Consider the following 72,089-nt stretch of genomic DNA (forward strand, 5'->3'; position numbering starts at 1 on the left):
GACAAGGGAGGGGGCCTGGTCTTATTTGACAACCTTACATACAACGAGAAGATGGCTAGAGTGTTAGACACTGATGCTTATATAAAGTCTTCCAAAAGTGAGGTGAATGGTCAAATTCAGAGAATTTGGGGTTACTTTAGGGACTTATTCCTGTCTGGAAAAATTGACATAGACTTGTATAACTATATCGACATTAATTGTCCTAAAATACCTGTCATGTTTGGAATCCCTAAGATTCATAAGAGCATTAGTAACCCACCTATGAGGGCTTTGATAGATGGGAGGTTGTCCATCACATACCCCTGTTCAAAACTTATAACTAACATCTTGGACAAATACATTAAGGCAATTCCTAGTATATGTAAAGATTCGTGGTCCTTCCTTGGAAACATCAATGGTATCCCACATAATGGAGAAAATAACTTTCTAACCATAGATGTGGTAGACCTTTACACTTGTATACCGCATCAGGAAGCGGTAGAGTGGATAGGTTCCATGCTACAGACCTTTGGGGCTTCAAGGGTGGAAGTAGACTTAGTAACGGAAATACTTGATATTGTTCTGACTTCCAATTATTTCACCTTTAATGGTGACTTCTTCCTTCAAAAATGTGGTGTAGCGATGGGCTCCCCTTGTGGAGCAGTAGTAGCAAACTATGTCATGGGGTACTGGGAGGCCAATATACTAAGGAAGATCCCTGGGATTATGGAACCAGTAATGTTCTATACCAGGTTCCTGGACGATATTTTTATCTTGTTCAGGGGCTCGGAATTAGAAGCTGCAGGTTTTGTTGAAACTATGAATTCAACAACTGAATTCTTGAAATTCACATCCAAATTTTCAACATGTGAGATCGATTACCTTGACGTCAGGTTAGTAAAGGACCCCTTAAGTGGAGGACTGACGTCAACAGTATTTAGAAAGTCCACATACTGCAATTCTTTCCTGCACTTCTCCAGTTTCCACCCGTATCAACAGAAACGGTCTATTGTAAAAGGACAACTAGTGAGGGCAGGAAGAATGTGCAGTACTTTGATTGATTTCACTAAGGAATGTGAATTATTGAGAGAAATGTTCAGTAACCGGGGATACCCTGACCAAATGTTATTAGACCTTGTTGAAGAAGTGACAACTAAGAGAATAAATGGTTTTTATAAACCTTTATTAACCCAACAGGACTTGACACATTCTGACCCTATTTGTGATATTGTACCAATTGAGACCAACTTGAATGAGGGTGAGATAGTTACATCTACAACCCTGGGTGAAGAATGTGATTTCTCTTTGAGTTTCATTACGACTTTCAGTAGAAACTCTAGAGGGATCTTGGCCATAATATGTAAAAACTGGCACTTCATTTCTTCAAACTCATTTTTGGCTGAAAAACTAGGTAGTAGACCTAGGTTTATCTTTAAGAGATCACACAACCTTAAGGAACTAGTACAGAGAGATGTACCGCAAAATACATTTCATAAAAGGAGAGGTATGTTTAAATGCGGTTTTTGTAAACTGTGCAATAGTGTCAGAACAGGCGAAACATTTATGGTCAGGGATAAGAAGTACCATATTCATTTCACTCTTAACTGTGAAAGTAAATCTATCATATATATTGCCATGTGTGTTTGTTGCCAAGCGTTCTACATCGGAAAAACGGACCGTAGAGTCCGAGACCGAATGTATGAACACATGTATGCCATCAGGAACGATAAGTGCGACAACGCACTGGCAAAACATATAGGTCTAAATCCAGGTCATAGTTTCCAGTTCATGGCCATTGACCAAGTACCACTGAAAATGAGGGGTGGCCCTTTTTCGTTAATCCTAGAGAATCGGGAATTAGAATGGCAGTTACGCCTTGACGCGTTTAGACATCCTGGCTTGAATAGTAACTGCAATATTGCCCCTGTTTTAAAACTTAGAAGTTACCTTAGATAAACTAGTGGCTAAACTCCAAAAAACTGTTTTTAGCAAGGTATTATGACTGTTATTCTGAATAATAAAAACAGCGTTGAAAATTATAGTGTCTTTTATGGTAGGTGTATGTTTGAGTCCTTATATATGAAACCTAACTTGTGCTAGAAACAAACCGGCACTGCCATATATATATATATATATTTTTTTTTTTCTTTTTCACATCTTTGATGTGAAACAAATTTGACCTATGAATGTTTGCCGTTTTAGAAAAACAACTTTTTACATATAACTTACTTTGTAAAAGTCTGATAAAGTACTTACTTGTAATTTGTATGTCATACTTTTAAATATATAGCTTAGTTGGTCCCTTCTATTCCTTAATGTATTTTACAATACATGCTTTTATATATGTTTTTTACACATATGTTTTTTATAAAATTTTAACAATTCTTTATGGTTAGAAAGGATGTGTATTGTGGTACATGTTTACACTTCTGTATAAACTTGCAATTTTATAATTGATGCATCTTAGGAAACAGGAAGATGTCACTTCCTGAATGTTCCGATATATTTGGAGTGTGTGTGCTTTATTTTACATTTCCTCTGAAGAAGCCAAAGTACTCTGTGGCGAAAACGCTTTGTTTTTCTTTTGGAATAAATCGCGTTAAGGATCTTTCTTGTTGAGTTACTTTTTTTCTGACAATGACCTCGTTTTTCTCTTTACTGGTTTATTTTTGGTTTTTCGCTAATACTGTTAAGCAAGTTAGCTCAGAAGTCTGGTTTAGCTGAAGTGGTTCCTTCTGTTGATGTGGCTTTGTACTATTACATATAGGACACGATGATGCAATATAGTAATATACTCTGCAAGGACTTTTGAACAATCATTTTAGACCTTTCATGACGATACCATTGTCAGACAAAATCTCTTCTCTGTATAGAAAATAAGGTTGCACTTCTTGAGGCAAACTAGATTGCTTTGATGGCCATCCTTAATTAATAAAATGGTTGAGCTTCTGTAAAACTGGATCTATGGCTGTGTGATTTCTAAGCTCATCAAGATGCATGGAAGAAAAATGTATCACTTCCATGACTTCAAAATCAAGATTCTCATTATTATGTTGTTCAGTGGTATTTCTGGGTGATCTGGGTAAAGTACCAGCAAGATAAAGAAGTTTGCCTTTTGTGTAGACAAGACTGAAATTGTACTTCTGTAATCTCAACATCATACTTTGCAATCTGGTTTGAGCTGTATGCATAGGCTTTCTCAAAACAGTGACTAAGGGTTGGTGATCTGTTTCAATCTAGATAGGTCTACCATAAATATAATCATGGAACTTCAAACAAGAAAACACAATTGACAAAAGTTCTTTCTCTGAGCATACTGCATTTCAGTTTGGGTTAGAGATCTAGATGCATAGGCAGCAGGTTGACCCTCTTGAAGAATAGCTGCACCAAGACCACATTTCAAAGCATCACAAGAAAGAGTAACTGGTTTGTGAACATCATAGTAGTCTGTAGGTTGGTGGACTGGAAATTATCTGTTTCAGGACATCAAATGCTCTTTGGTGCTATTCCAACCTTGACCAGGATACATATTTACATGTCAGCTTTCTAAGTTGTGCTGCTAGTTGGCTTAAGTCTGGAATGAACTTGCCTAGATAGTTAACCATGCCAAGAAAACATTGTAGGGCTTGGAGCTGGCATCTCAAGAATAGCTGTTTGCTTGGAAGGATTTGGTCATAAGCCTGAACTGGTAAGCAAATGACCAACATAAGTGGCTTATCAACCTGAACTTGCATTTCTGAGGATTCATCTTAAGATTCACTTGATGTGCTCTTTCCAGAACTTTCTTGAGGTTTCTGTCATGCTCAGCTTCACCATTACCTCCTACTACAATATATTCTAATATAATAGCACAGGGGGACCCAGAACATTTTGTTCCATACATTGAAAGACTTCACTAGAAGAATTTATTGGAAATGGCATTCTCAAAAATCTGTACCTGCCAAAAGGAGTACTGAACACAGTAAGCAATGAGAATTTCTTGTCAAGCAAAATTTGCCAAAATCAACTCTTTGCATCTAATACAAAAAAAAGTGCTATTTGGCATCAGAGCTGCAACTTCTTCAACTGTACTCATTGGATGAGGAGGTCTTTTCAGTGCTTTGTTCAAATCTTGTGGATCAATACATATTCTGATATCATCTGAGCTTTTCTTATGAGCTACCACCATGGAAGATACTCATTCAGTAGGCTCCGCAACTGGACAAATTGCACCTTGCTACACCATTTTATCTATCTCGGCTTTGACTCTGTTCTGCATAGCTACTGGAACTTTCAGTGTTGGTCTGACAACTGGACTGATATCTGGGTCTAACTTGATGGAGTACACATCTGGATGCTGGCCTAGTTTGTCTTTGAAAAGATCAGCATAGGCAGAAACAATATACTGGGTGAAATTAGAGCAGTGGTCTTTAAAACTAACATGAGGGGCTTCCTTATTAAATGAAATCAGTCCCATTTTCAAACTGTCTCTGAGCCCTAATAATGACTGTGTTTGCCTTTTGACCACATAAAATAACAAGTTGTAGCTTCTCCCAGCGGAATAACATGAAAGTACAACTGAGCCCTCTGTCTGAATCTCTTCACCACCATAAGCAACAAGCTTCACACACTTTGCCAAATCAAGCTTCTTACCAGCACACACTCTAGCAAATGTTTCTGCAGGCATAACATTGCACTTTGCACCTTTATCAGCTTTAAGCACAATGAAATAGCCATTAATCTGAACAATACAAAATACTTCATTCTTTGCCAATAAATCTACTGCATTGATTGTTTCAATAAACACTGACACCATCAGCATAAAAAGTAGGGTCACGGCTTTCTAATTGACCAACTTGTTTCTTTGAATATTCCTTTTTAATAAAAGAATGCGTCCCTTTTGATTTACAAAATATTTTGAAATTATTCCATTTATTGAATTTGTGACATTGCTGACCAAAACCTAAGCAATTTTCCTTTTTAGGCTCATGACTTCCTCTGCAATTACAACCGTTGTCAATGAAACTGGGTGCGGTCCAATTCTTTGAGTTTGTTGACTCACTCTTATGCATCATTGAGACTGTGCAGGCTCTGGAATTTGCTAGAAAGCTACGGGGTTTCCCAGTGAGTGTTACCAGATTTACAGTTGCTGACATGTGCTTGGGCCTGCTTCTTTTTAACATCATGCTGCATACTATCAACATGGGCTTTAGAAGTTACTGGAAGCATGCATCTCCCATTTGCAAGCATATTTGTGTGCTTTTCTGTAAGCTCATATATCTGACAAATCTCAATGGCTTTATTCAAAGTTAAGTCACTGTCATGAAGGAAAATCTTTCTGACAGCATCATCGTTAATATCACATGCAAGTCTATCTTTTATCAACTCATCCCTTAAATAATGAAATCTGCATGTTTTAGCTATGTTTCTCAAATCAGTTATATATGCTGCAAAAGTTTCACCAGGGTTTTGATCCTTTCTGTAAAGTAAGTGTTTTCCATTGTAACATTTGTTTGGGGGTTACAGATTGCTCTAACTTTATATTTCAAGCACTCGGGTCCTCCCTTGACTCAGCTGGTACAACTATATGACGGTTTTCCTCTCTCCTCCAAAGACAGCAGGTGGATACACAAATGAACTCTCCCTTTCTATGGCTTCTGAATCAGCTAAATTAAGCAGAATAAATGCCTTTGTATAGTCATCTTTATCAGAAAATGCAGCCTGTATAAAAATATTGTAGTGTTTGCTCAAACACTCTCCAGTTCTCTGCAATATTACAAACACAAGTGGATCTGGTCTACGTAATCCTTCGACTCTGACAATAAATTATAGTAAAACACAATGCAATCCGGCCCACTTGTAATTATATATGAACAAGCTGCTATGTCTGCCTGCCTGTAATAACATTCAAATGCACAAAAAACTCTTTGAAATACTTTACTTTGAGAAATATGCTTTGAAATGGCTGTATTTTGCCAAATAACTGTAGTGTAATACTAAACAAGCATGTGAACAGTTCCTATACTTCAGACACCTTGAATGGATTTGTGTAATGCAAATAAAGTAGTGCTTAGAGAAAAAAAAATCTAGTTGTTTACCTTATTTTATTCATTTTATGTGATTTGGGCTTAATTTCAAACATTTTCTGTAGTTATTTCAAATATTTCTGTAACTTAGAAATTAGTTTAGAGTGTTCTGAATGCCTTGTTTCATATTTTGTGAATAAGAAATTGTTTGAGTAAGTTTGAATACCTGAAATTTGCTTCTGAACTGTTTTGTGAATTATACATGCTGTAGGGATGATTCACTCCTGTATATTCCTCCAGTCTTACCTGAGTGCCTCTCAGTCTCGAAGCTGAGTAATCTGGCTCCCATTCTGGCACCATGTCCTTTTAGAAATGCTACTTCTGACACCGTGTCACCTGTCCCTCTCTAGTATAGATGACGACAGGTGGGGTAGTTTGTTTATATGCTTTATTACATAGAAACACATCAGGAGGGATACCAGTATTACAAAATATAAACAAACCGATTAAAAGCCAGACTATGCAGACATATATGCTTACATCTCAACAGATAACTACAAAATGGCAGTCAGGCTCGTACATGTTCAGTATTTATACACTTGTGCAAGCCCCTAAAACACTTCTTAAAGGCATACATACATATTGATCTACACATAGTAAGTGATTGTTATGCATTTGCAGAAGAGAAGCAGAAAAGTAAAAGAAATACAACACTGAGAGGATTTAATCCCTCCACTCTATTCACTGATACTCAAAGAATTACTTCAATTTCAAGATGAACCATGAAAGCAGTCATACAAAAGGAGTAGGCTATACCTCATTTCATATTTGCATGCTGTTGTGCATTGACACTTTACTCATTTATGTAACCAATGGTAGCCGACGTCAATACATTTAGTAGATGCTGCTCACACAGGCATATTTATCTCACAGATGATAGGCAAAGGAAACAACTTTTTTTTATATTTGAACATGCCCATTCAGCTAATAGGGATTATCTTAATTATTTATCCCATATAATGATGTAGGGTTATTAATTAGAAAAATGAATGCCAAATATTTTTCATGCAAAGACAACTGTAGGGAAAGGAGACTGAACCCACAGGCGTTTTTACAATGTAACAGCAGCACATTAATATTCAGACCCAGATATCCAGATCCACAGGAGAATTTATGCGCATGCATTACAATGAACAGTCAAACATTACCTGTAAAGTATGGCAGTAATGACAGAAATGACAATGAAGTATGGAAGTTATACATTTTTTGAATAAATCCTTATTACTGTTAATATTAAAACAAAGACATTGTGAATCAGATGTATACAGTGTGATATCCTCTTAGCCACTCCAGTCTTCTCCTGTGCAGCTGCCTGTTTGCTTTGATATCTTCATTGCTATAGGCATAAGCAAAATATTTGTGGTGGGCATTAAGTGCCAGTTTAAATGTGTATCTAACATATGTTCTACTTACAGTACATAGGTGGTGCCTGCTCTTTGAATTCACCCTCCCCCCATCAGCCACGGAGTCCAGGACTGTCACTGTAATGGTGACGGCATTGTTCCACTGTGAGTAGAATGTCAGTTGCATGAGTGACATCCTATGTTAAATTATTCCAGGTTACAGTCCTACACTTGTTCCTTTATCGTCCTCCTGCATAAACCTCTGGATGTAATCCTATTGGAGGAGGTAAAGATATATCTCGGTCTTCTCATCATATCACCCATCCACTCTAAAAAGAGCACTACTCTCTCTATTTTAACCAAGGTATCCCTTCTTGAAGAATCTCAGAGGAAAATGGCAGGGAATTGGTGTCCACATCCGGTCTTGTGTGTCCCACTTGTCTTACACTGATGGTCATTGAGGGGCACCTCATTTATGCAAAATATGTCAACATCAGAGAACATATGTAGGTGCTGTATTATTATGGTTCATACTGGCACTTGAAGGTGGGAAGCATGGTGGTAATTATTTCTTATGCATGCTGTTGAAAAGGCATGCTCTAAAGTGACTCCATGACCAAATGGATAAATATGGATTTTGTTCCCATCCTAAAACCATAGGCTGACAATGCATGCATAGTACTGTCCTCAGGTAACCAGGAATATGTACTTCTTTAAGTAGAATTCTGCACTGTTTACCAGGTTACACAAATTTAGTGATTACTAAACAATGAATGTGTTTAACCAAAAAATGAATGAATTATCTTGTCTAGACTGGTGAATGTTCATGATATAAGGAAGACAAGAAGTGCATAGTCTCATCATTGTATGGAAGAAAGCATAGCTGCTGAAGTTTGATTCCTGACAAAATATCATCTGTTTGAAATAATTGCTTGTGTAAGTTATGTGCTACTTCTTACCTGTGCATCAATTTATCCTATGAGTGCTTTTAACTGCTGCCTATCCTGCTACCTAAAAGGGATGTCACTTTGTCAGTACTTTTCAATGCTGGCCAAGGTATTTTGAGAGGATGTTTGCAAAGGTTCAGCAATTATTAGCCTACATAAATTAAGCTGGATGAGAGACACATCCTGAGCTCATATTTTGTGTACTGTTTAATACAATTTTGTTTTTTGTATGCCTTGCACTCATGTCATTTAGCAAAATATTTGTAAGAGTGATAGTGTTAACAGTCAGGTATCCTTGGTCAGTTGCAATTCTTTGATTTGTTAATGGGGTAAATATGTGTATGGTAAACATACATGCATAATATCTACCTAAAGGGTGTGGATATATATATCTAACTCTCAGGTATAAATACATCATACTACATGGCCAAATAGAACTGTAGTGCTAGGATTTGTAAGGCCCATGCAGGAGCAAGGCTGTAAATTCCACTGTTTTCCATATCACCAGAGCAATGCTTAAAAAACAAGGCACCCAAAAAAAGAGCAATGAATCAGCTAGGAGACTGTCATAAACCATTTAGCACAAATTCTCTGATGCTGACTCCAGGACCTCTGTCTTCTTGGCTGACAGCACTATGACATCTATGCAGTTGGCTACGCCTACTGGGACTGTGTCTGGGATGAGATTGTCAGCAATGTGAATGCTGTTGAATGGCAGGACTGTTAGAACAAAATGTGGCACACTAGGGCCACAGTCATGTTCAGAAGTGCCATCGAAAGAGCAGATAGTGTGGATTAGAACATAGGGCAACAGGTGGGGGATGCTGAGTATCCTACCTGCCATGGAGACAGAGTAGTTCTTAGCCTCCCTTAAAAGGAGTACTACCTCTAGAGAAATTCCAACAGTGCGGTGTTGTATGTCAGGGCAGAGCTGTACAGGTCCCATAGAGTATCCACTGTGGATACCTGCAAGTCCTCTGTAACCCTTACTCATTACAAAACATAATAAATCTGTATGACATATAATATACAGGTACATCAGAGAATCAACACCACAACCATCTGTGCATGTATAGTTAACAGTATTACTTTTCATCGTGTTTATAATTGTACAAATATCAATTGCATGTCTACTTGTGTTGCTGGGTCATACCTACACTCAATATTTTGTACTTTGATGCATTAACAGGTAATTCTTTATCCAGCCACAGCACTATAGAAATACCCCCTTCAGATAATCGAGGATCTGCCACCTCTGATAATGATGGTTGGAATGAGCTAGCACAGCTGTAGTGTATAGAGTGCATGCTGTCTGCATGAAGAGTGATCACCACATCTCCAACAAAGACTATGGGTATAGTTTAATTACATATTGATATATTCAGACTACTCAGACATCCAAGAGAGAAAGAGAGAGTGAGAGAGGACAGGTTGATATGGACACCCAGCCTCCACTAGCAAGTTGTCTGAATCTGCCATAGCACTCGTCGAAAGAGAAGTACACACAGAGTGAGTTGGTAACAGTACTCTATGGAGACATGGTTATTTCCCTCCCTCTGGGGTTTAAGTGCTATTGGCCACAAAGCAATGTGTGTGTGCAGAGCCATCATGGTGACACAGGCTAAAGTAACCACAGCTATGCTGGAGATAGTGAGGTTAACCAAGGATGTGCATACCGACTTATGGGAGTACATATCCAATATCAATGTTTCCTTGGATAGACTGTATCACACACTGGAACATGCAATATCATTTTTGGCTTATCTGCCAGGAGTGCGGGACTATCCTCAGAAATGGTTAACTGCTACATCAACAGATGCAAGCCAACATAACCATGGATGAACAAGATACCACTCCTGTGGAATGAGCACTTAAACAGGAAAATTTGTTGTGGAAAAGTCTATTATAATGGCCAAACTAATGTGGATGTTTGCTAATAAAGAGCTGAATGTTAATATCCCTAGTGACTTAAATTCCCACTTCACAATTTACAGGATATTGCCAACAGAAAAAACAATAAAGTTTAAGTTGTTTATTATGTGAAACACTGTTGTGCAAAAGACGTTTTTCTTCTACTTCAGAAAATTAAGGTGATTCTGCACAAAGGTTATCCTACTGGTGGATGGAGCTTGAACTCTCACGCTTCAACTGCCCAAGCTTCAACTCACCAATGATCAGAGTTCCTCCATAGGAAATCATTGACAGTGAGTTATGCAAGAAGTGATTCCCTTTTTTTTGGGGGGGGGAGTTCTCCATTAAGTGTGACCTCAGAGTTTGTATATATATACATTTGATGGTTGTGGGGAGCTTGCCCAAAACATCAGGGTACGCAGAGGGCTTGCCCCCTGCAAAACACTTAAAAAGTGTTTTTCAGCAAGATGTTTTCTGCAAATGCAGTTCAGAGATTCTGATCCTCAGTGCATTTGGTTTTGTCTACTTAGGGTGGAAGCCTGCAGAAAGCATGCCAGAATGTGATTCGGGTGGAACTGTGTTGCAGCAGTTAACATTACTACCACATATAAGTTAGTTTTCGGTTCATTTATGCCTGAGCTGCCCTCTGTATGGAATCTTCATAGCTTCCTGAATCCTTGTAGATTTTCCAGTAGTTGCTGCAGTTCCTTCCAACATTCCACTGACAATGCCTAGCTGAAACTATTCTCCAGTTTTCCTGCAGTTACTATTCTGTGTATAATTCAGTATGTGTGTGCATACTAGAATTTTCTGATATCCGTCCAGGATTACTTTCTTTGCCTTGTGCCCCAAGTACCAGGATAGGCTGTTGCTTCAGTGACCATGAACAGCATTAAACCAATAATAACAAAATAACTGAATTAATCTGACATCATCTAATGGTCATACAGACTACTTATTTTGCTACCTTACTAAGCTAATGTAGCTAAGCTTAAGTGCATTTCCAGTATGAAAACAGTATACTTTCTGACTCTTATAAAATGCACCTGTGCAAAATGTGCATTTATTTTAGTCTCCAGTCACAGTAAACTTCACAAATTGCTCATAAAGGAGTCTTCATTCATTCTCTATAAACTCTAGGAAAAATACTTTCTCACATTCCCTATATGTTATTCCATATTTATGTTCAGTTTAATTTATAGGATCATAGGTGATTACTAGGCTTTCAACCCAGAGGTCATTTTAAGCCTAGCTGTTTCATCCCAATGTAATACCATAGAAATGCTATTCAGTACCCAAGACTGCATTTAGTGATGACTGCCCATGTCCAGGAGGGCTGCGGGCTCTATCCCTGCTAAGAATTTGCGGTGCTCCATCCACTTGCCCAGGATCTTCTTGAACAGTGTCATAGAACTGAGCTGTTTCAGATGAATTGGTAGCCTATTCCAAAGATGTAACAATCACTAGGAGGTAAATTTGTCCCTCTGTCATGTCCTATTTAAGTCGCAAGCCATATTTAGGTCCCTGAAACAGGTAGTCCTAGTCCCATTTGATTTACGGATATGCAGCAAGTTCATTAGGTTTGGGTCTTGGATTGCTCTGTAAGCCAGGCATAAGTCTGTCCTAAGAAATAAATAAAATACAGAGTATAGTGACAGGGTTTTTATGCAGTCTGTGTAGGGCATGTACTGGAGCCCCTTGATCTTCTTTGTTTTTTGTTTTCTGAGGACTCTCTAATTGCTGCATGTGCTTAGTATGGTGCATGTGAAGTGGGGCATTATACTCAATTATGGGCCAGATATGTGCAGAGTATAGAGGAGTTATAACTTATTTTTTTCTTGAGGTGATGCTTTTTCCAATCAAGTGTGCTACGTAGAAAGCTTTTCTTACTGCAGTAGGCACATGATGGTCGAAGGTAAGATCACAGTCAACTTGTGATCTCAGGACCCTTACCACTTCATGGGTACTTAGGGTATTGTTGTTGATTTGATAGTGTGAGGGGACACTGTTTGTACCAAAGGGAATGATGATGCATTTCTATGCATTCAGTATGAGACCGTGATTAATACACAAGTCACTGGTCTGTGTTAGACCCTCCTGGAGTATACTGACATAATTTGGGGATTCAATGAATTCACCTAGTCACTCATCTGCAAACCTGGTCAGCCACAACCCCTTAGTTTTGACTTGAGCTTTTGAGAAGTATATACCAAACAGTAAGAGACACAGCATTGACCTCTGTGGCACACTACTGGTAACAGATCTGCTGGTTGATGTGGAGTCACCCACTTTGATAGTGTATGTCTGGTTTGAGAGCCAGGTGGCAACCCATCTTACAAAGAAGGGGTTTACATTCAGTTTGCTAACTTTATTGGTAATGCCTGAATGTGTGATTGTGTAGAGAGCCCTTACCAGGTCGAGGTATGCTGTGTGCACAGATTTTCCCTTTTCAATGGCCATGGTCACTTTTTCAAAGAAATCCACCAGATTTAAGAGGTTAGGTCTGCGCTTCACGAGGCCCAACTGGGAAGAATTCAGAGTTTAGAGGTCATCTGTGTCTTTATTTATGAGGTCCATAATAATATGTTTCATGGCCTTGCAGATGAGGCTGGTCAGGCATATGGGTCTATAATTCCCTGGGCCTGTCATTAGGCCACCTTTGTGGTGGGGAAAAACTGTTACTGTTCACCATTCTGCAGGAACAAAGCCTGTGGTTAGGCTAAGATTGAAAAGGGTGCATAGTGGTGATGCTAATTCATGTTTTAACCTGTTTAGAAGACAGCCTGGGATGTCATCTGGGGCCATAGAGGCTTTGTTTTTTGCCTTGGGCAAGGTTTTTAGGACCTGCTCTTCAGATATATAGGGTGGGGGCAGTTTGGGTGAAGGTTTGTTGTAAGTTAGGGGTGAGAGAAATTTTCACCAAACCTATCCACTAGCAGGTTTTGTGGGCTCAGTGTATGTATGAAACCATTTGCCCCTAGTTCTGCACATGTTTGGGTCCTACTCTTTAGGTTATGTTCATAGCTGTAAAAGGCCTTATGGTTATCCTTGGCTGTACTTGCTAAGTATCTCTCAAAGGAGCCCTTGGAGGATTTGACAAGATTTGACAAGTTGCCCTATTTGCCCATTGAGGCATATACACTTTTTAAATTGCTATTAGTACTATTCTATAATGCAAATAAATCATGTATCATTTTAATTTACTGTTCATTATATCATTACTAAACTGTAGTGTGCAATATTATTCACCACAAGCTGTGAGATAAGACAAGGATTTGATTTCTGTGTTTCAAAACTAAGCTGTTACCTTCATCGGATATGTAATAGCAGCATCTACATGAAAGAAAATATTTCTACAGATATTTATATTCATTGCTGGGCCTAAGTTTTTTTTTTCTTCTCCTTCAATAAGTTGAAGTGAGTCTGCAGTAAGAGTGCCAGAATGTGTCATCCAGTTTATAGAAATGTATGTGATGAAATTATTAGGAAGGGAAAATGAACTCTTCTTCCATTACACTATACAGAAAATCATGAACATAGCAAAACAGTATAATACTGCAAGATTTTGGCGACAGAACTACAAAGCAAAAACTCTGATGAAATAACATCCAGATTTCAACTCTAAAAAGATGAACTCCATTACTGTTTGCCTTATGAAATCACTGCCTGTGTAGTTTCTAAGAGTGTGTCGGCAGTGTTTTATGAAATCACTGCCTGTGTAGATTCTAAGAGTACGTTGGCAGTGTTTTTTTTTTTGAAGACTTCTGTCTTCATATGTTTGGGAGTTGTGTAGTATGGGCGGGGCTGTCCCATGGTGGGGCTGTCTCACTACATTGAACAAACAAACAAACAAAAACATTACTTTATGTTTCTCATCTGGATAAGAAACCAGTATTATGAAAGTGAACCAATGGAATTTTCTAATTCATCATACTGGCAACAGTGGCTAGGCGGTGGCTTATCGCTCTAACTTTGAATAGATTGCCAAGGCACTGCATCTCTGGGATACATTTTCAAAGTCTAGTTTGGTACTTCTTAAGGAAAGTAGAAAATTATATGCTATGTATGCACTTTTAGCACATATGACAAGGCCTAAAACACGAGAAATGCTGCAAAGTTACTTTACTAATGTCCACATGTATACCATGTCATACAGGAAACAAAATTTCCCACAGCCACGTCTTAACAGTACCACCCACTGGAGGGATCCATACTGAGAAAAATGTTCACTTTATGTCCTTCTGAATGCCTTTCTTCAATAAGAATGCTTAGTCTTGCTAATTGTATCTCAGGGGAGCAGTTTGTTCCACTTCAGCAGGCTTCCACCTGCTGACTAACCTTCCAAAACTCATCTGCCATCTTTTTGTTATGTTTCTTCTATGATAAAAGAACTACAGTTCCAAGTTAAAAAAGAACAAAGATTCTATTATCCTGAGACCTGCATCTATCCCACTGCAGCTGCCCAGTGATTTGCATATTTTTGTTAATTTATTTGTTTGTTTGTTTATTTAGTTATTTATTTATTTATTTTTGAAGATGAAGTACATAAATAAATGTGTGTTTGTGTTGATAGCACATTTCTCAATATGAGAAGTGCAAAAAAAATCTTACAGTACTTATAAGGATACAGCATTTTGACCTTGGTATCCTTAAATGTTTAACAGGCTTATTTTTACAGTAATCAGTCTTGTCTTTCTTGGAAAAAAAATACTGATCTATTTTCCTGCAGCTTTCTAACACTCTCCTGGAAGACTGCTTTTTTTCAAAATTCACATTTTTTTTAAAGATGTGAAATATAATATTGTTCCCAAACTACACTTCTTGTCTGTAGAATGCATCAGTTGCGACAAGTTTATTATTTGTCAAAATATATTTTTATAAGTGACTGAAACCATCAAGAAAATATAAATTTCAAATAAATCAATCATATAGTAATCTTTCAAAAAAAAAAAACCAAAAGAACTCTGAGGTCTTAGTATTGTGACCAGGCAGCATGGCAGTTAACCTATACCAGTCAGTCTACCTCTCATCCTCATAGAGCAAGAAATTTGGGCAAACCGAAAATAAAGGTGGGATATAGGACCAAAAATAGGGATGACTTTTAAATATTGCTCATACAAACTTAGAAAGTTGATAGAATAACAGGTTTTGCATTAGCAGGATTTTTCTAAAGGGTATGATGTCTGAATCTCAAAAGTCTGTCATTATTTTCTAACTTCGGTCTTTAATGATTTGCTACTAATTTGCCAGAAAACCACAATTTTATGAAAAATGGACAAAAAATATGAGGCAAAAATCTGGACATTCTGTGAAAATCTGTACAGTTGAGAGGCATGCCAGTCAGGTTGGTTGGAACATTGTTGGTTTGCATATCCTTATCCTACTAACTAAAGGCAGAATTACTGCCGAGTCATGAATCTTCATAAAATGACACAGGAGTGGAATTGAGAAAAGCAAAAGGGAGAAGGTCATGTAGGGACCACTCAATGTGTCTAAGAGGGAGGGTGACCCCATGTACCCTTATAAATACCAAGGTCCCACAGGCATTAGGATGTACTGTCTCAAAAAACAACTATCACTGCCCCAGGGACAGATAATTATGTGGTGAGTACCACTTGTCCCTAGACCCTACTTCCATTCTACAGAACAGAATATAGCTAATGTAGCAAACCAGTTTATTTGTAGTCAGAGTACACTTTTACATATTTAAAATCATCAAGAAAATATGAATATCACATAAATAATTCACAAATCAGACAAAAAATAAACCACCGAGGAACCAATATGCTGAACAGCCCTGTCAATGTAGCTTAACAGACAACCCATAACAGTCAGTTTGCCTGGCCATATGCTGAGTGGCATCCCCTTAGTGACCTCTCAGCAAAGCATTACCAACTATCTGAGTGCAATGTTATTGACTGCTTGCATACCCAGCCATGAACCTTTATAGACTGGGCCGATAAATGCTATTAGAATGTGCTTGGAACCTGAAAAACAATCAAAATGTATGAAATTAATGCAATCATACACCTCCCTAGATAATAATACAGTTGAAGACACTACGTAATGTAACTCAATAATGCTTTACAGGACCATTGAACTGTCTTTTTGAAATCATCAACTGACTGGCCATCCCTAGTTAGATCTGAGGCTCTGCTTGTGCAAAATGAATGGGATTTGAAGCACCAGCTCTATAGCAATTGATTGAGAAGCGACCTGAGTAACAAGCAATCAACATCCATAGTCATTACAGCTCCACTACTTTGGAAAATAAATAGTAAACTATCCATCTGAGCATCCTAAACAAGCATATGCCAAGTTAAAGTCCACTGTACTGAGCAGAGTAATGGGAAAGAGGCTTTAACAAAGATAACCTAAATATTCACTTCTTGCTGATCATTCTTGGACCTGACAATCCAAACCAATATGCAATAATCAGTGATTCACATAATATTCCATCTGAGATGACTCAAAAGTTCACCAACCCAGAATGCCTCCACATATAACCAGGATAACATCATGGCCCACAAAGTGTACATGTGATAATTATCACATACTGCAGGTACACCCTTCAAAATGGTCCATAATATATTCCTTCTAGTTGGCTACTCAGAGTTTCTTTCTATATTCCTTAATTTTTCCTGGCCTTTTTTGCCAACTAATCAGTGTTTAGTATAATCTTGAAGGTCATAAAAATTTGACTAGCACACTCAGTGCCATTGCAAAGACTCTGATTGTCTTAACAGTTTCTGTCATCCTCCAGAGGATGGTATATAGCAACCAAGGAGATGCAGTAAAAAGTTAATCTCTTCAAACAACTAAAAAAGGACCAAAAGGCCCTATGGGTTGTCCAGTATGTTCTTTTGGTACTAGGATCCCAGGAATTCAGCAAAGAAGGATGAGCTACTCTTTACCAATGATTTAAAATTCTGGCAGAATTCGGGTAGACTTCTTTGGAGCCTCCACAGCTAGCCATTGAAACCTAGGAATTTGAAATCTAGAAAGACTGCCAAGAACAGCATTACTGCTACTGGGAAGACATTCACCAGAAAATGTCAGATTAATGCAAAAACTGTCTAAGAAGCTTCACCTTAAAGAGGACTAAACATATTTCCATGAAGAGGTTTTATTGTCTAAAACTTTCACCACAATGCCTGGTTGCCTGTATGAAAAATGATGTATATATTACACAGCTCCTCCTACCACACAACCAAATCTACACAAATGAGCATGAACTCAAAAAATGTAAAAACATTTCTTCTCTCCCTAGACCAGCAGCACCACAATGGCACCAAAAACATCACTCTTTAAAATATGGCCCATGCTTTGACCCAGCTGCATCCTAAAACAAATGTAGCATGTCTGAAGTTACCTAGTCTTCCTGCCACAAAGAAATCCCATTAAAATCTTGTACAAAAATTGACCATAAATAAACATCTTCTATCACTCATATTATGGCTTTTTCTTTATGATGTTTGCTTATGTCCTCCTCTTACCATGTTAGCAAGTGATCTTTAAATACTCTCCCTGTGGTCGTTGCCATGCATGCAAAGTTAAGAAGGCCGAGGAGATCCATCAGCTCTCCAGCCATTATTTTCTTGGCCACTAAAAGTAAACAATAACTGACTTTATTTGATCTTATCTGAGCTGTAGAAATGTGAACACCAAGGAAATGATTTCTATCTCCAGGCCCTGAAAAGTATAAAGCACTTGGCTGGCATTGTACCTTTTTGTAGTAAGGGGCAGTCCAATCTCTTAGCACAACTGATTAAACTGCTCCAAGCCATCTTGAGTAGTCTCTGCAAGGATTACAAACTCATCAAGGTAATGAACTGCCCTTTGGGTAGCAGCTCTATTCAGCCACCACCAATGTAAGGCTAAGCTGAACTTTCAAACGTGGCACAAGCCACTGTGTTTACCATGGGCAAGGCCATATCAAAATAAAATTGACCCCCAATTGCATTCCCAGCAATGGCCAGTCTTACTCACATATGGCAATAAATGAAACTCTAACTCCGAGTCTGTTTTCACCAAACATGGGTCTTCAAATTGCCAAATGATCTGACATGCATCATCTTAAGATGCATATCAAACTCAGTCCTCTTCTTTATTAATGCTTTCATTTACAGAACATCCCTGGAAAAAGGACAGAAGATGACCTGTTCAATATTCTCCTCCCTTCTTTTTGGGTATTAGACACGGGGGAAGAAATTCTGCATACTTTAAAAAGGGAACCTGAAGAGATCACCTAACTTTCTATCTGAATATACTTCCTTGTTCAGGAAATCCCTTACAATATTCACCTTGCTATCAAAAGACCATGTATTTTTACAAACGGTGCCTTCCTGGATGGTGCCTCATTTCACAGAGCCTCTATTTCTGATAAAGGCCATGAAAGGACTTCGCTTCCCAGAATCCCTAAATGTTCTGCTGAATAATATGTCTGTCTAGAGTTTGAACTTGGAGCAAAACTATGCAGATTGGGCCACTCTTTGTGCCAACATTTGAAATGTGTGAATCCTCCACCACAATAGAAGGAGGTGGATGTAAAGGAAAATTTACCTAATGGCCAAATATACATGGATTCATAGACTGTTATAAGGTTAGTGCCTGGGGAGACTTTTAAGCATAACTAAGTTTTCATGAAAGAATATTAACATCCTATATCCAAATAGGACATTGAGGGCCAGGCATTTATAAGCCATCTGTTTCCATAAGGGACGTGGGTGTCAGGCCTAGTGTAAGCTTCCTTTTCCACATCCACTGGTCTAAATTACACTTAAATTTGACACTAGATAAACACGGCTTCACGTGGATGGAAAGCCTGCTTCATAGGATGGGCAGTCTCCGGGACACATATCTGCCTCTCCAGCATGTTCTGTTTAAGTCACAGACAAAATTCAGTTTCTTAGACCTTGTATTTCTGGTACTATTTGATTTACAAATATGTAGGAAATTCATAAGTATAGGGTTTGCAAATGCCTTGTAAGCTAGATATAGATCACCTCTCAGTAGACTATATGAGACTGAGTAGAGGGAAAGGGCTTTACAGTACTCTGTGTAAGGCAGGTTTGTTATGCCTTGCATTCTTTTTGTAAGGAAGCTCTGAGGTCACTCTACTTGCTACATATGCTTGGTCAGGTACATAGCAAAGGGAGCATTGTACTCTATGACTGATTTGATAAGGGCAGAGTACAGGGGGATAATGACCTCTTTGGACCTAGATACCATACCCTTACTTATAAATTGCACAACATAAAAAAAAAAAAATCCTCACCACAGTGGACACATGGTGGCAAAGGTAAGGCTACTGTATTCATGAGTACCCAAATCCCTCACCACTGGGTCATCTCTTAGGGGTGTAGTATCAACATGGTAATTAGACAGAATAGTTTACTTACAAAAGGGTACAATTATGCATTTCTTAGCAATGAGATTAAGACCATGGCTTCAACACCATTTGTTAGTCAGAGATAGACATACTTGAAGAATGCTAGTGTCTATAGGGGAATCAGTGATAACCCCAAGCTTGTAATCATCTGCAAACATAATCAGTCATAAACCTTCAGTGTTTGTTTCCACTTCAGAGAAATAGATGCTGAAAAGGAGCGGGCCTAGTACCAAGCCCTGGGGGACTCCGCTGGTGTCTAGCCTCTTGGTTGGTGGTGGCCTTACCTATTTTGACCTTCTGGGTCGCATCAGTAAACCAGTTGTCTATCTAGTGGGTGATAAAAAAGTTTATAACTAATTTAGTGAGCTTGTCTACAATGCCTGAGTGGAATACTGTAGCAAAAGCTTCGGCCAGATCGAGGTAAGCTGTTTGCAGAGTCTTGCCCTCATTCATTTCTTTGCTGACTCTCTCAAAGAAGTCCACTAGATTTAATAGTCATGACCTTCCTTTAACAAAGCTGAACTGTGATGAATGCAGTGTTTGCATGTAACCTGTGTCCTCATTTATAATGTCTGTGATGAAATTTTCAATGGCCTTACATATGAGGCTATAAGATCAGTAACAAAATGATCCAAAAACCAACAAACAACGGACTTGACCGAAAGAAGTTTAATACCAAATATAAATTAAAAATGCACAACAATCAAAATAAGCGCTTTCGTTTGGCGCCTGCCAAACTTTTTCAAACAGTTGTTGCATCACTTTCTGTGAGTTAAATAGTATTTGTTCGTGATGTAAGCAGTAACAATTTGATTCAAAGTAATTAAAGTTAAAAACAGCACGTGTCTGATAAGTATAATTTTCCGTAAATAATAAGTATAATGTTAAACCAACATTTTATATCCGCCCAGACTCAAACCTAGTAATCATTTGTATGGTAATAATGTATTTGATCAACGTAAATATTTGTATCATTTATACATCTAACAATGTAATTCCCCATTTGCGCAAACAAAACAACTCAAATACATAAATATTCATCAAGTAAAACAATCAAAAAAATCTTAAGAATACAAGTAGTAGTTTTTCTTAATAAATGTGTATTATCTTTTCCATGAGCCCATTTTTTAAAAACCTGAACATTCACGTATTAACTAGTATAACTAACTAGTATTTTTTCCTGACCATCTCCAACGTCAACAAGGCGGACGAAGGGGAGTTTTACTGCACCGTCTGGTTCACGGGGAACCCGGGCTTCATTCGTGGGAACGGGGCCTGGCTCCAGGTGTTAAGTTTTGCTGGTGCTCGTAATTGTGTGGTTTCATCACCTTTTGGGAGTTCGTGGACTTCAGCGTTCTTATTGGGTCGGTGAGGCAACTATTATAATTTTTATTCACTCCAACTTCAGAAATATCTAATTGGGGTGTCGATTGTGTGTTTGAGATGCAGTTTGGCTACACATTTAGTCGCTAAACTCCACACGTGGTTTCCAGTTGTTAGCATCCACCTTTTTTTGGATTTCTACATCTACGTGTTTCATTTATGTGATTCTCAGGGTCGATGAGGATGCAACTATTTTCGATTACTCCAACTTCGGACATATTTTGGAAATATTCATTTGGGGTTTCCATTTTTTGAATAAGTACCAGTAACGTCAGCATATCCAGGGCCAGTAGGATATTTCATGTGTTTTTTTACTGGAATATGTCTCACATGGGCAGTCTACAATATTCTTCAGGTACTGTACCATTTATCTTATAACGACAATCAGAGAGTTTGACTATATCACCACTGTTTGTGGTGCAACGATCAGTGCTTCATATATTTTTTCACAAGATAGTATTTTTTGTTTGGGCCCAGTCATTCATTTGAACATTTGGACATATTTCCAAGATATTTGTTGTTTGTAGGTGGTTGGTACTCTTGGAGACATATGATCTAGGGCCAAAAGAAGAGTGTCTTGCATCTACATCTATCATTGAACTTTGTCATATTATACTATTATTAGTTTATTTACCATAGTGTTTGCGCTAGGATTTGCATCTGTTACAATATTTTCCACACCAGATGCCTGTACTATCTGTATAACGGGGACTTAGTGCAACAGTGGTTCTGCGTTTGGATTTAATACTTTTTATAATCTTGGACATATCATTCTACTGAGATTGTCAATGTTTATATGTCTAGCAGTATTTGTTATACAACATTTAATATCTGTTATTCAGAGTGCTTACATACATTTTTTATAATTTTTTCACCATTAGGTAACCTATACTATTATCCAGGCACTGTATTTATATTTCCTAATTATTAAATAGACCATTCAAGTTTAATATTGGCACCAATAATATTTATGTGCCTTATGTCTCTTAACTAGGTGTGTTTGAACGTGATTTATCACATCTAGGTTCAGTCTAACAGTATAACCATTACCTGATTATTTTGTCCATCAATGACCACTTTGGCTCTATATATTTGGGGTATAGTTTTTATCATTGACGCTTTCTAGAGGATATTATTTTCCTCCTTCAGACAAACCATAGATTATAAAAAGCTGCAGTACTATAATTTTTATGATCTGATTTTGTCTCTCCTATATTCAAGGGGTACTGTCCTCATATTTGTATACACTTTTTGTGTTCCTTGTGAGTTTTGGGGATTCTTTTGCTATTGTTGGATGACATATAGGGCATGATATTGTTGCAGATCTTGCATGGAATATTTTATTGACTATTTTTGAAACATTTTTTTTTTCCAAAACAGGTTTATTGTTTTAACATACAAGAGAAATATCATAACAATTTTATACAAGTAATTAAAAATAGATATGATTATAACATTCAACAAAACAACTAAAGTATTTACAAAGACATCCACTACAATCAGATCAATTAATTAAACTATTATTTTACACCGTGTAGTCCTACACTTACTAACCTTTCACTCTATAAAAACATGCCTTTAACCCTTAACTCAATCATTCCTCTTCTTCTACTTAACATCCTGCTTTACTACTACACTCTTACCTCCTATGAACATCTTAGGCTTAGCCAAACTCCTGTATTAGCCAAACATACTACAACTACACTTCCTCTACCTGACCAAACCCATATTAATATACTTTCAACCTGCCCCTACCTTCCCCTCTCTACCATAAAGTACACCATTACAGATTCACAACCTCCAAACGGTTCTATATAATACCCATCAAATACACAAATATCTTTCAAACCACACAAACACTTTTATTGATACATGGGGACATCCACCCCAACCGGGTCCCAATACCCTCCTCAATCCCACCCCTTCAAACCATACAGCTAACTATACTAGCACACCCTTCTCCACTGACTCCCTCTCTATTGCTCACTTAAATATTCGTAGCATTAATAACAAATTAACACAACTCCATGCCTTAATTGATTTCTATGCCTTTGATATCCTCTGTCTCACAGAAACCTGGCTTAAACCCAATACCAAAGACAACAAATTTACTCCCCCAGGCTATAGCACTTTAAGGCAAGATCGTCTTAATAAAAAGGGCGGAGGAGTGGCCGTCCTATACAAATCACAACTTCAGGTAGCCTTAATTGACTCCTTGCCCCAGGAAATGCTGAAATACTTTGCACCAAACTCCAAGTTAATAAATCCAAGGCTATTAACATAATATGTTCCTACATCCCTCCAGGCAAGAACATCAATACCCTGGAAAATATCCTTAGCTGGGCCTCCTGTAGCTTTCCCCAAGAAACCATAATCTTAGGTGATTTCAACATTGACTGGAACTCCTGCAAATCCCCCACACCCTCCATTCACCTTAATCTCTTTAACTATCATCAAACCATCAACTCCCCTACTAGAATAAATAAATCCACCCACAAACAAACCATCCTAGACTGGATACTAACCAACAACAATCCCCTCTCCTATAAAACAGGAATACTCCCTGACAATATCAGTGACCATCTCCTTACCTTTATCACTAAACAAAAATTCAACAATCCCAAACCAACTACTTTCCGTACCAAACACAACAAAACAGAATTCAACCTAGCATCCTTTCAAAATGAACTCAAGGAATACAACTGGTCTACTCTAAAATACCTCCCAATAGATGAGGCTGTAACCCATTTCAACAATACCTTCCTACAAATTCTAAACCAACATGCCCCATCCCGATTAGTCAGAGTCAAATCCAAAGCAGCCCCATGGCTCTCTAAAACAACTAAACAAACTATGCGAGCTAGAAATAAACTATGGTCTAAATGGAGGTCCACAAAACCCAATTGACCATCAAAACTTCAAACAGCTGAGAAATAAAACAAAGAAGCTTACCATTCTGGACAAGAAAAACTACCACCTTCAATACCAACAAAACCAACACCAAAACCCAAAACTATTTTGGTCAGGAATAAACAAACTACTCCATCCTGGCAACACCAAAACGCCTACCCCAGCTAACCTAGCACAAACCCAACCTAACATTATAGCCGACACTTTCAACAACTTTTTCTCTCAAACAGTCACCTCACTTGCAAGTACCATGACTCCCCCAACCCTCCAAACTACCCCACTCAAAACAGCACACACATGCTAAAGTTTAGTACTGTCTCAACAACCTATATACATAAGCTTCTATCTAAACTCAAACCCTGCACCCCTTCTGCAGACAAGCTTCCAGCTGAATATCTGCAACTAGCTGCATCCGAGATAGCCTACCCAGTCTCCATCTTAATAAACAGAACCATAACTGAATCTAAAATCCCATCCTGTTGGAAAATCTCCCATATTATTCCCCTCCATAAAGGAGGAAACTCCAACGAACTCTCCAATTTTCGGCCTATTGCCCTTCTATCTCCTCTATCCAAAATAATGGAACGCTGCATTCACCATCAACTTCTACATTATCTCTTAAATAACAACTTGCTTGTAGACTCACAACATGGTTTTAGACCCTACCATAGTACTTCAACTGCCCTTCTCTCCTTCACTGACTCTATCAATAAAAACCGCAACAATAACATGTTCTCCTCTGCACTATTCTTAGACCTCTCAAAAGCGTTCGATATGGTCAACCATAAACTTCTCCTCGATACCCTACAATCCCTCTCACTTGATTCACAAGCATTACAGTGGTTCGACTCATACCTGACTAATAGAAAACAAGCAGTCCTCTGGGACAGCCACCTATCCTCTCAACTCCCTGTTACTATCGGCGTCCCACAAGGATCCATCCTAGGTCCCCTACTTTTCTCTATTTTCATAAATAACCTGCCCACTTCCCTCCCAACATCCACTTGTATACAGTATGCAGATGATTCCACTCTCATCTGCTCTGCTTCTTCCCCAGCACAACTCCACTCTGCTACCCAGGAGGTCTTCACTGCAGCAGAAAAATGGTTCCAACATATCTGTCTCCTCCTAAATCCCAAAAAAAACAAACTTCTACTGTTCACTCCTACCTCTAAATCCACCCCTATCACTTTTTCCATTGTATCGTGCAATGGCATTGTCATCCAACCTGACTTTTCCACTAAACTGCTAGGCGTAACCATAGACAATCAGCTAAATTTTGACTATCACATTGACTTAACTATCAAGTCAGTCAATAAAAAGATGGGTGCCCTTTACAGACTTAAGCCCTTCCTTACTGCCACTTCCCGAGTGGCTCTCGCCCAAACTCACCTCATTTCTACATTATTGTATGCCTCTCCTTCCTTTATCAATATATCTAAAGCTAATCTTCAAAAACTAAATACCGCCTACCACAGTATAGCCAGATTTGCCACTGGCTCTCTATTCCAAACTCATCACTGTCTTAACTTAAAGAAACTAAACTGGCTTGAACTTCCAAACCTAATACTACTTCAGCAACTAATCATCACTTTTAAAATTCTACATTACCCTCCAACACACCCACACTAAATAAACTCATCACTCCTTATAAAAATCTCACTACACTTAGATCAGCCAACAAGCTACTAGTTACTACTTTGAAATCTCATAATAAGTCAGGTGATTCCTTATTTGCAAACACTGTTGGTTCTTACTGGAATAAACTCCCCACAGAACTGACCTCCCTAGGCTCATGCCATCTTTTCAAAAAACAGATGAAAACTCACCTAATAACTCACTGGCTATGCCCCTGCTCTAATCCTGACTGACCTCAGCAAATGTATTACTCTCCCCAGTCTGCTCCTGTGTACTTTTGCTCCTCTGTTCTAACTTAAACTGACTTCCACAGTCCCTTTTTTTATACCTTCACTCTTCTGTTCTTAGTTCTGTATTGACTCCCCTCTGATCACTCTGTTTTTCTGTCTCTTGCCTTTTAGCTGACCTCCTATAATCCTGCTACCTTTTATATTTCTCACTATCTTTGTTTTTCGCCCTCTCCTTTACCTACTGCCTGTTCCTTAGCCTCACTAAGTCCAGAATTCCTATACCTAACAGTAACTGTACTTTATTATTTCCTTTCTCTTTACATCATTTCTGCCTTTTACCTATCTCTAACCTTTTAATATCTTTTACACTACTAACCTGCCTGTTTAACACTATATATTAACCTCTTTTATGCTTTCAGCCAAGACCTTTTTGTTGTCATGACTAGCTACTATGGATATTGTTTTAACTTTAAATTGTTTTTGATACTGAAGCTTTTCTCCTCAGCCCCTGACTGAATTTTGATTGTCATCTAGTCAGATTTGTTCATGAAAAATGTATTTGCATTTGTATTTTGCCGTATTATACTATATTAGTTTTTAGTTTTATTTGTATAGATAGTATTATTAATGACTTCATATATTATAGTGTATTAGTCTGATAGTGGAGCTTTTCTCCTCGGGCCTCTGCTGAAAATGGATATGTATCCAGCCAGACTAGCCCGGTTAACAAATGTAAAATAAATAAATAAATAAATAGTATAGTCCATTCAACAGCAAACTGCGGAAAAATTATGCCACTGAATAATGGTAAATAAATAACCATAATAAATTAAATAAATGTATGTAAATGTAAATAAATAAATATGTGTATGTAGTCCGCTAAATCAACCATTTCAACATTACTCCATATATTTTCAACTGTACATTTCCATAAATGAAAGTACAGTAACTCACAATGTCGTTACCAGTTTCATTCAAAAAATGTTATTTTTAGTGGATTAAATCAACCATTCACGTTGATATAATTTAACAAAACATATATGAGTTAATAAGCTTGCTATTTTAAAAGATTCTTGGGATTTATTAAGGATGATAGATAATAGTATGTATACTGAAAATCTATTATTTGTAACAATTGATATAATAGATTTATTTTCATCTATTCCCTGCTTAGAAGGTATGAATATGTTTGAGGAAGAAATATTTATGGATAAGATATTGACACATAATGATAAAATAATTTGCACAGGCTTGATGGACATGGTTCTTAAAAATAATTTCCTATTATTTAATGGGAAATTTTTTCAACAAACGCAGGGAGTAGCCATGGGAGCAGCCTGTGCACCTACATATGCAAACATTGTACTGGTTAACTGGGAAGAAAAATATGTACTTAAATCGGAGTTCTACATTTATTGGAAGCTATATAAGAGGTTCCTAGACGACATAGTCATATTCTGGGTAGGGGGAAAAGAAAAATTGGAAGAATTTATAAAATATATTAATCAAACTACTGATTTTCTTAAATTCACCTATAATGTTTCTGAGAAGGTTTTACAATATTTAGATATAGAAATAATTAAAAGTGAAGGTAATTTTGCATCCAAAGTTTATAGAAAGGTAACTTACTGCAATTCTTATTTGCATTATAACAGTGCACACCCAGAACATAGTAAAAGAAATATAATAAAAGGCCAATTTGTGAGGGGGTGACGAATGACAAGTAAATCGGAAGATTTTAAGATAGAATGTGACTTGTTAGAAGATATGTTCCTAGTTAGAGGATATAATAAAAGTTTGGTACATAGTGTTAGATTGGAAATAGAAAGAGGGAGAATGGGAAAATTTGAGCCCATTTTAGGTATTAAAGAGACTATGGGCAACTATATGGGAAACAATAGTAATGCTAGTTCACAAGAAGAAAATAAATTGTCCTTTGTATTAGAGTATAATGGTTTGAACCAGAACATTAAATCGGTTTTCTATAGAGAATGGGAAAGATTTATAGCTCTTACTGATTTGGAAGATTTACCTAGAGATACTCCAAGGGTAGTATACAAAAATGCTAATAATATAAAGGAATATTTGGAACAAAAGAAAAAGGAAAATAAAAATATAAGTACCAGCCTGAATTATAAAAAGGGTACATTTAAATGTGGGAAATGTGGTCAATGTAAATATATAGCAAATAAGGAGAATATATATGTAGAGAGTAGAGGTAAATTGATTAGGGGTAAAGGGCTATACAATTGTGATACTAAAGGATTAGTGTATTTGGCCACCTGTGTCAAATGTGGGTCCTTTTACATAGGTAAAATGGAGAGAACTTTAAAAAGAAGAATATATGAGCATACCTATGACATTATAAAAATGAAGGAGACTAATGCATTGTATAGACACAGGAAGATATGTGAAGACAGTATATTTCAGTTTTTTGTAATTGAACATATAAAGAATAACATCAGAGGGGGGCCATGGGAAGACACCATAGGATATAAAGAATTATGGTGGCAGATCACGTTGCAAGCAAATAAATCCCCAGGTATGAATGAATATATTTCTATTTTACCTCTACTGAAATTAAAAGCAGCTAAAATATAATCCTGAGTGCAATAAATTATATGGTCAATAGATGGTGCTGTTTGATGGAAATATATGCTATTTGATTGTGAATTTTATGAATGTAAATATTTTTTCAAACATGTATATATAAAAATATATTTTAGCCCCTGCAATATGAATGGAGTTGATTTTAAAGTGATGAATAGATATAATTTAAAGTCTTTTAGAGAAATGTGATGTATTTATGTGATTAAATGAAATGTATTTTAATATTAATGAGCTTTTAAAAGTAAGCTGATTTGTTTATTTGAATTAATTGGTATTTTTTGATTGGAAAATGAAATTGAAGGAAGTATATAATGGATGCTAATAAATGATGTAAGAGATTATCTGATGAAGTCCAGCTATAGGACGAAAACGCCTTGATTTTGGAATTGCATTAATAAATTGTGATTTTGCACTTTGTTTTTAACTGTGGTGGAATCTATCGTGCTTGGTGACATTCTACAGAAAACTGCTGTTTTTTCTTTGTTGCTGTTTGGCTTGGTTTTTGGTTTTGATAATTTAATAAAACCTATTAATTACTTTAAAATTTGCTTTTAAAATTATGCACATATACTACAATGTATTCGTGTCACTTTTCGTCTTTGCATTGAAATGTTCAACTATAATATATAAAATATTTTATATAGTATTATTTTATAATAAATACATAAATCTATTAAGATATTGTATGTAAAAGTGTAAGAAAAGTATAAAAAAATGTAAAAAAAAAATTATATTAATATACATTTCCTTAAATAAACATCATTCTACATGTAATTTTTAATTAATAAAATTGAATAAAAATGATATTAAGTATAAAACCAATAATTATTAAATAATTAAATGCTAATTGATTAATAAATTAATATGAATATAAATATATATAAGTATAAATATATATACATATATATATAAGTAGAGTAAATATTAAATTGTGTATATGTACTTTAATTTAATAACTATAACAAATGTATATTTATGCAACCATTCTTATCTCAAAAATGATTTTAACTTCAATATACTAGCAATAGATGTGGAATTATTCAAACCTGGCCAGTTATGTGCGTTCAATCTAAGTTGCCATTCCAATTCAAGTTTTTCTAATAAAAGTTGCCACACACTACCCCTAGTATCTAATTTTGGACATCAAGGACCACAAATTTAAACTTGTGAGAGGTTTCTATACTAACATGTTTTGCTAGAGCATTTAATTCATTTCGATCTCGTATAGTTCTAATGTATTCGCCAATGCGTTCTTTAAATTTCCTTTCTGTTTTTCCTACATAAAACGTAGTACAATTACAACATAAAGTGCAATATACAACCTTTTTGCTGTTACAGCAAGCTTTTTCCTTTAGATGGATTTTGATGCCATTTATCAGGACTTCATTGGTTTCAAACACATAAGAGCAATACTTACACCTGCCACATCTAAAAGTCCTACCATACCTTCTACTTAATTTTTGTTCTAAACATTTTTTCAAATTCATACCTTTTTTATACACTATTGGTGGAGTTGAGTCAAAATGACCATGTAATGATGTATCAGCTTGAATAAGCAACCGATTTTTCTTTATAATGTTATTTATAAACCCACTGTCAGAATTAAAGGTAGTAATAAAACTCTTAGTATAACTTTTAGCATCTGCAGTAATTATTATTTTTTCATTATTATAATTTTGTGTTAAATCAGTAATTTTATTATCTGTATTCCCTGTACTTTTCATCATTAATTCATTAGACAGGACAGAGGTAACCTTTTTAAGTAAAGGAATAAAATATAAATCATCCCATTTGGTTACGACTTCATGCATAATATTATTTATCAATTTATCTGGATACCCTCTATTTCTGAATTCCACATAAATTCAAACATTCAACTATAAAATCATCTCTGTTGCTGACCATTCTAGAGGCCCTAACAAATTGGCCTTTCAAGACCGCTCTTTTTTGGGAAAAGGGGTGGCAACTGTTAAAATGCAGCAAACTATTACTATAAGTTTCTTTACGATATATTTTAGATATAAATTCTCTTCTTAAAGTATCTTTTTCCAATAACACGTCTAAATAAGCTATGGAAGTGGAATATGTTGCTGCTGTAAATTTTAAAATGGTTGTTGTTGAGTTTATATATGTTAAAAACTCTTCCAACTTCTCAACACTTCCACACCATAAAATAAATATGTCATCTAAAAATCGCAAATATGCCTTACAATAATTAAAATATAATGATTTAAAAATATATTTTTTCTCCCACATATGCATTACTATATTCGCATAAAGGCCCCCACATGGGGACCCCATTGCTACTCCTTCAATTTGTAAATAAATATTGTTGTTAATAATTATAAAATTATTTCTTAAAATAATATCCAGCAGTTGATCAAATAAATTAATTCTAGCTTGGGTTAAACCCTTGTCATACAAAAATGAATTAAACCACTACATTCCTATGTCATGCGGAATAACAGAATACAAATCTTTAACGTCAATTGTAACCAAAATGTCATTTTCATTGTAATCAATAGACCCAATGGTAGACAAAAAATCCCATGAGTCCTTCAACATATATTTTTCAGTTAATATATAAGTTTTTAAATTGGTATCAATAAATTTTGCTGTTGGATAAGTTATAGACCCCTGCACATCCACAATTGGCCTGAAAGGAGGTTTTTGTAGGTCCTTGTGAATCTTTGGGACTCCGAACATAGTTGGTGTCCTCAGATAGCAAACATTCATATAATTAAACTCTCCGATGTTTATATTATCTTCAATAAATAAATCATAAATAATACCTCTGATGTGTCTGTATGCACCATTTAATTCATTAATTGAACTTAATGTATATGTGTTACTATTTAAAATACTTTCTAATGCTTTATTATAATCATGAATGTTAAATATAGTCATACCACCTCCCTTATCAGGCTTGATCAATCTAATGTTTCTTGTATCCATAATAGTGTTCAATATATTATATTCACTTTTTGTCAAATTATAAGTTTTGTTCTTAGTATTCAATGTATCTAGATTACGAAAATCCAACTCACATTTTTTTTTTCGAATGTTTCCAATGTAGGATGCAAGGGAGGATTATAAGAACTAGAAACATAAAGTGGTTTCATTACCTGTTCTGTGTTGTGAAACAATAAACCTAAATTTAATTTCCTAACGAATATTTTCAAATCAATGATGGAATGTACAACATTCATCTTTTTACTTGGAATAAAAGTTTCACCACGTGAAAGCAAGTCACAAATGCAATGATCAAAAGTAAAGTCTAAATAACTGTATACAGTAAAATCTCTTGTGGTATTGGTATACATAATGGGCCTTTTTATGGTAATTTCATTTGCTAGCGTCCCCTCCATTGACCTCTGTATTGGTTATTCTTCCCTCTGGTAAAAGTTCCCCGATACTGGGCTTGATTTTGTGACCCCTAATTCTTTTTCTGACCTTGATGTTGAAACGATTGCTGACGTTGTATAAGTCTTTTGGATCTCCGTAATGGTGGAAATTGGTCTATTTCTAAAAAAGTATTGTCTTCCAAATCACTTTCTTCTCCTATAATAGACAAATTAACATTATTGTCATTTCCACTATCATGGGCCATCATTTTAGATCCCCATTGTTGTGAAATTGGGGGTGGGGGATAAGCCATGCCTTGCCCATATGAATTGAACTCTCTATCTAACTTTTTAAGTTTTCTGTCTTTTATTCATTTCATTTTCTCATCAATTGATTTAAAAATTTGTTGGTAATCAAAATCATTACTGGTGAAAGCAGAGTCATTTTTTACTAACGTATTCAACTCTTCAGCTTTTTTTGTTAATAAAGCTATGGTCTTTTTGTTGTCTCCAATAACCAAATTCATGTAATTGAACCCAAACTTGTCAAATAATTTAATTAATTCCATGTGTAAAGATGAATTAGCTATAAGTCCTGTAGGAAATCTCCACACACGTAAACCCTTGGGAACAATTTTCCTTTTTAAACATTCTTGAAAATAGTTATTGTCCATCTGCAATTTTTTAACTTCTAAAAGAATATAGTCCAGTTCGGATAGTTTATCGTTAAATGTTTTTGACGTACCTGTAGTGATATTCATTGTCAGTGTGAAACCATAATTATTATTTAACTAGGAAGATATTTCATTATTCCTTGTTATATCTGGCTCTCCTGAAGTCGATGGTTGTTCACCTTCTCTAGCATCAAACTGGCTCCCAGAAGAAAGACGTCTCCTATTTGGTTCACCCAAGTCAATTCCGTTAATGTCCACAAATGGATTAGCATGAAGAGAAAGGTTTGAATCCTGTGATAAACCGCGTTGTTCCAAGCGGTCAATTCTGTCCGTTAGTTTTTCAATTAATTGTGTTAGGTTACTTAAAATACTTTCATGTGCTGTTGCAACCTCCGTCTCAGCCATGCCCATGCTGAAAAAACCAAGACAATAAGAGCAGCAACAAAACGATCCAAAAACCAACAAACAAAGGACTTGACCGAAAGAAGTTTAATACCAAATATAAATTAAAAATGCACAACAATCAAAATAAGCGCTTTCGTTTGGCGCCTGCCAAACTTTTTCAAACAGTTGTTGCATCACTTCCTGTGAGTTAAATAGTATTTGTTCGTGATGTAAGCAGTGACAATTTGATTCAAAGTAATTAAAGTTAAAAACAGCATGTGTCTTATAAGTATCATTTTCCGTAAATAATAAATATAATGTTAAACCAACATTTTATATCCGCCCAGACTCAAACCTAGTAATCATTTGTATGGTAATAATGTATTTGATCAACGTAAATATTTGTATCATTTATACATCTAACAATGTAATTCCCCATTTGCGTAAACAAAACAACTCAAATACATAAATATTCATTAAGTAAAACAATCAAAAAACATCTTAAGATTACAATTAGTAGTTTTTCTTAATAAATGTGTATTATCTTTTCCATGAGCCCATTTTTTAAAAACCTGAACATTCACGTATTAACTAGTATAGTCCATTCAACAGCAAACTGCGGACCAATTATGTCACTGAATAATGGTAAATAAATAACCATAATAAATGAAATAAATATATGTAAATGTAAATAAATAAATATGTATATGTTGGTTTAACATTATACTTATTATTTACGGAAAATGATACTTATAAGACACGTGCTGTTTTTAACTTTAATTACTTTGAATCAAATTGTTACTGCTTACATCACGAACAAATACTATTTAACTCACAGGAAGTGATGCAACAACTGTTTGAAAATGTTTGGCAGGCGCCAAACGAAAGTGCTTATTTTGATTGTTGTGCATTTTTAATTTATATTTGGTATTAAACTTCTTTTGGTCAAGTCCGTTGTTTGTTGGTTTTTACATATGAGGCTGACTGGACTTATGGGCATGTAGTTACTCAGAATGGTGGCTGGACCTCCTTTGTGCATGGAATGACTGTATTTATCTTCCACTCCTTGTGCATAACATCTCACTGTGTGCTGCTGTTGAAAAGTGATTCAAGTGGACCAGAGAAATCATGTTCCATGCTATGTAGTAAGCATCCCAGAATGTTATCAGGGCATAATAATGCAGTCTCTTTGGCCTTAGAAAGTGCACTGAAAACTAATGGTTGGGGGGATTGTGGTATGCAGTATCTCCTTTGGACTACCAAGTTGGAGTAATTTGAGTTGAACCTGTCAGCCAAAAGGTTGACAATGTCCTCTAGTTCAGTGTGGGTGATGCCATTTACAATAAATTCTGAGCATAGTTGCATATTTCCCTTGAAGTTACAGAGATAGCTGTAGAAAGATTTGTGGCTGTCCTTGGCCTGAAAAGCTATTTCTTCTTCAAATTTAACCTTTGAAGTACTAATTAACCATCTTAGCTGCTTGTTTATATTAGTCAGTGGGTTTTTAGTATTCTGGGCTTTGTTCCTCCTAAGCTTGACCAAGTTTTTTTTTCTATTGTTTTATAACTGATTGATTTTGTGATTCCGCCAGGGTGGCTGGTCTTTTGCAGTTGTCTTATTCTTAATACAAATGGCCACAGCTCAATCTATACAGCTTTCAATATGGCTGTACAGGGATTCCATGAATAGCTCAGTATGTGCTATGGTACTTTTTGGGTTTTGGGGTGCTTGAAATTCAGCCAAAGTGTCACTTAATAGAGAGAGGCTAGCTTTGAAATAGTTCCTAAAGGTTTTTGGTTTTGCTGGGTCTCTGGATTTAATTTTTATTTCAAACAATACTGCCTTATAGTCAGATCTTATGAGTGAGGAAAGTACATTGGTTGAGGAACATCACTCCCCCATGTTTGTGAGTTCAAGGTCAAGAATGTTTGCACCCCTTGTAGGAGAATGGACCAAGTGTTCCAGCATGTTGGTATTAACAAAGTTTTGAAATCTCTGGGCTTGTGCATTACAAGTGGTGTAGGATTCATATTCTATAGGGTGTTTGAGATCCCCAATGAGTATCATATTTGGTTGAACAGTGAGGGATTCTTGTACACTGAGAAAGGTAATATGCATATCCTTGGACTTACGGTAGGTAGAAAGGCATGGAATGAGACTGTTTATGGTGGGTTGCACATGTATGAGTTCCATTGAGTCACATGCTTTAAGTAGTCTGGATTGGAGGCTGTTTTTAACTTAGAATGAAACTCCTCCTCCTTTAGTTCCCACCTGTGCAGTAGCTGGTCTAATGGTGTGAAAGGCATTATAACCTTGCACTGCTGGGGAAACTCTCCATGATTTTAAATCATTTCTCTGTTACTACACAGATGTCTACACTCTCCAGAGGAGGAAGACTTGCAGGGAATGGAGCTTCTTGTTAAGACTTCTAGCATTGAGCAGTACAACCTTCAGATATTCCTTCATAGGTTCAGTTAAGTTGGGAGATTTATCAGTTTGGAATTGCCTAAAAAAGACACTATAGAGGTGGAACAGGTCTTTGTCAATATCCAAAATCTTTGAGAGGATAAGTGCAGACCATCCCAGGCAAAACAGCATGGTCTGTGAACCATGTATTCCCAGGCCATCAAATATTGTACCCCCTTGGATTGACAGCAGAAGCTAAGCCAGTTGTTAAAATCAATAATTTTCTATTGTTAATGTTGCATTATCTTTGGAGAAGGTAGTATGCTACTCAGTGCTAGACTTATACCTACCTGAGACACATAATCAGCAAGCCTGATCATGTCTCACTTTATATAGTCAAGGGAGGACCATATTAGACCATTAACACCTATATGGACTATGACAGGGTCATATTGGTACCTGTGGTTCAATAACCTGCGTGCCTGTGTCACTTGATCAATCCTAGCCCCAGAAAGGCAAGTAACTATGACTTTCTTTTACTCAATCTGGTGAGGTTGACTATAGATCACAAATGATCAGGAAATTTGGTTTTGCTCTGGTTTGCCTTAAGGTTTTAGCAGTACAGGCTTTGGATACAGCATTACTATGTGTAGCTGTAGGTAGTGTTTTAACAGGGGACCTTTTTTTTTATTTTGCTTTGCACAATATATTAGTGTTTTAGGAAGGTGACCTGTGAGTGTTTTGCTATAAGTAGTTTTTTTTTTTCTAAATGTTTTCATTTATTAAATTTTATAGCAAAACAATAAAATATAACATTATAATATTTATCACAACTGAAAGGATAAACGAGTAAACAAATAATAAAAAAACACATACAGCTCTTTACAGGGTGTCTACATAAATAAAAAGATGGAAAGTATTAATAATATATAGAGTTATCTTTCCTTTGGTTTGTTCAATATCTCTTTGTTTAACAGTTAAGTTTCATCCATAAAGTATAAGAAGTGGTGATTATTGAAGTTCTTTCCTTAATTGATATTAGTTCTAGTTGACAAACTTTGATTGCAATGTTGAAAAATTCTTTTGTTTATGGTGTCAATTCAGTTTTCCAATTTCTAGTGATGACTTTTCTTGCAATTGACAGGAGACTCCATTGAAGAAGATCATTTATTTTTTAACACGAGGGGATTTTAGTATTAAAGAAAATTAATGATTTATTCATTACAAAATAGTCAGTGAATAGACCCTGTAAAAAAGAGTTGATATTGTTCCAAAATGTTTTTATTACAGTACAATCATAAATCATATGCTGCCAATCTGCTTTAGTGTTCAACCTACATCTCCAATATCCAACATTCTTTATGGACATTACATCAGTTTTGTGTGGCGTAATGAATGCTTTAAGCATAAATTGCCAAGAGAATAGTTTCCATCTTACATATGAAGTGGTTAGTTTGGAGGATGTTAATATAATTTTTTTCATCTTCATTTGGATAACTGTTATTAATTGATTTGAAATAGTCCTATAATGTTCTTTATGGTATTCTGAATTATTTTTAATTGTCTTATATATTTTAGATAAAAGCCCCTTTGCTGTACTATCCTGGTGTATTAATATAAGTTGTAAGAGTTTTGGAACTTCTTCTTTTATTGATGATTGCATTTGATTTCCTCTTTTTTCTATTGAATATCTACAATTTTGAATATCTAACCACATTTGACTGTCCAGAGAAAATTTATCTGTAATGATATCTAAAGAATGTAATTTTTCTTTGCCCATCAACTGGTGCCAAAATAATAAACTTCTTTTTTTTAAAAGCAGTCACTGCAGTTATATTAAAGGTGATTATATTATTTTGCATGTAGGCTATAGGGAATAACAGGAATAACCATATATATATATATATATATATATATATATATATATATATATATATATATATATATATATATATATATATATACATATATATAGTTTCACTTCATAATCTCGAAATTATGCTGAAATACCAAATTTTAGCATTCTGAGACCATGAAGCCAAAAAGTTAGAATACCGAAAATGCATAAGAGAGAATTCGAATATCTCAAATCCGCACTTATGCATTTCCAGTATGTTGTGTGTAGTGTTATGGTGCCTGAAATTGCAGGTGAGTGAGTGTTTGTGTGTGTTTTTGTACATTGTATGTATGGGTAAGGGTTGAGAGTTGTAAGTATGAGTGTGAGTGTTGGATTTGTTGATGTTTGTGTATGTGTGATGTGTATTTGTGTGCGAGCAAGTGGAGAATGTCATGGTGCGTTTTTTTTTATTTTTATGTTAGGTGCGATCTCGGACTTGGTATATATAAATATTTTGTTTGCCTTTTGATCACATAAAATAACAAGTTGTAGCTTCTCCCAGCAGCATAACATAAAAGTACTACTGAGCCCTCTGTCTGAATCTCTTCACCACCATAAGCAACAAGCTTCACACACTTTGCCAAATCAAGCTTCTTACCAGCACACACTCTTGCAAATGTTTCTGCAGGCATAACATTGCACTTTGCACCTTTATCAGCTTTGAGCTCTATGAAAGAGCCATTAATCTGAACAGTACAAAATACTTGATTATTTGCTCATAAATATACTGCATTGTTTGTTTCATTAAGCACTGACACCATCAATATAAAAAGTAGGGTCACGGCTTTCTAATTGACCAACTTGTTTCGTTGAATATTCCTTTTTAATAAAAGAATGCATCCCTTTTGATTTACAAAACATTTTGAAATGATTCCACTTACTGAATTTGTGACATTGCTGACCAAAAGCTAAGCATTTTTTCCATTTTAGGCTCATGACTTCCTCTGCAATTACAACAGTTGTCAATGAAACTGGGTGCGGTCCAATTCTTTGAATTTGCTGACTCACGCTTATGCTTCATTGAGACTGTGCATGCTCTGGAATTTGCTAGAAAGCTATAGTGTTTCCTAGTGAGTGTTACAGGGTTTACAGTTGTTGCCATGTTTTTGGGCCTGCTTCTTTTTAACCTCATGCTGCATACTATCAACATGGGCTTTAGAAGTTACTGGAAGCATACATCTCCCATTTGCAAGCATATTTGTGTGCTTTTCTGTAAGCTCATATATCTGACAAATCTCAATGGCCTTATTCAAAGTTATGTCACTGTCATGAAGCAAAATCTTTCTGACAGCATCATCTTAAATATCACATGCAAGTCTGTCTTTTATCAATTCATCCCTTAAATCACAAAATCTGCATGTTTTAGCTTTGTTTCTCAAATCAGTTATACATGCTGCAAAAGTTTCACCAGAGTTTTGATCCTTTCTGTAAAGTAAGTGTTTTCCATTGTAACATTAGTTTGGGGGTTACACATTGCTCTAAATTTACATTTCAAGCACTCAGGTCCTCCCTTGACTCAGCTGGTACAACTATGTGACGGTTTTCCTCTCTCCTGCAAAGACAGCAGGTGCATACACAAATGAACTCTCCCTTTCTATGGCTTCTGAATCAGCTAAATTAAGCAGAATAAATGCCTTTGTATAGTCATCTTTATCAGAAAATGCATCCTGTATCAAAATATTGAAGTGTTTGCTCAAACATTCTCCAGTTCCCTGCAATATTACAGTCAAACACAAGTGGAGCTGGTCTACGTAATCCTTCCTATGCCAATAAATTATAGTAAAACACAATGCAATCCAGCCCACTTATAATTATATATGAACAAGCTGCTATGTGTGCCTGTAATAACATTCAAATGCACAAAAAACTCTGAAATACTGTACTTTGAGAAATATGATTTGAAATGGCTGTATTTTGCAAAATAACTGTACTGTAATACTGTACAAACATGCAAACGGTTCCTATACTTCAGACAACTTGAATGGGTTTGATTAATGCAAAAAAGTAGTGCTTAGATAAAACATATATAGTTGTTTACCTTATTTTATTCATTTTATGTGATTTGGGCTTAATTTCAAACATTTTCTGTAGTTATTTCAAATATTTCTGTAACTTAGAAATTCATTTAGAATGTTCTGAATATCTTGTTTCATATTTTGTGAATAAGAAATAGTTTGAGTAAGTTTTAATACCTGAAATTTGCTTCTGACCTGTTTCGTGAATTATACATGCCGTAGGGATGATTCACTCCTGTATATTCCTCCAGTCTTACCTGAGTGCCTCTCAGTCTCGAAGCTGAGTAATCTGGCTCCCATTCTGGCACCATGTCCTTTTAGATATGCTACTTCTGACACCATGTCACCTGTCCCTCTCTAGTATAGATGACGACAGGTGGTGTAGTTTGTTTATATGCTTTATTACATAGAAACACATCAGGAGGGATACCAGTATTACAAAATATAAACAGACTGATTAAAAGCCAGACTATGCAGACATACATGCTTACATCTCAACAGCTAACTACAAAATGAAGGTCAGGCTCGTACATGCTTAGTGTTTATACACTTGTGCAAGCCCCTAAAACACTTCTTCAAGGCATACATACATATTGATCTACACATAGTAAGTGATTGTTATGCATTTGCAGAACAGAAGCAGAAAAGTAAAAGAAATACAACTCTGGGAGGATTTAATCCCTCTACTCTATTCACTGATACTCAAAGAATTACTTCAATTTCAAGATGAACCATGAAAGCAGTCATACAAAAGGAGTAGGCTTTACCTCATTTCATATTTGCATGCTGTTGTGCATTGACACTTTACTCATTTATGTAACCAATGGTAGCCGAGGTCAATACATTTAGTAGATGCTGCTCACGCAGGCATATTTATCTCACATATATTAGCTCAGCCACATTGTCGCGGTATTCACCCGCCTAGTAGTTCCCTAGACCTTGAGATGATAAACAAAGGAAACAACTTCTTTTTTATATTTGAACATGCCCATTCAGCTAATAGGGATTATCTTAATTATTTATCCCATATAATGCTGTAGGTTTATTAATTAGAAAAATGAATGCCAAATATTTTTCATGCAAAGACAACTGTAGGGAAAGGAGACTGAACCCACAAGCGTTTTAACAATGTTACAGCAGCGCCTTAATATTCAGACCCAGATATCCACATCCACAGGAGAAGTTATGCGCATGCATTACAATGAACAGTCAAACATTACCTGTGGAGTATGGCAGTAATGGCAGAAATGACAATGAAGTATGGAAGTTATACATTTTTTGAATAAATCCCTATTACTGTTAATATTAAAACAAAGACATTGTGAATCAGATATATACAGTCTGATATCCTCTTAGCCACTCAAGTCTTCTCCTGTGCAGCTGCCTGTTTGCTTTGATATCTTCATTGCTATAGGCATAAACAAAATATTTGTGTATGGCATTAACTGCCAGTTTAAATTTGTATCTAACATATGTTCTACTTACAGTACATTGGTGGTGCCTACTCTTTGAATTCACTCTCCCACCATCAGCCACGGTGTCTAGGACTTACACTGTAATGGTGACGGCATTGTTCCACTGTGAGTAGGATGTCAGTTGCATGAGTGACAGCTTGTGATAAATTATTCCAGGTTCACTTGTTCCTTTATAGTTCTCCTGCATAAACCTCTGGATGTAATCCTTATGGAGGAGGTAAATAAATACCTCAGTTTTCTCTTCATATCACCCATCCACTCTAAAAAGAGCACTATTCTTTCTGTTTTAAGCAAGGTATCCCTTCTTGATGAATCTAAGAGGAAAATGGCAGGGAATTGGTGTCCACATCAGGTCTTGTGTGTCCCACTTGTCTTACACTGATGGTCATTGAGGGGCATCTCATTTGTACAAAATATGTCAACATCAGAGAACATATGCCGGTGCTATATTACTATGGTTCATATTGACACTTGAAGGTGGGAAGCATGGTGGTAATTATTTCTTATATATGCTGTTGAAAAGGCATGCTATAAAGTGACTCCTTGACCAAATGGATATATATGGATTTTGCTCCCACCCCAAAACCATCGGCTGACAATGCATGCATAGTACTGTCCACAGGTAACCAAGAATATGTACTTCATTGAGTAGAATTCTGCACTGCTTACCAGGTTACACAAATTTAGTGATTACTAAACAATGAAAGAGTTTAACCAAAAAATGAATGAATTATCTTGTCTAGACTGATGAATGTTCATGATATAACGAAGACAAGAAGTGCTTAGTCTCATCATTGTATGGAAGAAAGCATAGCTGCTGGACTTTGATTCCTGACAAAGGTGTTTTTTATAAATAAATATCATGTTTGAAATAATTGTTTGTCTAAGTTATGTGCTACTTCTTACATGTGCATCAATTTATACTATGAGTGCTTTGAACTGCTGCCTATCCTGTGACCTAAAAGGGATGTCAGTTTGTCAGTACTTTTCAATGCTGGCCAAGGTGCTTTGAGAGGATGTTTGCAAAGGTTCAGCAATTAGTAGCCTGCATAAATTAAGCTGGATGAGAGACACATCCTGAGCTCATATTTTGAGTACTGTTTAATACAATTTTGTTTATTGTATGCCTTGCACTCATGTCATTTGGCAAAATATTTGTAAGAGTGAGTGTTAACAGTCAGGTATCCTTGGTCAGTTGCAGTTCAGTGTGGATATATATATATATATATATATATATATATATATATATATATATATATATATATATATATATATATATATATAAACTCTCAGGCATAAATACATCATACTACATGTCCAAATGGAACAGTAGTGCAAGGATTTGTAAGGCCCATGCAGGAGCAAGGCTGTAAATTCCACTGTTTTCCATATCACCAGAGCAATGCTTAAAAAACAAGGCACCCAAAAAAAGAGCAATGAATCAGCTAGGAGACTGTCATAAACCATTTAGCCCAGATTCTCTGATGTTGACTCCAGTACCTCTGTTTCCTTGGCTGACAGCTCTATGATATCTATGCAGTTGGCTACGCCTACTGGGACTGTGTCTGGGATGAGATTGTCAGCAATGTGAATGCTGTTGGATGGCAGGACAGTTGGAAGAAAATGTGGCACACTAGGCCCACAGTCATGTTCAGAAGTGCCATCAAAAGAGCAGATAGTGTGGATTAGTACATAGGGCAACAGGTGGGGGCTGCTGAGTATCCTACCTCCCATGGAGACAGAGTAGTTCTTAGCCTCCCTTAAAAGGAGTACTACCTCTAGAGAGATTCCAACAGTGCGGTGTTGTATGTCAGGGCAGAGCTGTATAGGTCCCATAGAGTATCCACTGTGGATTCTCTGGGTTTTTAGTCCTATTTCAGTCTGTCTGTACTGGCAAGTCCTCTGTAACCCTTACTCATTACAAAACATAATAAATTTGTATGACATATAATATATAGGTACATCAGAGATTCAACACCACAACCATCTGTGCATGTATAGTTAAAAGTATTACTTTTCATCGTGTTTATAATTGTACAAATATCAATTGCATGTCTACTTGTGTTGCTGGGTCATACCTACACTCAATATTTTGTACTTTGATGCATTAACATGTAATTCTTTATCCAGCCACAGCACTATAGAAATACCCCCTTCAGATAATAGAGGATCTGCCACCTCTGATAATGATGGTGGGAATGAGCTAGCACAGCCGTAGGGTATAGAGTGTATGCTGTCTGCATGAAGAGTGATCACCACATCTCCAACAAAGACTATGGATATAGTTTAGTTACATATTGATATATTCAGACTACTCAGACATCCAAGAGAGAGATAGTGAGGACAGGTTGATAGGAACACTATTGCTCAGGGAAGTGTCCCAGCCCCCACTAGCAAGATGTCCGAATCTGCCATAGCACTTGTCATCAGGGAAGTACACACAGAGTGGGCTGGTAACAGTACTCTCTGGAGACATGGTTATTTCCCTCCCTCTGGGGTTGAAGTGCCATTGGCCACAACTCAATGTGTGTGTGCAGAGCCATCATGGTGACACAGGCTAAAGCCACCACAGCTATGCTGGAGATAGTGAGGTTAACCAAGGATGTGCATGCTGACTTATGGGAGTACATATCCAATATCCATGAGTCCTTGGATAGACTGTATAACACACTGGAACATGCAATGTCATTTTTGGCTTATCTGCCAGGAGTGTGGGACTGTCCTCAGAAATGGTCAACTGCTACTTCAACACATGCTAGCCAGCATACCATGGATGAACAAGATACCACTCCTGTGAAATGAGCTCTTAAACAGGAAACTTTGTTGTGGAAAAGACTATTAAAATGGCCAAACTAATGTGGATGTTTGCTAATAAAGAGCTGAATGTTAATATCCATAGTGACTTAAATTTATACTTCACAATTTACAGGATATTGCCAACAGAAAACGCAATAACGTTTAAGTTGTTTATTATGTGAAACTCTGTTGTGCAAAATACTTTTTTCTTCTCCTTCAGTAAATTAAGGTGATTCTGCACAAAGGTTATCCTACTGGTGGATGCAGCTTGAAATCTCACGCTTCAACTACCCAAGCTTCAACTCACCAATGATCAGAGTTCCTCCATAGGAAATCACTGACAGTGAGTTATGCAAGAAGTGATTCCCTTTTTTTTGGGGAGGGGGGGTCCCCATTAAGTGTGACCTCAGAGTTTGTATATATATATATATATTTCATGGGTGTGGGGAGGTTGCCCACCACATCAGGTTGCACAGAGGGGCTTGCCCCCTGCAAAATACTTAAAAAGTTTTTTTCAGCAAGATGTTTCCTGCAAATGCAGTTCAGATATTCCGTTCCTCAGTGCATTTGGTTTTGTCCACTTAGGGTGAAAGTCTGCAGAAAGCATCCCAGAATGTGATTTGGGTGGAAATGTGTTGCAGCAGTTAACATTACTGCCACATATAAGTTAGTTTTTAGTTCATTTATGCCTGAGCTGCCCTCTGTATGGAATATTCATAGCTTCTTGAATCCTTGTAGATTTTCCAGTAGTTGCTGCAGTTCCTTCCAACATTCCACTGACAATGCCTAGCTGAAACTATTCTCCAGTTTTCCTGCAGTCACTATTCTGTGTGTGATTCAGTATGTGTGTGCATACTAGAATTTTCTGATATCTGTCCAGGATTACTTTCTTTGCCTTGTGCCCTATGTACCAGGATAGGCTGTTGCTTCAGTGACGATGAATAGCATTAAACCAATAATAACAAAATAACTGAATTAATCTGACATCATTTAATGATCATACAGACTACTTGTTTTGCCACCTTACTTAGCTAATGTAGCTAAGCTTAAGTAAATTTCCAGTATGAAAACAGTATACTTTCTGACTCCTATAAAATGCATTTGTGCAAAATGTGCATTTATATTAGTGTCCAGTCATAGTAAACTTCACAAATAGCTCATAAAGGATTCTTCATTCATTCTCTATGCACTCTAGGAAAAATACTTTCTCACATTCCCTATATGTTATTCCATATTTATGTTCAGTTTAATTTATAGGATCATAGGATCATAGGAGATTACTAGGATATCAACGTAGAGGTCATTTTAAGCCTAGCTGTTTCATCTCAATGTAATACCATAGAAATGCTATTCAATACCCAAGACTCATTTATGTCCATAATGTGATGACTGCCCATGTCCAGGAGGGCTACGGACTCTATCCCTGGTAAGAATTTGCGGGGCTCCATCCACTTGCCCATGATCCTCTTTAACAGTGTCATAGAACTGCGCTGTTTCAAATGAATTGGTAGCCTATTCCAAAGATGTAACAATCACTAGGAGGTAAATTTGTCCCTCTACCATGTCTTATTTAAGTCGCAGGCCATATTTAGGTCCCTGGAACAGGTAGTCCTAGTCCCATTTGATTTACAGATATGCAGCAAGTTCATTAGGTTTGGGTCTTCGATTTTCTCTGTAAGCCAGGCATAAGTCTGAACTAAGAAATCTATAAAATACAGAGTATAGTGACAGGGTTTTTACTCAGTCTGTGTAAGGCATGTACTGGAGCCCCTTGATCTTCTTTGTTAGAAACCTCTGAGGTCTCTCTAATTGCTGCATGTGCTTAGTATGGTACATGTGAAGTGGGGCATTATACTCAATTATGGGCCAGATAAGTGCAGAGTATAGAGGAGTTATAACTTCTTTTTCTCTTGAGGTGATGCTTTTGCCAAACAAGTGTGCTACATAGAAAGCTTTCCTTACTGCAGTAGGCACATGGTGGTCAAAGGTAAGATCACAGTCAACTTGAGATCTCAGGTCCCTTACCACTTCGTGAGTATTTAGGGTATTGTTGTTGATTTGTTAGTGTGAGGGGACACTGTTTGTACCAAAGGGAATGATGAGGTATTTCTCTGCATTCACTTTGAGACCGTGATTAATACACAAGTCGCTGGTCTGTGTGAGACCCTCCTGGAGTATACTGACATCATTTGGGGATTCAATGAATTCACCTAGTTTGCAGTCATCTGCAAACCTGGTCAGCCACAACCTCTTAGTTTTGACTTGAACTTCTGAGAAGTATATAACAAACAGTAAGGGACACAGCATTGACCTCTGTGGCACCCCACTGGTAACAGATCTGCTGGTTGATGTGGAGTCACCCACTTTGATAGTGTATGTCTGGTTTGTGAGCCAGGTGGCAGCCCATCTTACAAAAAAGGGGTTTACATTCAGTTTGCTAACTTTATTGTTAATGCCTGAATGTGTGATTGTGTAGAGAGCCCTTACCAGGTTGAGGTATGCTGTGTGCACAGATTTGCCCTCTTCAATGGCCATGGTCAGTTTTTCAAAGAAATTCACCAGATTTAACAGGTTGGGTATGCCCTTCATGAAGCCTAACTGGTAGGATCCAGAGTTTAGAGGTCATCTGTGTCTTTATTTATGAGGTCCATAATAATATGTTTCATGACCTTACAGGTGAGGCTGGTCAGGCATATGGGTCTATAATTCCCTGGGTCTATCGTTAGGCCACCTTTGTGGAGGTGAAAAACTGTTACTGTTCACCATTCTGCAGGAACAAAGCCTCTGGTTAGGCTATGTAAGTAGCTGACTCCAAATCCAACTCCAGACAAGTGACAAGTGGAGTACCTTAGAGTTCGGTACTGGGACCTCTCTTGTTTGGCATCTACTTCTCTGAAGTACAAGCCAACACTAAGGGACTCTGGCTAACAAAGTTCGCAGATGACTGAAAACTGGGAGCCATTATTGAATCTCCAAATGATGTCGATACTCTACAAAAGGGCGTTACAGAAACAGATGCTTGGTGCCAGGGCCATGGGCTCAAGCTCAATGCCAAGAAATGTATAGTTATCCCCTTTGGGAAAAAACATGTACCCGTGAATTACCACATAGGTGGCAGTACACTAAACACCGAAAGTGTGATAAGAGACTTAGGGACACAGGTGGACAGTGGTCTCACCTTCAATAACCACATCACCACAACAGTCAGGAAATCCTTCTATGTGGCACACCTCATCACTAAGGGCTTTTCATCCAGAAAAAATGAGGTCATTGTCCCACTGTACTCATCCCTCATTAGACCCATTATAGAATACAACACCTCATTTGGTATGTACCTCTCAAGACATCTGCAACAACTGGAAAGGCCACAGAAATACCTCATTAAAAGAATCACAGGCCTAAAGCAGATGTCCTATGCTGACTGCCTTAAAAAACTCCAGCTATACTCTGTCAAATATCGTCTACTCCGAGGCGATCTCTGCTTAACATGCAAGGCCATGTCAAACCCAGAGCTGTTGGACATGCTACACTTAAAGAAATCTCAAATCCCTCAGAGCAACACGCTCCAGGGATCTAAACCTTGTCACCACAATAAACAAAACATGCTGGAGGGATAGGTTCCTGACCCAGAGACTCCCCATACATGTCAAGCAGAGCTCCTCTTTGGCCCTCTTCAAAAGAAACCTTGATGATTGGATGGGAGAAAGGAAATTCACCCCAGGGATCATGTCAGTCACCCTGCCAGACAGGGGTCCAGAGAAGTAAATAGCGTGGGAAGAAACAGCCAGGGAATTTTTATGGCTAGGCTTCTATAGGCCCTAGGGCCGATAGCCTAGTACCAACCTATGAACCTATGAACCTATGATTGAAAAGAGTGTGTAGTGGTGATGCTAATTCATGTTTTAACCTGTTTAGAAGACAGCCCGGGATGTCATCTGGTCCCATAGAGGCTTTGTTTTTTGCCTTGGGCAAGGTTTTGAGGACCTGCTCTTCAGATATATAGGGTGGGGGCAGTTTGGGTGAAGGTTTGGAGTAACTTAGGCGGAGAGAAATTTTCACCAAACCTATCTGCTAGCAGGTTTGCTGTCTTTGTGGGCTCAGTGTATATGTGAAACCATTGGTCCCTAGTTCTGCGCATGCTTGGCTCCTACTCTTTAGGTTATGGACATAGCTGTAAAAGGCCTTATGGTTATCCTTGGCTGTTCTTGCTAAGTTTCTCTCAAAGGAGCCCTTGGAGGATTTGACAAGATTTGACAAGTTGCCCTATTTGCCTGTTGAGGCTTATAAACTTTCTAATTGTTATTAGTACTATTCGATAATGCAAATAAATCATGTCTCATTTTAATTTACTGTTCATTATATCATTCCTAAACTGTAGTGGGCAATAGTATTCACCACAAGCTGTGAGATAAGACAAGGATTTGTTTTCTGTGTTTCAAAACTAAGCTGTTACCTTCATCGGATATGTAATTGCAGCATCTACATGAATGAAAATATGTCTACTGATATTTATATTCATTGCTGGGTCCAAGTTTTTTTTTTTTCTTCTCCTTCAATAAGTTGAAGTGAGTCTGCATTAAGAGTGCCAGAATGTGTCATCCAGTTTATAGAAATGTATGTGATGAAATTATTAGGAAGGGAAACTGAATTCTTCTTCCATTACACTATACAGAAAATCAGAATCTTGAACATAGCAAAACAATATAATACTGCAAGAATTTGACGACAGAGCTACAAAGCAAAACTCTCATGAAATGACATTGAAATTTCATCTCTAAAAAGATGAACTCCATGATTACTGTTTTCCTTGTGAAATCACTGCCTGTGTAGTTTCTAAGAGTGTGTTGGCAGTGTTTTTTTTTCTGTTTTGAAGACTTCTGTCTTAATATGTTGGGGAGGTGTGGAGTATGGGGGGGGGGGGGGTGGGCTGTCCCATGGTGGGGCTGTCCCACTACATTGAACAAACAAACAAACAAAAAATTATTTTATGTTTCTCATCTGGATAAGAAACCAGTATTTAGAAAGTGAACCAATGGAATTTTCTAATTCATCATACTGGCAACAGTGGCTAGGCAGTGGCTTATCTCTCTAATTTTGAGTAGATTGCAAGGCACTGCATCTCTGGGATACATTTTCAAAGTCTAGCTTGGTACTTCTTAAGGAAAGTAGAAAATTATATACTATGTATACACTTTTAGCAGATATGACAAGGTCTAAAACACGAGAAATGCTGCAAAGTTACTTTACTAATGTCCACATGTATACCATGTCATACTGGAAACAAAATTTCCCACAACCAGGTGTTAACAGTACCACCCACTGGAGGGATCCATACTGAGAAGAAGTTTCACTTTATGTCCTTCTGAATGCCTTTCTTCAATAAGAATGCTTAGTCTTGCTAATTGTATCCCAGGGGAGCAGTTTGTTCCACTTCAGCAAGCTTCAACCTGCTGACTAACCTTCTAAAACTCTTCTGCCATCTTTTTGTTATGTTTCTTCTATGATAAAAGAACTACAGTTCAAAGTTTAAAAAAATAAAGAAAAAAGATTCCATTATCCTGAGACCTGCATCTATCCCACTGTAGCTGCCCAGTGATTTGCATATTTGTCTTAATTTATTTGTTTGTTGTTTATTTATTTTTGAAGATGAAGTACATAAACAAATGTGTGTTTGTGTTGATAGCATATTTCTCAATATGAGAAGTGCAAAAAAAAAATCTTATAGTACTTATAAGGATACAGAATTTTGACCATCATATCCTTAAATGTTTAACAGGCTTGTTTTTACAGTAATCAGTCTTGTCTTTCTTGGAAAAAATACTGATCTAGTTGCCTGCAGCTTTCTAACACTCTTCTGGAAGATTGCTTTTTTTCTGATTTCTTTAAAGATGTGAAATATAATATTGTTCCCAAACTCCACTTCTTGTCTATAGAATGCATCGATTGTGACGAGTTTATTATTTGCCAAAATATATTTTTACAAGTGACTGAAACCATCAAGAAATATCAATTTCAAATAAATCAATCATATAGTAATCTTACAAAAAAAAAAAAAAACAGAAAACGAAAGAACCCTGAGGTCTTAGTATTGTGATCAGGCAGCATGGCAGTTAGCCTATACCAGTCAGTCTACCTCTCATCCTCATAGAGCAAGAAATCTAGGCAAACTGATAAATAAAAGTGGGACAAAGGACCAAAAATAGGGATGACTTTTAAGTATTGCTCATACAAACTTAGAAAGTTGATAGAATGACAGGTTTTGCATTAGCAGGAATTTTCTAAAGGGTATGAAGTCTGAAACTCAAAAGTCTCATTATTTTCTAACTTCAGTCTTTAATGATTTGCTACTAATTTGCCAGAAAACCACAATTTTATGAAAAACGGATCAAAAAATATGAGGCAAAAATCTGGACATTCTGTGAAAATCTGTACAGTTGAGCGGTATGCCAGTCAGCTTGTTTGGAACATTGTCGGCTTGGATATCCTCATCCTAATAACTAAAGGCAGCATTACTGTCCTGTCATGAACCTTCACAAAATGACACAGGAGTGGAATTGAGGAAAGCAAAAGGGTGAAGGTCATGTAGGGACCACTCAATGTGTCTGTAAGAGGGAGGGTGACCCCATGTACCCTTATAAATACCATGGTCCCACAGGCATTAGGATGTACTGTCTCAAAAAAACAACTATCACTGCCCCAGGGACAGATAATTATGTGGTGAGTACCACTTGTCCCTAGACCCTACTTCCATTCCACAGAACAGAATATTGCTAATGTAGCCAACCAGTTTATTAGTAGTCAGAGTACACTTTTACATATTTAAAATCATCAAGAAAATATGAATATCACATAAATAATTCACAAATCAGTCAAAAAATAAACCACCAAGGAACCAATATGCTGAACAGCCCTGTCAATGTAGCTTAACAGACAACCCATAACAGTCAGTTTGCCTGGCCATATGCTGAGTGTCATCCCCTTAGTGACCTCTCACTAAGCATTACCAACTATCTGAGTGCAATGTTATTGACTGCTTGTCTACCCAGCCATGAACCTTTATAGACTGGGCCGATAAATGCTATTAGAATGTGCTTGGAACCTAAAAAACAATCAAAATGTATGAAATTAATGCAATCATACACCTCCCTAGATAATAATACAGTTGAAGACAGTAAGTAATGTAACTCAATAATGTTTTACAGGACCATTGCACTGCCTTTTTGAAATCATCAACTGACTGGCCATCCCTAGTTAGATCTGAGGCTCTGCTTGTGCAAAACAAATGGGATTTGAAGCACCAGCTCTATAGCAATTGATTGAGAAGTGACCTGAGTAACAAGCAATCAACATCCTTAGTCATTACAGCTCTACTGCTTTGGAAAATAAATAGTAAACTATCCATCTGAGCATCATAAGCAAGCATATGCCAAGTTAAAGTCCACTGTACTGAGCAGAGTAATGGGAAAGAGGCTTTGACAAAGATAACCTAAATATTCACTTCTTGCTGATCATTCTTGTACCTGACAATCCAAACCAACATGCAGTCATCAGTGATTCACATAACCTTCCATCTGAGATGCCTCAAAAGTACACCAACCCAGAATGCCTCCATATATAACCAGGATAACATCATGGCCCACAAAGTGTACATTTTATATATATCGCCTACTGCAGGAACACACTTCAAAATGGTCCATAATATATTCCTTCTAGTGGGCTACTGAGAGTCTCTTTCTATATTCCTTAATTTTTCCTGGCCTTTTTTGCCAACTAATCAGTGTTTAGCATAATCATGAAGGCCATAAAAAATTGACTAGCACACTCAGTGCCATTGCAAAGACTCTGATTGTCTTAACAGTTTCTGTCATCCTTCAGAGGGATGGCATATAGCAACCAAGGAGATGCAGTAAAAAGTTAATCTCTTCAAACAAATATAAAAGGACCAAAAGGCCCTATGGGTTGTCCAGTATGTTCTTTTGGTACTAGGATCCCAGGAATTCAGCAAAGAAGGATGAGCTACTCTTTACCAATGATCTAAAATTCTGGCAGATTTGGGGTAGATTTCTTTGGAGCCTCCACAGCAAGCCATTGAAACCTAGGAATTTGCAATCTAGAAAGACTGCCAAGAACAGCATTACTGCTCCCGGGAAGACTTTTACCAGAAAATGTTAGATTAATACAGGAATTCGCTAAGAAGCTTCACATTAAAGAGGACTAAACATATTTCCATGAAGAGGTTTTATTGTCTAAAACTTTCACCGCAATGCCTGGTTGCCTGTATGAAAAATGATGTATATATTACACAGCTCCTCCTACCACACAACCAAATCTACACAAATGAGCATGAACTCAAAAAATGTAAAAACATTTCTTCTCTCCCTAGACCAGCAGCATAACAATGGCACCAAAAACATCACTCTTTAAAATACGGCACATGCTTTGCCCCCAGCTGCATCTGTAAACAAATGTAGCATGTCTGAAGTTACCTAGTCATCTTGCCACAAAGAAATCCCATTAAAATCTTGTACAAAAATTGATCATAAACAATTGTGCTATCACAGATATTATGGCCTTTTCTTTATGATATTTGTTTATGTCCTCCTCTTACCATGTTAGCAAGTGATGTTTAAATACTCTCCCTGGGGTTGTTGCCATGCATGCAAAGTTAAGAAAACCAAGGAGATCCATCAGCTCTACAGCCATTATTTTCTTGGCCACTAAAAATAAACAATAACTGACTTTATTTGATCTTATCTGAGCTGTAGAAATGTGAACACCAAGGAAATGATTTCTATCTCCAGACCCTGAAAAGTATAAAGCACTTGGCTGGCATTGTACCTTTTTGTAGTAAGGGGCAGTCCAATCTCTTAGCACAACTGATTAAACTGCTCCAAGCCATCTTGAGTAGTCTCTGCAAGGATTACAAACTCATCAAGGTAATGAAATGCCCTTTGGGTAGCAGCTCTATTCAGCCAACACCAATGTAAGGCTAAGCTGAACTTTCAAACATGGCACAAGCCACTGTGCTTACCATGGGCAAGGCCAGATCAAAATAAAATTGACTCCCAATTGCATTCCCAGCAATGGCCAGTCTTGCTCACATATGGCAACAAATGAAACTCTAACTCTGAGTCTGTTTTCACCAGACATGGGTCATCGAATTGCCAAATGATCTGACATGCATCATCTTAAGATGCATATCAAACTCAGTCCTCTTCTTTATTGATGCTTTCATTTACTAAACATCCCTGGAAAAAGGGCAGGAGATTACCTGTTCAATATTCTCCTCTTGTCTTTTGGGGTACTAGACCTGGGGGGAGAAATTCTGGATACTTTAAAAAGGGAACCTGAAAGAAATCACCTAACTTTCTATCTGAATATACTTCCTTGTTCAGGAAATCCCTTACAATATTCACCGTGGGTGTCAGGCCTGGTGTAAGTTTCCTTTTCCCCATCCACTGATCTAGATTACACTTAAATTTGACACTAGACAAACACAGCTTCACGTGGACAGAAAGCCTGCTTCATATGGTGTGCAGTCTCTGGGACACATATCTGTCTCTCCAGCATGTTCTGCTTAAGTCACAGACAAAATACAGTTTCTTAGACCTTGTATTTCTGGTACTATTTGATTAACAAATATGTAGGAAATTCATAAGTGTAGGGTTTGCAAATGCCTTGTAAGCTAGCTATATAACACCCCTCAGTAGACTATATGAGACTGAGTAGAGGGAAAGGGCTTTACAGTACTCTGTGTAAGGCAGGTTTGTTATGCCTTGCATTCTTTTTGCAAGGAAGCTCTGAGGTCACTCTAGTTGCTACATATGCTTGGTCAGGTACATATCAAAGAGAGCATTGTACTCTATGACTGATTTGATAAGGGCAGAGTACAGTGGGATAATGACCTCTTTGGACCTAGATACCACACCCTTACTTATAAATTTCACAACATAAAAACAAAAAAAAAATCCTCACCACAGTGGACACATGGTGGCAAAGGTAAGGCTACTGTATACATGAGTACCCAGATCCCTCACCACTGGGTCATCTTTTAAGGGTGTATTATCAACATGGTAATTATCCAGAATAGTTTACTTACCAAAGGGTACAATTATGCATTTCTTAGCAATGAGATTAAGACCATGGCTTCAACACCATTTGTTAGTCAGAAATAGACCTACTTGAAAAATGCTAGTGTCTATAGGGGAGTCAGTGATAACCCCCAGCTTGTAATCATCTGCAAACATAGTCAGTCATAAACCTTCAGTGTTTGTTTCCACTTCAGAGAAATAGATGCTGAAAAGGAGAGGGCCTCGTACCAAGCCCTGGGGGACTCATCTAGTGTCTAGCCTCTTGGTGGAGGTGGCCTTACCTGTTTTGACCTTCTGGGTCACATCAGTAAACCAGTTGGCTATCTAGTGGGTGATAAAAAGGTTTATAACTAATTTAATGAGCTTATCTACAATGCCTGAGTGGGACACTGTAGCAAAAGCATTGGGAAGATCGAGGTAAGCTGTTTGCATAGTCTTGCCCGCATTCATTTCTTTGCTGACTCTCTCAAAGAAGTCCACCAGATTTAATAGGCATGACCTTCCTTTAACAAAGCTGAACTGTGATGGATGTAGTGTTTGCATGTGACGTGTCCTCATTTATCATGTATGTGATGAATCTTTCAATGGCCTTACATATGAGGCTGACTGGACTTATGGGCATGTAGTTACTCAGAATGGTGGTTGGACCTCCTTTGGGAATGACTGTATTTTTCTTCCCCTCCTTGGCCATAAACTCTCACTGTGTGCTGCTGTTGAAAAGTGATTCAAGTGGACCAGAGAAATCATGTTCCATGCTATGCAGTAAGCATCCAGAATGTTATCAGGGCAAAATAATGCAGCCTTAGAAAGTGCACTGAAAACTAATGGTTAGGGGGATTGTGGTATGCAGTATCTCCTTTGGACTACCAAGGTGGAGTAATTTGAGTTGCACCTGTTAGCCAAAAGGTTGACAATGTCCTCTGGTTCAGTGTGGGTGATGCCATTTACAATAAGTTCTGAGCATAGTTGCATATTTCCCTTGAAGTTACAGAGATAGCTGTAGAAAGATATGTGGTTCTCCTTGGCCTGAGGAGCTATTTTTTCTTCAAATTTAACCTTTGAAGTACTAATTAACCATCTTAGCTGCCTATTTAGATTAGTCAGTGGGTTTCTAGTATTTTGGGCTTTGTTCCTCCTAAGCTTGGCCAACTTTTTTTTCTATTGTTTTATAACTGATTGATTTTGTGATTCTGCCAGGGTGGCTGGTCTTTTGCATTTGTCGTATTCTTAATACAAATGGTCACAGCTCATTCTATACAGCTTTTAATATGGCTGTACAGGGATTCTTTAAATAGCTCAATATGTGCTATGGTACTTTCTGGGTTTGGGGTGCTTGAAATTTAGCCAAAGTGTCACTTAATAGAGAGAGGCTAGCTTTGAAATAGTTCCCAAAGGTTTTGGTTTTGCTGGGTCTCTGGATTTAATTTTTATTTCAAGCAATACTGCCTTATAGTCAGATCTGATGAGTGAGGAAATTACATTGGTTGAGGAACATCACTCCCCCATGTTTGTGAGTTCAAGGTCAAGAATGTTTGCACCCCTGGTAGGAGAATGGACCAACTGTTCCAGCATGTTGGTATTAACAAAGTTTTGAAATCACTGGGCTTGTGCATTACAAGTGGTGTAGGATTCATATTCTATAGAGAGTGTTTGAGATCCCCAATGAAAATCATATCTGGTTGAACAGTGAGGGATTCTAGTACACTGAGAAAGGTAATATGCATATCCTTGGACATACAGTAGGTAGAAAGGCATGGAATGAGACTGTTTATGGTGGGTTTCACATGTATGAGTTCCACTGGGTCACATGCTTTAATTAGTCTGGATTGGAGGCTGTTTTTAACTTAGAATGAAACTCCTCCTCCTTTAGTTCCCACCTGTGCAGTAGCTGGTCTAATGGTGTGAAAGGCATTATAACCTTGCACTGCTGGGGAAACTCTCCATGATTTTAAATCATGTCTCTGTTACTACACAGATGTCTACACTCTCCAGAGGAGGAAGGCTTGCAGGGAATGGATCTTCTTGTTTAGACTTCTAGCACTGAGCAGTACAACCTTCAGATATTCCTTCATAGGTTCAGTTAAGTTGGGAGATTTATCAGTTTGGAATTGCCTAAAAAGACACTATAGAGGTGGAACAGGTCTTTGTCAATATCCAAAAGCCTTGAGAGGATAAGTGCAGACCATCCCAGACAAAACAGCATGGTCTGTGAACCATGTATTCCCAGGCCATCAAATATTGTACCCCCTTGGATTGACAGCAGAAGCTAAGCCAGTTGTTAAAATCAATCATTTTCTATTGTTAATGTTGCATTATCTTTGGAGAAGGTAGTATGCTACTCAGTGCTAGACTTATACCTACCTGAGACACATAATCAGCAAGCCTGATCATGTCTCGCTTTATATAGTCAAGGGAGGACCATCTCAGACCATTAACAACTACATGGACTATGGCAGGGTCATACTGGTACCTGTGGTTCAATAACCTGAGTGCCTGTGCCACTTGATCGATACTAGCCCCAGAAAGGCAGCTAACAATTACTCTCTTCTTACCCAATCTGGCGAGGTTGACTATAGATCACAAATTACCAGGAAATTTGGTTTTGCTCTGGTTTGCCTTAAGGTTTTAGCAGTACAGGCTTTGGATACAGCATTACTATGTGCAGCTGTAGGTAGTGTTTTAACAGGGGACCTTTTTTTTTATTTTGCTTTGCAGAATATATTAGTGTTTTAGGAAGGTGACCTATGAGTGTTTTGCTATAAGTAGTTTTTTTTTCTAAATGTTTTCATTTATTAAGTTTAATAGCAAAACAACAAAATATAACATTATAATATTTATCACAACTGAAAGGATAAACAGGTAAGCAAATAATAATAAAAAAAGACATACAGCTCTTTACAGGGTGTCTACATAAATAAAAAGATGGAAAGTATTAATAATATATAGAGACTTTCCTTTGGTTTGTTCAATATCTTTTTGTTTAACAATTGGTTAAGTTTCATCCATAAAGTATAAGAAGTGGTGATTATTGAAGTTCTTTCCTTAATTGATAGTAGTTCTAGTTGACAAAGTTGTTGGAAAATTATTTTGTTTATGGTGTCAATTCACTTTTCCAATTTCTAGTGATGACTTTTCTTGCAATTGACAGGAGACTCCATTGAAGAAGATAATTTATTTTTTAACACGAGGGGATTTTAGTATTATAGGAAATTAATGATTTATTCATTACAAAATAGTCAGTGAATAGACCCTGTAAAAAAGAGTTGATATTGTTCCAAAATTTTTTATCACAGTACAATCATAAATCATATGCTGCCAATCTGCTTTAGTGTTCAACCTACATCTCCAATATCCAACATTCTTTTTGGACATTATATCAATTTTGTGTGGCGTAATGAATGCTTTATGCATAAATTTCCAAGAAAATAGTTTCCATCTTACAGATGAAGTGGTTAGTTTTGAGGATGTTAATATAATTTTTTTCATCTTTATTTGGATAACTGTTATTAATTGATTTGAAATAGTCCTATAATGTTCTTTATGGTATTCTGAATTATTTTTAATTGTCTTATGTTTTAGATAAAAGCCCCTGTCCTGATGTGTTAATATAAGTTGTAAGAGTTTTGGAACTTCTTCTTTTATTGATTATTGCATTTGATTTCCTCTTTTTTCTATTGAATATCTACAATTTTGAATATCTAACCACATTTTATTGTCTAGAGAAAATTTATCTGTAATGATATCTAAAGAATGTAATTTTTCTTTGCCCATCAACTGGTGTCAAAATAATAAACTTCTTTTTTTTTGAAGCAGTCACTGCAGTTATATTAAAGGTGATTATATTATTTTGCATGTAGGCTATAAGGAATAATAAGAATAACTATAGATATATATAGTTTCACTTCATAATCTCGAAATGCTAAAATACCCAATTTCAGCATTCCAAGACCATGAAGCCGAAAAGTTAGAATGCTGAAAGTGCATATGAGCGAATTCGAATATCTCAAATCTGCACTTATGCATTTCTGGTATGATGCGTGTAGTGTTATGGTGCCTGAAATTGCAGGTGAGTGAGTGTTTGTGTGTGTTTTGTATGTTGTATATGTGGCGAAGTGTTGGGAAGTCTAAGTATGTGTGTGAGTGTTGGATTTGTTGGTGTGTGTGCATGTGTGATGTGTATTTGTGTGCGAGTGAGTGGAGAATGTCATGGTGTGTATTTTTTTTATGTTATGTAAGTTCTTGGACTTGGTATATATAAGTAGGGGTTGTGGGGTGCGCAGCCCCCTGCATGGGGGGGTGCGGGGGCTTGCCACCCTGCTTATATGTAGTGTAGGGTGGTGTGGTTTGCGTGCTGTGGGTGGAATGGTGTGTGTGTTATGTGGTGTATGGTGTATATATGTTCATGATTGTGTGATTCATGATTGTGGGTTTCGGTATTGTGAATGGTTTGGCTTCATGGTCTCGGAATGCTGAAATTCTGTATTTCAGCATTTCGAGGTTATGAAGTGAAACCATATATATATATATATATATATATATATATATATATATATATATATATACACTTTATAATCCCAAAATGCTGAAATATTGAATTTCAGAATTTTGAGATCATAAAGCCGAAACCTGACAATCCCAAAACCCTAAAAGCGCGAATTTTAAAATTGCGAATACTACACTAACCATACACCACACACATATACACACAGCTTCCCCAGCCCACAAATACTCTCACACCTACACTACATACAAGAAGGTGGCCAAGCACCCCCTGCACACCCATGTTGGGGGCTGCACCCACCAAACTCCCCCCCTACTTAAATATACTAACTGCACTGCTGCACTACACAGACAAACACACAAAAACACCACCATACAAGCTACATTCTCCTCATACACACAGATCACAGTAACCAAACACACTGACACACACTAAAGCCCCTAGCCAAAACCCTTAAACATAAATACTTACCTGAACTTCCAGCTATCCCTTCACACAGTAACACCAGAAGCACTACTTCAAACTCTCCGTACTTCAGGATTTTGAAAATCGCGCTTCTGGGGTTTCGAACTTTTGAGCTTTTGGCTTTATAATCTTGGGATTCTGAAATTTGGTATTTCAGAATTTCATGATTATAAAGTGTTCCTATATATATATATATATATATATATATATATATATACATATCTATATATATATAGATATATATATATATATATATATATATATTTTTTTTTTTTGTCTAAAAATCAATCAATGTCTTGGAGACATAAGAGGAATTTATTAATTGATTTTGATTTTCCAATATATAGTATTTTAATAACCATAGAAAGTTATTTTCAATTATCTTATTATGACATGCATATATTAAATGATTAGATTTTAGACAGATGTTCTCTTGTATTTCTTTCCATTTGACTGTGTAATTATTATTTATCCATAATGTGATTGTCTTTATAATAGTGGATAACTAATATAATTATAGATTGGGAAAGTCTATTCCTCCATAAGTACAACTTCTTAAGTCAAGAGCCAATCTAGGTTTGTTAGGGTACCAAAGAAATCTAAGCATTAACATATTAAATTCCCTGATCATAGGATCATAGGATCATAGGAAGTTACTAGACTATTGGCCCTGAGGCCCTTATAAGCCTAGCCAAGTGTTTAGCCCATGTATACACAAATCAACACCCGATGTCTTGTCCAGCAGGGACACAGGTGGGATCCCAGATATGTATTTCCTGTTATGTCCCAGTCCTTTATAATCAATATTCACCTAAAAGACTGACTGCAACAGTTATCATTTAGTAAAATTAGTATATAACTAGGCCTCATTTACCTGAGTTTGTGAGTCCAAGTGGATATAAATCATCTTATGACATTTATTGAAAATACTAGTAGGTCTTATTTTTATACACAAATTACAAAAGGAGTCCACATGTTTACATATGTACATATGTACAATGAAACTTACAACAGGTGCAGTATATACTATATGTTAATATTATGAAAATAGAATTTTACATTTGCCACCGACCATTTCATCCATAACAATATGTTTGGCTCTTCAAAATGACTACCCTCTCCTATGTTAAGTTATATAGTAATTTACTACTTCTTTCCAAAGAAACCAACAACAATCAAAATATTTTCAACCTATTATATCAGGTATGGATGTGTTAATACATATATATTCCATGTGCAATCATATTCATAGTTATATGTTGAACTATCTGACATTTTTTGTGACTGATTTGAATGCAGAAAGTTTTAGCCCTAGGACAATCAAAAAAGAAATGAGACACAGTTTCTTCAGATGAACATTTGACAGTTTTGTATGTTCAGAACTTTAAGAAGTACTTTATTTAACATTAGTCTCCATGAGAAGTCATGACATTCCCAAATTGTTTTAAATAAATTCCTTCTTTCTGCAATTAGCTTTTTTAGTATGATCTGAAATCTTATTCTATGGATCACTCAATCTGTCTATCTATCTATCTATCTATCTATCTATCTATCTATCTATCTATCTATCTATGTGAATATGCCATATTTTCTGTTTTGAACTGTGTCCCGTATTGACAAACCGCAATATTTTTTTTCTGGTATATTCAAATAATGCTTCATTGATATCCAATATGTTTTCTTTATACCTAATATACTAAGGGAATTCCTGTGTCTTAATTTAAATATTTGAGCCAATAGATGGTCTGTTTTGGAATGAAAATGCTGTTTTATTTTAATGATGTAAGTAAACAAAGGGGCAAATCAATCCTAATCAACTTTCATTTTATTTATTATATATAATTCCCTTTCTGATAACATTTAATTCTGAACCCCAAAAAATGCTAAAAGTCAGTTCTAACATGACTTTTTTCCTAAATGTGTCAGAAATATAAATATACCTCCTAGGTATCCTAAAGTGACATCAGCAATAATATGTATATTGAAAAACTCCACATAATCAAAAGTTTATGATGCTGAACATTTTTTACACCAGCAGAAATGATTGAAACTCATTTGATCACTTCTGCCAGTGTTAAGTCCTTGTGAGATTGTGAACAGTGGAGATTGGGAAATTTGCCCTTTCCCAATTGTAGAGCTATCTTGAAGTTGGTATATATAATTACTAGGGGGTATGGGGACACAGCACCCCATACAAAATAATGTGAGTGTTTTCTTTTTTCTTAGCTGTTTGAGATTTGTGTAGTTACATGTCTTGATGTTTTCAAAAATATCAAACACAGTTGACAAGTTATTGTACATGCTCCAACACATATCCTCAGAGCATGCAGCAATAAAACAGTGTTTTTTTTCAGGGGAATAACCCCTTCTATTTACATATCCTTATACAAGGATCACATAATATCAGAAAAATGGAATATTCCACAACAAAGGTAGTGTAGTGATATTGCACAAATGTTGGCCATATGATGACCAAACTTTAAAAATAATACATATCTAGCTTAAAGAAAGTCAAATTTATTAATGCTTCTCTTACATGCATTGATATGATAAGGTATACAGTCTCAACCCAGAAATTATATTTTTTTATATTGCATAATATAGTTTTCCATTGTGATTCAATAGTACCTCTTCCTTCAAATTCTACAACTGAAACTTTAAATCATTTCATTGTAAAGTCAATGTAAACTTAACAGTGGTACTATTCTGACATATCTCTGTACTCGTAGACAGTCAAATTGTATTGCAGTACAAGTTCAAACCAAAACATATTGTTTACCATAATTGCCAGATCATCATTATAATTCCAGAAAATAGGTAGCAGCTCATTATTTAGAAAAGTATACTCCTGTAACAAACATGTTGTCTGTAAGTTCTCTTATTATTGTATTCATGAATAGACAAAGAGAGTAGAAATTAGGACATTCTTTTCTGGCCCATCTTTCAAGCTCAGTTCTGTCTCCAAAACAGCCAGAAATCAAAACTCGTATCCAAGAATTATCATAGACCCTGTAGATCAATGTATGTCTATATATCTTTAAGAAGCTATCCAAGGGCTTGTAAAAGTGTATAAATACTGAGCATGTGTGAGCCTCACTGCCATTTTGAAGTAAGATTTGAGATGCAAGCATGTATATATATATATATATATATATATACTGTCTGTTAACCAGTTTGTTTATATTTTATGATGCTGCTATTCATCATGATGTGTTTCTATGTATTAAAGCATCTAAATGAAATACCCTGCCTGCTTGCCATCTATGTTATAGAGGGATGAGAGACATAGTGTCAGAAGCTGCATGCCTAAAGGGACATGATGTTAGAAGAAGCATGGCCAAAACCAGTTGTTGCCAGAAAGAGTTCCACTTTCTTTTATCTAAGTCTGAGAGGCACCCAGTTGACACTGGAGGAATATACAGTAGTGAATAATCCCTACTCATGCATAATTTGCAAAACAACTCAGAAATGAATTTCAGATGTTAAAACTTGCTCAAAACTATTACTTATTCACAAAATATGAAATGAGGCATACAGAACACTGTAAATGATATCCGAACAAACTATGTCTGATATTGATAAAAAATATTCAAATTACTACAGAAAATGTTTGAAATAAAGTCTGAATTGCATAAAGTGAATAAAATAAGAGGAAATGGACACATTTTCACTAAGCACATATTTTTCACATTATTTAAAGATATCCAAGTTATCAGAAGTGTATAAAGTGTCCGCATCACATGTTAATGTAGTATTACATTCAAGTTATTTCACAAAACATAGCCATTAAAGAATGTGTTTCGCAAAGTACAGCATTTTAAAGAGTTTATTGTACATTTGAATGCTATTACAAGCTGACAGAGCTCCTTTTTTTGTACATGATTACAAGTGCCATAACTTCAGTGTGCTTGTGCATATTTTGCAGACATGGCAGACGGATTTTGAAAAGCCAATGCACTTGTGTTTGACAATAATATTGCAGAGAACTGGAGAGTGTTTGAGAAAGAGTACATTTTCATACAGGCTGCATTTTCTGATAAAGATGACCATACAAGGGCATTTGTTCTACTTAATTTAGCTGGGTCAGAAGCCATTGAAGGGGATCATTCATTTGTGTATGCACCTACTATCTATACAGGAGAGGGGGAAACCCATCATATTGTTGTATCGGCTGAGTCAAGGAAGGACCCTGAGTGCTTAAAATGTAAATTCAAAGAAATGTGTAACCCCAGACAAATGTTTCAATGGAAGGGCACCTGCTTTACACAAAGGATCAAAAGCCTGGTGAAACTTTTGCAGCATATATAACTGACTTGAGGAATAAGGCTAAAATGTGCAGATTTGATGATTTAAGGTATGAGTTGATAAAGGACAGACTTGTGTGTGGTATTAAATATGATGGTGTGAGAAAGATTTTGCTTTGTGACAATGATTTAACTTTGAATAAGGCCATTGAGATTTGTTAAATATATGAGCTCACAGAAAAGCACACAGATATGCTTATAAACGAGAACCGCTCTAGAAGGCACAGTGACAAACCTCATGTTGATAGCATGCAGCATGTGCTTTAAAGAAACAGGCCCAATCACATGGCTGTAACGGTAGCCCCTGCAGTACCAGTGGGTACTGCAGGGGCTACAGTTACAGCCATGTGCTTAAAAGAAACAAGCCCAAGCACATGGCTGTAACTGTAGCCCCTGCAGTACCCACTGGTAAACCCCAAAGCTTTCCAGTAAATTCTAAAGTTTGCACAGTCGCAATGAAGCATAAGAGTGAGTCAGTGAACAGGCATAAGGGTAAAGGTTTGTGCTTACCTAGTTTTTTTTGCCAACTGTCATAATTGTGGTGTTAATCATGAATCTAAAAGGGAGAAATGTTTAGTTTTTGGTCAGCAATGCCAAAATGTAATAATTGGAATCATTTCAAAAGGTTTTGTAAATCATAAGGCCAACATTCTTTTATTAAAATGGGACATTTCAAGAAAAGAGTTGATCAATTAGAGAGCTCCAACCCTACTCTTTATGTTGATGGTGTGTCAGTGCTTCATGAAACAGTCAATGCAGTAGATTTAAGGGGAAAGAATCAAGTATTTTGCACAGTTCAGATAAATGGAAAACCCACATAACTCAGGTTCAAAGTGCAATAATTTTATGTCAGCAGCAACATTTGCTAGAGTGTGTAATGGTGAATGCCTTGATTTGGCAAAGTGAGCAAAGCTTTTTGCTTATGGTGGTGAAGAAATTCAGACTAAAGGCTCAGTAGTGCTTTCTTATTATTCTGCTGGGAGATGTTAATTTTATGTGGTCAAGAGGCATGTCCAGTCATTATTTGGTCTCAGAGAGAGTTTGAAAATGGGACTGCTTTCTTTTAATAAGGAAGTTCATCATGTTAGCTTGAAAGACCACTACTTTAATTTCACCCAGTATATTTTTTCTACCTATGCTGATCTTTTCAAAGACAAACTAAGGAAGCTTCCAGTTGTGGACTCCATAAAGTTAGACCCAAGTGTCAGTCCAGTTATCAGGCCATCTCTAAAAGTTCCAATAGCCATGCAGGACAGAGTCAAAGCCAAGTTAGATAAAATGGTGCAGCAAGGTGTGATTTGTCCAGTTGATTCACCTACTCCAACTGAATGGGTAGCTTCCATGGTGGTAGCTCATAAGAAAAGTTCAGATGACATCAGAATGTGTATTGATCCACAAGATTTGAACAAAGCACTAAAAACAACTCATCATCCAATGGGCACAGTCAAAGAAGTCACAACTTTGATTACAGATGCCACTGTTTTTTTCTGTCTTAGATACAAAGAGTTCATTTGGAATATTCAGCTTAACAAGAAATCATCATTGTTAACTACTTTCAGTACTCTGTTTGGCAGGTACAGATTTTTGAGCATGCCATTTGGAATAAATTCTGCAAGTGAAGTCTTTCAATGTGCAATGGAGCAACTTTTTTCTGAGTATCCCTGTGCTATTATAGTAGATGACAGACTAGTAGGAGGTAATGGTGAAACTGAGCAAGACAGAAACATCAGAAAAGTTCTGAAAAGAGCACATCAAGTGAACCTTAAGCTCAACCCACAGAAATGGAAATTCAGGCTATAAGACGTTACTTATGTTGGTTATTTATTTACTAGTTCAGGCATACGACCAGACCATTCTAAACTAACAGCCATTCTCAAGATGCCAGCTCCAGATAATGTTCAAGCCCTGCAATACTTTCTTGGCATAGTTAACTATCTAGGCTGGTTCATTCCAGACTTGAGTAAAATATCACCACTACTTAGAGAGTTGACATGTAAAGATGTATCCTGTTCTTGGTTACAGCAACACCAAAGAGCATTTGCTGTCCTGAAACAGAGAATTGCTAGTCCACCAATTCTCATATACTAGATATTCACAAGCCAGTCACGCTCTCCCATGATGATTCAAAATTTGGTGTAGGTGTAGTCATTCTACAAGAGGGTCATCGTGTTACCTATGAATCAAGATCTCTTATCCAAACAGAAATGCAATATGCTCAGATCAAGAAAGAGCTTTTGGCAATTGTGTTTGATGTTTGAAGTTCCACGATTATGTTTATGGTAGATCTATCTAGATCAAAACAGACCACCAGCTTCTAGTCACTATCTTGAGAAAGCCTGTGCATTCAGCTCCAGCCAGACTGCAACATATGATGTTAAGATTGCAGAGGTATAATTTTAATCTTGTCTGCACGAAAGGCAAAGCTCTCTAGCGTGCTGATACATTATCCAGATCACCTAGAAACACCACTGAACAGCATGAGAATGAGAACCTTGATTTTGAAGGCATGGAAGTGAGAGATTTTTCTTCCACACGTCTTGATGAGCTGAGAGATCACACAGCCACAGATCCAGTTTTACAGGGACTCAACCACTTTATCAATCAAGGATGACCATTAAAGCAATCTAGTTTACCTCAAGAAGTGCAACCTTGTTTTCCATACAGAGATGACATTTTGTGTCACAATAGTATCATTCTGAAAGGTCCGAAAGTAATTGTTCCAAAGTCCTTGCAACAAGAGTGCATTACTATCTTGCATCATGGTCACCCAGAAACCGACTATACCAAAAGAAGGGTGAGAGGACTAGTATTTTGGCCTTCTATGTCACAAGACATTGAGAGAGTACTTTTATCTTGTTTTGTGTTTAATAGTACTAAGCCACATCAACAGAAGGAACCACTTCAGCTAAACCAGATTCCTGAACTACCTTGGTCAACAGTAGCCACCAACATTTTCGAGTGGAATGGTCAACATTATTAGGTGTTAATAGACTCTTACTCCAGCTGGTTCAGGAGTGAGCTACTTCCTAACCTAGCATCCAGTACTGTCGTTACTAAGATGAAGCATCATTTTGCATTCCATGGTAGTCCGCACAAAGTTATTTCTGACAATGGCACACAGTTTACTAGCCAGCAGTTCAAAAGATTTGTTGAAGAATAGGACTTTACTCATGTCACGAGTAGCCCAGAGTATCTGCAGTCAAATGGTTTGGCAGAACGTGCAGAACAGTTACTAGAGAATTCAAAATGAGATAATAGTGATGTTTTTCTGAATCTCCTGAATCTCAGAAATGTTCCTTTTGATGAACATCTTGATTCACCTGCTCAGAGACTTCTGTTGAGACAAATCAGAACCACATTTCTAATCAGTAGTCAATTGTTGGTTCCATGTGTCAAGAACAACAGGTCAGTGAAAACTAATCTGTTGAAGAAGCATTTAACCCAGAAGTCCTGCTATGATAAAACCAGCAAACTGCTCAGTCCATTAAAAGATGGAGAAGTGGTAAGGATGCAGATGTCCAAAGGTTATGGTCAGATTGGTGTCATGAAGAACATTTGCCAAGAGCAGAGACTGTACATTGTGGAATCACAAGGAGCAGAGTTTAGGTGGAAATGAAAACATTTGAGGCTGGTGTCCAAACCTATACCACAGCACATAGCCTGTGAGAAAGACTCTTTATCTCAGAGTGAGTTGTCCTGTGTTCCAATTCCAGAGGAAGTTCCAAAGAATATTCCTGTTCCTGTGATGAATCCAGAAGTTCCTGATGCGAGTTGTTCACCAAAAACTGTCCCTGTTGCTAAATTCAGTCCAGATTGCTATGTTACAAGATCTGGTTGTATCTCCAGACCATGTAACAGATACACGGCAACTTGGACATGAACATTGAGTTTGTTTCTAATGTCTATAAAGATACATGTCTAACTCTAATGTTGTTTTTACTAAAGGCAAGAGGGAGGCTGTAGATAAATGTGTGTGTATATACCTTTAAGAAGCTATCTAAGGGCTTGCGCAAGTGCATAAATACTGAGCACATGCAAGCCTGACTGCCATTTTGTAGTAAGCTGTTGAGATGTAAGCATGTATGTATGTAAGGTCTGTCTGTTAACCAGTTTGTTTATATTTTATGATGCTGTTATCCATCGTGATGTGTTTCTAAGTATTAAAGCATCTAAACAAAATACCCCACCTGCTTGTCATCTGTGTTAGAGAGGGATGAGTAACAGACCCCATTAAAAACTGCTGCAATTTTCTTTAGTATTCTATATGAAGATAACATATGCCATAAATTAATCTATCTGATATTTTAGTTTTATTTTTTCTACTGTCATAGGCATCTAATTTTTATTATATTTTCCATCATGATACCTTCCACCTCATTTTCAACTGAAATTAACATTTTTTCTGATATATCTTTTAGTGTGATATATACCATACTGAAGTATTTCTTATCCTATACATTAAAATCTATGTTTGTACCCATCAACATTTTATAGTCAATACTATCACAATATATGAGGAATGAAATTTGTTAAATCACATTTATTCCCATTTTTCTAGATGTTTATCACTCCAGTGCATACTGATTTAGAAATTAAGCCAGCCTTTTGCCCTTCATTCAATACATTTCAAAAATATTCCCATGTCTTCAGTTCCATAAACTTATAAATTAATAAAAAAAAAAACATATCCTAGGCGATCTACTTCTGCAACACAATTTTTCTTTCCTCAGACTATCATTCCATTTAATTCTAACAGAGATATCTCTTTTTCTAATACTGTTTCAGCATTTGAACGAATTCCCTTGATTTTCAGAATAGATGGGAAAAAAACTTCATGTTTCTTACACATATCTGCCTTATATCAATAAATTGTATCTTGGATTTTGACTTGCCCTGTGATTACACACTACCACTCCTATAAAAAAAAACTTATATGTATATATATATATATATATATATATACATATGTGTGTATGTATATATATATATATATATATATATATATATATATATACACACACATATATATATATATATATATATATATATATATATATATATATACACACACACACATATATATATATATATATATATATATATATATATATACACACACACATATATATATATATATATATATATGGGTCTGGTTCATTTCGCAGAAAGCACATTTCACCGAATTTTATTTCAGCAAGACCAAATTGCCAAAAGCAATAGTAGTGACAGTGTATATGTCCTTTTCCCCACTGTAATGTGATCCTGGAGTTAGAATATATAGTTGTGGGGGTGTGGGGGGCACAGCCCCCCACATTGAGGGATGTAGGGGGCATGAACCCCCACCTAGCTTGTTTTATACTATGCAGTTTCTGTTAAGAGGGTAAGTATTTTTAATCAGATTAGGTGGGGGGCTGTGGCACACATACCCCCCAGTGTGGGGGCCTCAATTATATATATTCTAACTCCAGGATCGCACTACAGTGGGGAAAATGGCATATATACTGCCACTACTATTTTCAGTGAAATGAAATTAGGCAAAATGAGTTTTCAGCAAAATTTGCTTTCAGCGATTTGGTCTTGGTGACCTGAAATTTGGCAAAATGTGCTTTCAGCGAAATGAACCAGATCCATATCTATATATATATATATATATATATATATATATATAGATAGATAGATATATAGATATCCATATAGCCATATAGCAATATAGCCATAGATTTATATATATATATATATATAGATATAATATATATATATATATATATATATATATATATATATATATATATATATATATATATATATATTTATATATATCATAGTGTCTAATGTATGTTCATTCATTTTACTTGTTTCCTCTAAAACCTGACTTGGCTAGCTGCCCTATAGCGCCATTGTAAGCCTAGCCAGTTTCTCCTTTCTGTGCTCAAACTGACCTGTACAATTTGGTTAAAGAATGGCCTTACCCAACCCATGGTTGATAATTATATATCACCCTTAATGAGAATAACTGGGATCATACCATAGCTAATTTGGGGGGACATATGGTTGAGATAAAGCATTTAGGAGCTGCTGTGTCCTTTAGTAGTACATGGAGAAGTCATGGCGCAAATGATGTGTTTCTCATCCAGAGAGCAAAGTTGTACTTGAATAAGAAAAAGGATGCACTTTTTTTGTGGATGTGGAGTTTATCCCAGAGCAGCAGTTTCTTTTAAGAGATATACCTGTCCCACCAAACCATTCTGTTGATGTTGCGGAAGAGGTTTAGAACCTAAACTGAGTATTTCTGATGCTATTTGACATGCTGATGTACAGTAAATCCCCTAGAATTGGTTGGAGGATGCCTTGTATGCCAGACACAAGTGATCTCTTAGCAGTCTGTAGCATAGCGAGTACAGTGAGTGGACTTTCAGTTGGTCCATGTCGGTCATATTATTTTGGTTTTGTATCCATTTAGTAAATTATATTTGTGGGTGTTCCAATTGTATGTGTCTGGACAGATACATATCAATGGGAGCATTACATTCAATGACTGGTCTAATGTGGGCTGAACAAAGGCTGACATCCCTAGAGCTAGACACAATCCCTTTGTTTATAGACTGTGTAATATAAGAGGCCTTTCTTACAGTAATAGACACCATACCTCTCAACCTGGAAACATCAAAAATCTGGACAAAGGCCCATGAAAAACATGTACAAGTCTGTATTCTGATTAACATACAATGTGCACGCACAATTATGTAACCCTGCCCACTCCAATGGAATTGTGGGATACAAACTTTCCAAAGCAAACTGAAGAACAGAGAAACAAGATATGGCCCCAAAGTCCCCCTGCAGCCTTTCCAGTGTCCAATTACTTGGCTGTTTCACCCTATTTACCATAAAAACTGTAATGTCATACTGTTTTACTTCTACAATGATTATTTGGATTACATTTTATAGCACAAACACTAATAGACCTCTGCTAAACAAAGCAATACAGTCTCACAATGAAAATAGACTTAGCATTAAAACTTCTCTGCCTTTGAAACTCACATTCATTGAAACAGCTTTGAAACCCACATTCAAAGAAAATGCATCTGGCCAGTGGTGGATAAAGATTATCTTTGGGTTGTTTTCAAATCATAGGCCCCTTGCTCATGAAAACATACATGTGTTCTTTGATACACCTTCCTTACTGTATTAAATTAAATTCCTTGTATAATATGGCACACTTTTTACAGCGCGTTTTAAATTTATAGTTTTGAACATTGTTCCATTAAGCAATAAAACAAAATGCATGAACCAATAATGACAAAACTGACCAATTCAGAACCTGTCCATCATAAAAGTCTACTCATAATTATACAATCCACCAGTATCAGTAAATATGCACAATCTCTGCAGAAGTAAAAGTCATCTAAACAATTCTACATTAAAGAGATCTGTAACTGTTGAAGAGGTTGCTGCTAGCAAAAACTTTATATTTCCTTGTTTCATCTACAAGTAAAGTGCCTGTTGCCCTTGAAGAAAAATTGCCTATGTTGCATTAAAATGATAATCTAGTAATATTTCAATAGAGAATGGATGGCAAACTGATAGGTTCATAATTACTAGGCATCTCGGTCAAAGGAGGATATTCTCATGACTGTAGTATCCACCCCCTTTAAAAGTACAACACAGTACAGTATCAACAATCCAGCTACATACTGTGGGAGTAGAACCCACAGACTGCTGCAGCAAAAGCAAGTATACTACCTCCTGTGCTACTAACAATGCAACTTTGCATAAACAGCACTAAACTTCTCTTTCCCTGGATAAAGGCCCAAAACCAGGGATACATTTTAAAAATTGCTTGTATAAGTTTAGAAAGTTGCTAGAATAAAATGTCGTGTTACCATGTGTTTCCTGAAAGACAGGAAGACTAAAACTTAAATGGCTATCATTATTTAGTGAATTTATTTCCTCACTGATTTGCCAGAAAACCACAAATTGTATTTTATTTGTATTTAACATTTGTTTACTGGGAAACTCCAACTTGGAACAAAGCTAATTTATGCAGCAATATCACTAAAACACACACCCTCTGGATGCAGCAATATCACTAAAACACACCCACTCTATATGCAGCAATAGCATTAAAACATACACCCTCTATATGCAGCAACATCACTAAAACACACCCCCTCTATATGCAGCAATATCACTAAAACAGACACCCTCTATATGCAGCAATATCACTAAATCAAAAACCCTCTATATGCAGCAATATCACTAAAACACACCCCTCTATATGCAGCAATATCACTAATTTTTTTTAGTCAAGGTTCAAATGACAAATTCACCACTGTAACAGGTGCAAGAAAGCAAAATCTGAGGGTAATGCTACTCAGTCCTAGAAGTCTAAACCTCAAAGTACACTCACTCGAGGCACTACTTAAAATGGAGAACATCAACATCTGTGCAGTGACAGAGACCTGGTTCAAAGCTCCAGAGAGCACCCCTGTGTTACCAGGCTATAATTCATACCACACCTTTCGGCCACCTAACCCAGAAAGAAGCACTAAAGGTGGAGGCGTGTCCATATTCATTAAGGATATCCACATCTCCAGGCTAGTTGCACAGCATAATGCATCCGAGATTATCCAAGTGCAACTAACTCTGGACAAGACTGCAATCCAAATTGTAGCTTGCTACAGACCCACCACCATGCCCCAGGATTCCCACTCCTCATTTCTTGATACACTGGAAAGTATTAGGTTACAACACAACACCCTAATAATGAGTGATATCAACTACCCCACCATTAACTGGGAAAACTACTCATGTACCAACTCTTTTGCTCAACGTTTTCTGGAATTCATAAATTCCAATGCCTTGAATCAAATTATTCACACCCCCACCAGGGGTAGCAATATCTTAGACCTGGTCATTACCAACATGGGCAACCGGTGTTCCACACCAGAGGTCAATTCCTCGTTGGTCAGATCTGACCACAAGTTAATCACCCTAGACATCCACATCCCGCCCCCACCCCCAATTAGGGAAATCATCATAAAAAAACTTCTCCAAAGCCAACTTCACACTTCTTAAGACAGAAGTGGCAAACTTCATGACACCCATGCAGATGGACAATAGAGGTATGACTGCTGAATTCTACACAAATGCATATTATAAACACTTACACGAGTGCATGGATCATGCTATCCTTAATGGAACGAAGATGCTATCCTCCAAAAAAAGAAAGCCAATCTGGTGGTCCTCTGCCATAAACAAACTTTACAACAGAAGAAAGAAACTGTTGCAAAAAAGAGTAAAATCCCATGACGAAAGGAACTCCCTGGTCAA

The sequence above is a fragment of the Protopterus annectens genome, chromosome 4.part1 (assembly GCF_019279795.1).
Source record: "Protopterus annectens isolate FY-2018-M chromosome 4.part1, PAN1.0, whole genome shotgun sequence".
Taxonomy (NCBI): Eukaryota; Metazoa; Chordata; order Ceratodontiformes; family Protopteridae; genus Protopterus; species Protopterus annectens.